At 38.8% G+C, this 72,089-nt stretch overlaps 3 protein-coding genes across 6 annotated transcripts; 2 read left to right on the top strand and 1 right to left on the bottom strand.

Annotated features, from left to right (window-relative positions):
* Nucleotides 1-24,174: 24,174 nt before the first annotated feature.
* On the bottom strand, nt 24,175-26,520 carry adra2db (adrenergic, alpha-2D-, receptor b). The gene has a single exon (XM_026180257.1). The coding sequence runs from the start codon at nt 26,114-26,116 to the stop codon at nt 24,845-24,847; it is 1,272 nt and encodes a 423-aa protein (XP_026036042.1). The 5' UTR covers nt 26,117-26,520; the 3' UTR covers nt 24,175-24,844.
* A 14,795-nt stretch (nt 26,521-41,315) lies between these two features.
* simc1 (SUMO interacting motifs containing 1) lies at nt 41,316-51,033 on the top strand. Of its 4 annotated transcripts, none has more exons than XM_026192257.1 (11): nt 42,066-42,129; nt 45,013-45,065; nt 45,568-46,293; nt 46,387-46,634; nt 46,759-46,828; nt 47,058-47,218; nt 47,686-47,775; nt 48,160-48,291; nt 49,037-49,193; nt 49,944-50,028; nt 50,519-51,033. In XM_026192257.1, the coding sequence occupies exons 2-11, from the start codon at nt 45,039-45,041 to the stop codon at nt 50,728-50,730; spliced, it is 1,908 nt and encodes a 635-aa protein (XP_026048042.1). In that variant the 5' UTR covers nt 42,066-42,129; nt 45,013-45,038; the 3' UTR covers nt 50,731-51,033. The 4 variants fall into 4 exon arrangements, with proteins under 4 accessions (XP_026048022.1, XP_026048032.1, XP_026048042.1 ...); XM_026192265.1 differs by lacking the exon at nt 42,066-42,129 and adding an exon at nt 42,146-42,332; XM_026192237.1 differs by having other exon boundaries at nt 41,316-42,129; nt 45,013-46,293.
* Nucleotides 51,034-51,166: 133 nt separating this feature from the next.
* cnot6a (CCR4-NOT transcription complex, subunit 6a) lies at nt 51,167-65,579 on the top strand. The gene is made up of 12 exons (XM_026192279.1): nt 51,167-51,399; nt 52,387-52,508; nt 52,815-53,001; nt 53,737-53,822; nt 54,361-54,465; nt 54,665-54,733; nt 55,575-55,732; nt 57,101-57,255; nt 59,094-59,248; nt 59,460-59,693; nt 60,335-60,537; nt 60,711-65,579. Exons 2-12 carry the CDS (start codon nt 52,397-52,399, stop codon nt 60,924-60,926), a joined length of 1,680 nt encoding a protein of 559 aa, XP_026048064.1. The 5' UTR covers nt 51,167-51,399; nt 52,387-52,396; the 3' UTR covers nt 60,927-65,579.
* Nucleotides 65,580-72,089: the final 6,510 nt, after the last annotated feature.

Here is a 72,089-nt window from a genome sequence, read left to right as displayed (position 1 = left end):
CCGTTTGGCTCTTTTGCCATCAGAATTGTTGTCTAAAGGCAAAGAAAGATGCCCAACGGATTTACTTTACCAAATTGACCATCCCAGCCTTGCCGTAATGGTCCATTTGATTCACCTTTTATTGTTTATTTTATTTTCACTTACTGAATACGGGACAGACTTGACTGGAGGAAAGAAGGGGAGAAAGAAAGAGGGAAAGAGAAACAGCTGAGAAGAGGGACGGGGGAGAAGGGCAAAAAACAAAAACCAACAGAATGAGCAGGAAAAAAAAAGAAAGAAAGAAAAGAAAAAAAATGCATATATCGATCACCTGGATCACCTGTTGAGAAAGAAAAAAGAAAACAAGCAGAAGAGAACAAGAGTAATAGAATAAACAACATCACAATGATATATGGGAATATGACAGTAAATACTAAATATTAAACATTATTGTGCAGCACGTAAGATCGACAGCACACAGTGTGCTTTGAGGTAGGAGCCAAAAAGGATGTAGTTTGTGGGTGTGATCACCCGTGTGTACACCTGTGAGCATGGACGTGCTTGTTTTTTTAAAAGGTTCCTTCATGTAATGATCTGCTAGAGGGTGTGGGGGGGCCACAGCCCCGTCCTCCAGGGCATGAAGCAGGTATGAAGGAGATCAAAACTCCAGACATCCAGAGGCCCCCAGAACACAAGAGACCAAGGAAGACTAACAGAGGGGCAGCCGCGCCACTGTCCCAGAAAGAGCTGAGGAGAGTCCCAGATGAGGGCTCACTCAGCAGCCGCGGAGCAGAAGCCAGGGGGAGTTGCAGTGACGCGCCCGTGAGTTCCGCCGGCAGCCAGCTGTGCCTGAGTGACCGAGCCCCAGGCCGAGAGGCCGGGGGCACCCCACCTCCGAAGTGGCCCGAGCGAGCCCCAGGCTCCAGGCCCCGATAAGCGGCCGCCAAGGAGTGAGCCGGTGTGTACCTGGACGCCCATCCCCAGACACAAGACCGTGGCCTTTTAACATTTACGTGTCACTTTTAACATGGTATAATCTGAACTGGATGTAGTTGCATTACAAAACTGCTTTGAAAGAAAGAAGCTCAGTTTCACTAGTGTGGTAAATGTCCCGTGAGAAAATGGGGAAAATGAATGTAAGAGTGACCAATAAATGACAGAATGATGCTGTGGTAAATATTCCATGTCTGAAAAGGGCTTCAGTGTCAAAACACATAAGGGATGTAGCCACACTGCTATAAATGCACACACTGCGTGGGTCTGTGGCACTGTGATTGTTTTTTCATTTGTACTCATGATGACATTATATAAACCCCTCTCCCCTCTTCTCCTGTCCCATTAGCTCTCCTAATCCCCAACCCTCTGCTTTCTCCAACTTTTGGAGTTGAAGTAAGTGCTCAAATGAAATCATTTTAATTGACAGGTTGCAGTTGCACTCTGGTCTGGCTATGTGCAATGGGTAATACATGAGGAACCCTCCTGGTTTGGTTTCCAATGAGAAATGACACTGTTAGGCTGTGTGTGTGTGTGTGTCAGTGTGTGCCTGTGTGCTTTGTGGACATGCACATGCTCAGCTAATCCAGCACTGGCTGGGCCAATTGTCCATCAGATGACAGCTTGCATGTCAGAGTCTGTGTATGGATTAATTTGGCTTTTATTGTGTTCTTCAGTGGGCAGAGGTCACGAATAACATCATTTGCGGAGGCACGTCGCTTTGTATCTGGAAATGATTTCCAAAGCATTGGTCTTAATCAGTGGAATACAAATAGATTACAGATAAGCAGACATTTAAGTGAGGCATTCATCTGTTCTCCACCAGCAAGAGAATCGGAATTAAATCACCTCCTGTTTAAAAATAAAGACAGTCATAAAAAAGGATATTAAGATAAGAAGGAGCGCAATGAACAGCATCACACTATTTCAGCACTATTTAAAGTGATAACTGGATGCCAGTGAGATCTGAAGATCTGAGCTTTTTCTCTCTAAGCTATATGTAGTTTTGAACCTTTTCATGAAAATTCATTGGTGTTCTGACGGTGGCGCCTACAAAACAACAACGAGAAAACAGTAATGATAACTGCTGAAAATGGCACCAAAGACAGCTAATAATCTGGCCCATAGAAGAAGAGCTGGAGGAGATTAGAAAATCTCTCCATGAAGGATGATCTCAGTAAAGTGACCAAACAACAAGATGTGTTGACTGCACTGATAGACGACATTAAACAGCTCAACAAGGCTGTTAAAGAGCTGGGAAAAAAGCAAAGTTTATAATATTTAGTCAGTCATAAGTCAAAATTATAATAAACAAAGTTGACACAGAAAGAGTGCGTGAAACTAAATTTTTGAGTGTGATAACTGACCGCGTAATAACAAAAATGCCAGAAACCATTTAAGACATATAAATAGGCTGGAATACTATGAACCAATCAACAGACTATTCGTTAAACTAAATGCCTGATAATTTTACAGTTTAGATCTTTTTAGCACTGCAGTGATAAAGTACAAATCACAAGATAATCTGTTTGAAACAAGAGACATAAAACATGAACTCGGAGGAAAAGGAAAGTTCAAAAAATCAAAGGTCAAAGTTCTGTATCTGTCAACATTTGTAATCGCTGCGATAAGGAACTGAGGTTGTGCACTTCATTATGCACATTTTTTAAAAATGTGGTGATAGGTGTGATCATCACTGTTATGAAAAAATTAGGTTTTTGTTTAATATTTGTTCTTAAATTTTTTTTCTTTGGTCTTTGTTTTGGTGAAATGTGGTTTAATAAAAAAATTGTTGGGTGGGTGTAATTAGCTACACCTTTTTCACTGAATAACACCTATTTGATACAATCCTTTCCGGTTAACATTTACTTTATGGACATTTCCTATGTGTTTTATGAATTAAAGATAAGCTGATTCCGAGAAATGAATCTGTAAAAAACAAAACTTACCTTCTGTCATTTTCTAGATTTACTTTGTATTTGTTTGCAGGTTTTCAGGTTGCGAAACTTCAGCTTACATAATTTAGTGTTGAAACAAGCAGGGATGGAGCTTTGCATCACAGCATCTCGCATATTACTGTGTACCTAATCGTACCATCATGTCTCAGACTGTGGTTCGCACACATCTTGCGCAGCATCTCAGCTGAAGAATAAGCTGAGGTTTATTGGGCTGTCAGCGCTGAGCTTGCAGAGGACCGCTGATAGAGACATGAGATATTTGAAATCGTACAATACAAGGGCTAGAAGTGCACTGCTGGGAGAGAGAAACACTTTAAGAAAGCAGGATATAGAGGTCGATGGTCGGAGATTTAATGACACGCACCCTGTGAAGTGCAGTTTTTCCCTTAAAATGAGATTTCTTTCAGAAGTAAGAACCCTGATTGCAATGGGGATTTATTTATTGTGTGTTTTATTGGGTTTTCATTCATTACATCAGAGGTTTTGTAAAGCAAGTCGTTCCTTTTTTTTATCGCATACGAAAAATCGAGACTGCTTCAGAATGCAGTAAGTTTTCTTTTATCACCGGAATTTCCAAACATACGAGTGTGATTTGGTCCGTGTTTAAATCTCATTCATATGAAAACAGCTGCTGTAGCACATAAAAAGTAAATCTACATCACATTCAGTTTATTATTTTGAAAATGTAGTGGCTACAGACAAGGCCTTTTCACATAATTTTAGGAAGTACTGTAACTTTCTGATTTTTTTACATTTTTAAGTTCCCCTCTTCCTTACTTCATGCAATATGCCGTATTGCTCAATGTGTTTACTAATTACTAATCATGTAATCTGCAATCAGTCCATCGTGAGAAGAACAAGTAGATCTGGGAAGACAGCAGATTTCTTTATGACGTTAAGGATTCTCACCTCTTGTTATTGATGATGAAGGAGAGGCAGTGTACAAGTAAAAGAACAAAAGTAGTGAAGGTTTGTAGAGCAGGATCAACAAGCGAGGACTCTGTTTTAACCTTACACGAACAAAGGGGGGCCTTTGTTCTTGTAACCCCACCCCCGCACAAATACATCATCCAACCACACACACCTATATTTTGTTTTCAAACTCCATTGCGGTTTATGTCACACCTCAAACATTTAGTAAACAAACATTTAGTTAAGCAAATACAAGTAAACTGCAATAAATTACAGGTAGTAATAAAATACACTACATTTGGGCATTTTGTCCACACGTATACGCCGTTTCGAATCACTGAAAACCGAGATTTTTTAAAACTCCTTTTTTCGCGTTTATGTGTGGATGAGGAATACAGAGTTCATCACGCAACTTTGGGAACCTCTGGCCTAAGACAAGATCAGGAACAGCAGCTGTTCTGTTTTCCATCTGGTTTAGAAACTGAAAAATCAAAGAAACAAAAGCAGTACAATGTATACATAATCATAGGGTTGCATTCTATCTATGACATACCGTAAATGTAATATATCAGTAGTTATTTAATTTCAAGAACAAGCAAATAAAGCCTGCATATGCAATACATACGTTTAGAAAGGATGTTCTTTAATAACTCATCTGCCTGCTACTAGGTGTCTGCCTGCTAGTCTTTTCCTTATGTCACTTCCACATCATTGCTCTAGACTTGCCTTCTCTGACCCAATCAGCCTCTATTTTGTGTGCTTTAAATCTCAAAGCTCCCTTTTCCCTGTCTCCTCCAAATCTCCTCCTCACCATGGTCACCCAGAGCTCCATCCAAACTTCATTCTTGATCTTTATCACCACCCGGGTTTGTCCTAAATCCTTTCACCACTGGGATTTTCATTCTGCTCTGATCAGTCAATGGAGTCTTATCGCCAAACAGCTTCATTGAGGGGTATCAAATGTAAGGCCCGGGGGCCAGAATCGCCCCAGCAAAGACTCCAATCTGGTCCATTGGATTACTTTGTAAAATGTGAAGGAAATAAAAATCTTGTCTGGCTCTTTGACTGTATTTTAAGTTTTACAGCTTTTCCTACTGACAAAGACCTTCCCCATGGCTAGCCATACTACACTAACATAATTAAGATATAGTTAAACATTAAATGACAGAAAGGTTCCTGTTTCACTATCTAACATAGAATTGTATGTTTTTTATTTTTTATTTTTTAGAGGACCCACAGTAAACACATATTTCATACACTTTGGGTCTCACACAGTCGTGCTGACAGATTTCTTTCATTTACCCCAGCAGCATTTCTTTATCATGTTCTAAAACAAGGAAAGCTAAATTGCACAACACATTTTTAAGAAATAAATTACAAAAAACTGCTGGATGTAGCAAATTTACACATTAAAACTCATATATACAAATTAATAATAAGTTAATTTTAAGGTTAGATAAAACTTCTTCGGTTCAACAGTGCATTTTAAAAAAAAATAAAATCCATTCATTTGCATAGGAAACATTACTGTACAACAATTTTTCAGGTATGCGGCTGACTGGAAAATTAAATGATCTCCTTTCACTCTCAGTGTCATAGAGAACTAAAGGAGATTATATCCCTTAAGCAAAAACCGCAGCACACACTTAGCACCTGACTCCCAAACTGTCTCTGAATATGACACAGGTATACACACCGACACAAACACGCGATGATATCCTGCTTGTTTCCCTGTTCATGTTCACAAATCGGTTTTCCCAGAAGAAGAAGTGTTTCAGCACACCTGCGTTTGTGCGACGTGCACTGCGGCCTCCACTTTAGTGTAATGAGATCATTTTGACCTTTTCAGCTTTGTGGGTTAGGGACCAAGCTTTCACAACCAGGTCTCCAGTCTTAAAGATTACGACAATGTGAATCTCTATAATAGTTATAGTGGATAACATGAATTTCAAATATAACTGCAATACCAAATAAAATGGAATTTTTAACATGTAAATAAAGAAATAAATCCTAATCTCAGGTTTTTTATTTTGTTCACCATAGATTATCTAAAAAAAAACATCACATTTTGAAAAAGAAATGTCATTATTTTATGGAAAATTTTGAATTTCGTGCCAGTAACATGTCTCAAAAAATGGGGATGGGGTACAACGAAGGATCATGCATGAATGACCTATCTCGTAAGAGGTTGTGTGTTTGTTGGGTTGTGTGTGCTTGTTTAAAATATTGTAGTGAGCTATGACTCACTCTTGATGGCCCTGAGCAAAACAGCTCCCTTTAACCTCAGAGGAAACCAAGAGCAATAATTTATATTTTTCCCATGACACACACTGTACACATATCCACCCGTGCCCCTCTGAACTGTATGAACTTCGCACACAGACACCAGACAGTAGCTGCAGTCGTATTATCATGTCCATGTGGGAGCGCTTTCAGTAAGAGAAGGTCTGTGCCCTGATGTAAGCTCCTCTCTGCTCCAGTCTGCTGAACCTGCTGCTTTGTGGCTCTGTTCATTTCCACTGCGACGGCCAACAAGCAGAGCAAAGCTGATTTACAGGCTCTACTGTCAATGCAGAGACCGACATGTTTATGAATTCATTGAAATACAGTTTTTAATGTACTTGGTTTATTTTTCAGATTTGATGAGCTGAAGAGCTTCTTATAAACTACATCTATGATCTTAATGGTCTTTTCTTAGTAATGCTGAATATAATGGCTAATAATTCTTTGTTCAGATGAAATGTTATGACAGACTGAGTGTGATAAATAATATATTTTGTTTGTTTGTTTGTCTGTACAACTGGACCTTGATGACTCCTAACATTGGAAACACTGAAAATTTGTCATGACAAATAAAAAGGAATAAATATAATTCCATGTACATCCAAATTGTGTGGTAGGTGTCTGTATGTAAACAGAAAAGATTGGACTTTTTCTGACTGAAAACATGCAATTTTGTGTCTTTTCCTCTTAATGCTGTGAGACTGTTTTAGCTATTTACCACCTGAGGAGGGTGCCAAAGTGCTTCACAGAATCAATTAAGTGCAATTACAGATACAAATACAAATATAGTGACAGGTGGGAAACATAACTATCCAATATACACCAGGCACAGTAAGCACACAATAGGCACACAGTAGGCACAAGCCAAAGGCTGAAGGTTAAATCATTATAAATTATAATCAGAGCAAAATGAAAAAATACAGTACCATCACACATGCGGGCTCTAGGAAGCCGGACAGGCTAGGCTAAAGAAATAGATTTTTAATTGAGATTTAAAAGATTGAATTGAATCAGACAGAATTGGGTAATATTATTCCAGAGGTAGGGTACAACAGAGGTCACCTCTGGTCTTAAGCCGAGATCTCGGTCACACCAGGAACATTTGGCCTGCTGATCTAACCTACCAGTCCCAGTTAAGACACACGCAGCAGCATTTTGAATGAGGTGCCATTTGTGAATAAGGGCAGAATGTAGACCAATATGAAGGGAATTACAGTAATGTAATCTGGAAGTAACAAAGGCATGAATAAGTTTTCAAGGTCTTTACGTGGTATGTAGGGCTTGGCCTTGGAGATAAGACATAATTGATAGAAACTGGATTTAACTACAGAGGAAACATGTTTGTCCAGCTTAAAGGGACTGTCCAAGACAACACCCAGGTTCCTCGCAGTATCAGAAAGAGAGTCAGCAAAGGGCCCAAATATACTAGTTAGTTCAGGCTGACGAATGGGACTATTAAAGATTACAGTTTCCGTCTTGTTATCATTCAGAATGAGGGAATTGCTCAGCAGCCAGTTTTTAAATTCATTCATACAATCGAAGAGGTGTTGCAACGATGGTGTGACATCCTCAGCCAGTTCAAAATAGATTTGAATGTCATCTGCATAAAAATGAAAAGAAATATTGTATTTTTAAAAGATTTGGCCCAAGGGTAACAAGTATAAAGAGAACAGCATAGGACCCAGTACAGACCCCTGGGGGACACCAGAGGTAACAGGGGCAATGGAGGAGGAGTAGGTACCAATCGTAACAAAAAAGGACCTTTCATTGTGTTCAAAATGTCATTGAACACAATGAAAGTGATAATATTAAAAGCTTAAAAAAACTAACAATAAGACAGTATGTTTAGCAGTACGTTAATAAAGTCTAAACATTTAAGTAATTTGGAAGAAATAGTTGAATTTCACTAGTATTTACATCTATTAAATATGCCAACCCACTTAAGTTGCATTAGGGTGTGGAGTTATGTTAGAAAACACTTAATGGATTGCTGCTTGTGTGTCCAGGTGTTTCTGGTGTGTTTACATTTCTCCAGCTGAGATAATTTTGGCTTTAATTATTGTCCCTGATAGCTTAGTTACATCAGTCAAAATTGCACTTTTTTGTGATAGCAATATGTTACAATCACTGTTTGTTGTGTTGGGAGACAAAATGTGTTGTTCTAGTAACAGGGGTCTCAGCATGAAAACAACAATTACAACCTTACTATAGTAAGGTAAGAGAGCTAAAGCTTACATCAGGGAGTAAGTACACGTTAAGTTGGAAAGAATGAGAAAAAAACAGCCGGCCTAGCCAACATCATCTATTGGCTCGAAATTTGGAACACTTACTTCCTTATATAGTATTGAACAGAATAATTAATTCACAGGAATATTTGGAGGCAGTTTAGACTTGGTGAGAATTCCTGTCCGAGAGCCAGTTTAGGGTCCTGTAACTCAGCGCACAAGAGACCAAAGACAAGACTTTTGATATCCAGAGAGCAGAACGATGTCCGCACTGAAAAAGTTCCTGTCATGTTATGTTTTACTCCATTTAACACTCCCCTTAACTGTGACTAGACTGCACGTACACTTTATGAAAACCAGACTTCATTATGCAGCACAGAGACGGAGCAGGTTGTGTGTTTTAGATTAAAGTGCTCTCTCACAGTAAAAACATGCTTGAAGACAGATGCGCTGCAGATGTTTAGCTGCTCTTGAACTTTGGAGTTCCGATAACGCGCGCTGCCACTGAAAGCTTCCTGCTAATTGAACGCAGATGTTTCAGTGCAACGACGGTTGTGTGTTTTTGAATGAGGTGGTACGAGAGGATAGAGAGGTGGAAATTACAGGGAAATACAGAAGTTTGGGCAAATTTAATACCCAAGAAAAAGAAAAGGTCTCTTTTTTTAGAAGTCAAATAAGATTATGTTCTTTTAATTCTTCATTTTTTTAAATTCATTTTTTATTTAAATTCAATTTAAAATATAAAATTAAATACTAAAAAAAAGTGAATGGATTTGCATTCTTTGACATGGATCATGGCCACACTGTGAGTTGGTATTTGTGTGTCTATTCCTGCTGTTGAGGCCCATACACTTGTTTATTTTCATAGCTAGCAATTAGGAAGAAACGCTAGCATTCACTTGATGTAATAAGCTTGACCTTTTGGTCAATATGTGGACTACTTTTAGCTCTGGTCCTCTGTCAACCAATTCCCATGGGAATTATGTGACGTTTTATTCGTTAAATGCTCATCAGCTAATTGCCAATTTGGCTTGCAGGGTGGTGCTGGTTAGGTTATCAGGAGCGGTGGTTGCTCTGAAGCAAGATGGTTGTTACAATTAGGCAAACGGTGTGAGGGGGGGTGGGGTTTTATCTTTGAAAGTCTCCTTCTACATCAGAGTAGACTAGAGTGTAAGTTTCTCCATTGTTTATTTACAGATGCTAATTTTGTCTCTTTTAAAAGAAAAGCTCTTCCCGAGTAACCTTCGTTCAGCACTCAATCTGTGCGTTTGCTTTCCGATGCTTTGGCTCTCAAAAGTTGGTTAAGTGGTTTATACAATCAGCATTTATTTGAGCTGAAGAGAATTCATAATTTCCGTCTAACTAAACGCTACAGCAGGTGAGCCCATTGATAAGCCTCCATCCCCCAGCTGATTAACATTGTACTTACCAGTCAATCTGAATGCTTTTCATGTTCAGCTGCAATAAAAGCAGGCCTACCTTGGCTTGCTGACAGAGATTTCACATCTATTCTTCTTTTTCTCCTCCAGGGCCAACAGTTTGTGTGTCTCTTTATTTATTTTTACTCTGGAGAAGCAGTGACATTTTGAGGAGGTGGGATGGCAGGACTGAACCCTTGTGCATGATAGTTCTGAATTATTTTAGCACTATCTTCAACCTGTTGCCTTCTGTCTCTGTATAAGCTGCCTGTGAATACCACAACAGAGACATTGGTCTTAAACTGTAAATTTAAATGGAGGTAAGTGTGTGTGTGTAAGTGGGGTGCTGGTGCTGGTTCCACTTTCCCCACCATGTTTTTTTTTTTTCCAATAAATTTCATCATGAAAACGACACTCCAGTCCCGATGAGGTCCTCAAGCTGTAAACAGCATCGCTGTTGGAGGATTTTGAACTGAATTGGTACTGGAAATAAAATGCCACATATTTCTACAGTGCTGTCACAGTCATATATTGTACTCTAAGCTATTTGAGTATTGCATAATTCATAGCCATAGCACAGGGACACATCATTGTAATAAGCCACTGTGACACAAATCCTCACCTCGAGCTGTAATGAACAGGATGACATGTAAAAGAAAATCCACTCAGAGGAGCTGACGAGTTCGGTGTGCTTTGAGTGGTCATGTTGAGTGTAAACACACAGGAAGATCTTTACAAGAGCAGAACATGTACTTTTTTTGTTACGCTTTGAGAAAACTTTGAGAAAATTATCAGACATCTTTGATTTTTAACCAAAACAGTAGTGAGATCTGGGTGTTAGGAATGTCAGTCTGACAGATGAGCCGTCATTTTAGTATGAACTGAAATTTCTGACATTCACTGTGAATAATGCTAGATAATAAACCTAGAAGCGCAAACAGAAGGAGAGAAAGTTTTGGGCCCAGTGGGAACACAGTAATTAAAGCTGAGAATCCATAACTGATGTTTGACAAACATCAAAATCAGCTTGCTTTACCAATCAAAATGGATACACGGGCTGAGAAAAAATTATCCAAAGGCAATATTCATCATACTCTTAAAATCAGCATCATATCCGAGACTCAACTGGTGAGATTTTGATAAAACAAGCACAATGGTGAAGCTTTAGGAAAACAACCGATTAAGCTTTTTAAAAGTCAGATGCAGGGAAGAAATACGACTTGTGCAAAGCACTGCTGAGACAGACCCACTGATGAGGTACCACAACTATTTTCACATTTTCTGTGATTGTACCTTAGAGTAGGACTCCACTTGCATTTCCCTGCACATCATTTTCACCATTTTAATGTCGCATGTCAGCATGGTGGTATTTGCCAAAAGAGACAAAGTACTTGTGGGGCTAATGGAACTAATGAGTTTTCTGGGTATGGGGTCATAAACCAAATTAGAGAATAAATTAAAAGTTTGACATGTTTGTGACTCCAGATGAATCAGAAAAGTTCAGAGTCAACATATGCAAAAGTTTGCGTGTTCAAAAGTTGCATAAATTACAGGAGGCATCATTTGTAAACATCATATGACTGCCCAGATACGTTACATAGACATAAATGTATTCCTCTTTTCTCTCACATCCTCTCACTCATCATCTGACTGGTATCGGTTCATTTGTCATTTAATCCTTCCTACGTGTCTCTCCTCCTAGGTTACTCCAGCTTGTTTACCTGTCTAGGTGTCTGAGTGTGTCGCCAACCCCATTTCTCTCACTATTTCTCTTCTCTTTTTCACAATCCGCTCTCTGGCCCAGGATAAACCCTATTCCACCATCTGCTTGTTAATCGAGGCGCGCAGGCTGTCCCCTCCCTGCACCTGTTCCCCCTTCCAGGAGCTTCGTTCCCAGAAGCAGCAGAAATACTGCCCACTCATTGAGCAGCCAACATAGCACTTACACTAAATAAAACAAGTTATTTGTCACCTGTGTCTTACCTGTGCTGGAAGGCCTCACACAGATGATTTGTGTTGTATTGGATGAACAACAGGGTGTGTACTTTGAATCTCTTTCTGTCATGAAATGTAAAGTTTTGAAGTATTTCTGACATTTTAAAAGCTGCTTTAAAAGCCCACCTTTTAATTAAATCACGACACATCTCCTGAGACCACATGCTGAAAAATGTACATAAATTGCAGTAACTGGACACCACGCTGTGTTGATATTTGATTTTATCCAAGTCCTGAGGCTACAACTGCAGGTAGTTTGTTTTAATTAACTGAAAACAACTGCGTGCGCTCCCTTGGGAGGTAAAACAAACACTAATCCACATGGTAATAACGTAGGCTGGAGGGCTCGGCCTTGTAACAACATGCATCCACACATGTACAAATATGGATACAAGAACACACACATGTGATTCATTAATCCGAAACATGTGCGAGTCATGGGACTGCTTAAAGTTCATCCTATCTAACTTTCCATCTTATCAAATGAATCAAAAAGGAGGACTAAAAACTATCCAAGGAACAATCAGAGTCACTTGGGAGTTGCACTGGCTTCCTGGGTTATGTAAGCACACATGTAACAGATGAACATACATATATAACATCCAGAACCATAAATGTGCCAGTATAAACATGCATACAGATGAGCCACATCTTCCTCTTAGTTTCTCCCTATTTTAAATGACAGTGTTTCACAGTGGCAGTGGGCTAATGTGCATGTGGGTCTGTCTGTGTGACACTGGGCTTTGTGCTTATGAGAGGTTAACAGACTTCTGCATACTCTTGAATCAATACTCATTGACACCCTATGAGCCTAATTGTCCCGTGGCACATCACTGATACCCCTGACATAATCTAGAATAGCATTTTTCGGCCCATTACCATTACCTAAATTTAAAATGCCGAGGGCTTTTGTCTGCTGTGTCTGAATGATGGAACTGTTTTTAGATAGAATAATAAAAAAAAGCAAAGAGATACAGGGGCCTCAAAGATTAATACTTCTCTACAGTGTAGACCTGTGGTGTTACACTGAACATCTGTGTGCTGACACTGCCGCAGAAGAAATATTGAGCAGAGAAATAAAATCTTTAGAGTTTAACAGAACTATGACCCCGGCAGAACACTCAATTTTTAGCGGATTAGGTCGGGACTCTAAAGTTGACTTCTCAGACATTTCGTGGTTAAAAAAGAATTTAGTTACTTAAATACTAGACTGTAGGACAGCAAAATGGGCAGATAAGACGTGACTTAATAAATCTCCAAGTAAAGGACAGGTTCAAGCAGTGAAGAAAGCAATGTGGATACCATGTAACCAGTAAAAAGGCAGATATAGAAATATCCAATAACAATTCTGATTTCTGCAAATCAAATGGGGTCAGCTCAATTTAGGCATGTAATCAAAATATTGCCTGGTCTGATCAGTCTGCATTTCTGCTGCCAGATTCAAATGTTTGAAGAATTCGGATGGTCTCCATTGTCACAACAGCTCAATAGAGGAATCTTTTAACAACATGGACCCTTACATAGGGCTGGGTATTGTTTAGGTTTTATCCGATACCGGTGCCAAACCAGTACTTTTGAAACGGTGCCGGTGCTTAAACGGTGCTCGAACCGGTGCTTAAAGAATGGGGAACACACACTTTGTCCAAAAAACTCTCATGTTTAGCTGTTTTTTTGTAAAATGTTAGCCTTTTCTGCAGCTATAGGGCATATATGGTATCACTCTTGGCTGGGAGCAGTGCTTAAACAATGGAAAAAACACAAACTTTGTCCAAAAACCTCTCATGTTTAGCTGTTTTCCACTTTTTCTTTGGTCATTTTAGCCTTTTTGGCCAGGGTGAAGGGAGTATCTGCCATCAAACAAGAAGACAACCGCATGTAACTACGACGGGTACGTGCATTAATTTAATAACGTGGTTAGCCTACTCAACATAAATTACACACGAACAACATTAAGCTACTCACGCAGAGAAGAACGGCTGCTGCTGCATCATCATCCGTCATCATTTCTGCTACACTGGCAGGGCTAGGGGCCAGGACTCTCCTCTTCAGGTTCTTGGGGGATGTTACTAACTCCGGGTCCGATAACAGGCAACCCACCCGCAGTAGATTTGCTTGGTCTTGCAGCAAGCTATCAAATACGGTGCATTTCTCCGCTTTTAAAAAAACGCTATGCGTCGCCAGGTGTTTCATCAGATTCGAGGTGTTACCTCCTTTGCACAGTATCAGCTTAAAGCACTTGTTGCAGGCTGCTGAGTTTGCATCTTTTGCTGTGAAGTACAGCCACACTTTTGACTGCTTCGCCTTGGGCATTTTTAATTTGTAGCTCTGCTCTAAAAGAACGTACGTACCTGGGCCCGCCTACTATCCTTGGAAAGGTAAAATGATTGGCTAGAATCCAAAGTGTATGACATCTCAGGGGAAAAAAAGCACCGAAAAAAAGCACCGAAATGTGCACTGCTTTTCGGTCTGGTTACTACCGTTTATGTCAGAACAATGGCAGGTGCCAGGTGAAGTGAGGTTACTGAAATCACACGCTGCATCCTACTTTGGAGACCAGTGCTGCTGAAGTTCAGCTTTTGTCTGACCCACTTTGCTGGAATGAATCCAAAACTGGAGAACACGTATGATATTGAGGTCAGTGTCAACACATGGCCTCCAAATTTACCAGGTGTTATTGTTGTCAGATAAATTTAATAAAAGGCCACTGGCCCTGTAAGTGTGGATAGTTTCATTCATGCTCAGAGAAAAAGAAGGTTTCACTACTATTGTAATAGACTGGCTATAACTGCAATTGCTGAAACATTGAGGTTTGTGGTGTCACTGAAAAAAAAGTGTTTTATTATATATCCAACAAGCAACTTTTCTTTTAAAAAAAGGAAATCCAAGCAGCAAACTGTAATACTGAGCTCACCATATATTAAATACACATGAGCTATGATACTTTGCTGTTGTTTGCATTCAGGCTGCATTTCCAGTGAATCAGGAAAGACTGATGCCCTGCCAAACCAAACTCCAAAGAGAGATAAACATAAACATATGCGCATCTTCTCCTACATTCAACACTCAGTTCCAGGTAACACTTAAAAAATTACCCCTAGTAATACACAATCACATTTTCCAAAGTCCATTAATGAGCTGCTGTTCATCTGGGAATTCCTTGCATAGCTCTCAAATACCAGATATCTATAGGCTGGAAGTTTACCTCTTGAGCTGGAGTGGTGGTTATTTTTAAAGATGAATTTCCTCTCAGAGAGCTTGCCAAGTGCGAGGTGATAAATCTCATCATCTACACCCCGATAAAAGTAAAGTCTGGGTCAGAGTTAAAATTCCATGAAAGGCTTCCTATTCAGTATGGTGTGCACTTCTTGACAAAATAGTTATGAGTAATAAGAGCTTTGCTTTTGAATTTCGGTGCTATTGTGTGAAATGGTAATGCACAAGATGATATATTTGCGAGTGCAGCGTAAAGTGCAAAAAGAACTAACAGTTTTTTCCTGTGTTCTCACACGTCCAAACTCTTGATGCTTAGAATAAGTTCCATTTATCTCTCTTCCAATACAGTCAGAAGGTCCTGGAATATGAACCTTCTCTTATTTTGCAAGGCAGATAGATGAAGGCAAGGCAAGGCAAGTTTATTTGTATAGCACAATTCAACAACAAGGTGATTCAAAGTGCTTTACAGAGACATTAGAAACAAGAACAAATAAAAAACATGATTTAAAATTGAATAAAACAAGCAAATAAACTAACTGACTAATTAACAAACAAAAAACAAACAAACAAACAACAGTATATAAAATCAAAACAGATAAAATCAGAACAGTAGATAAAATCAGTAGTTAAATGTAAGTTTTGAAATTTAAGCTTAAAGTGTGGATTTGGTGCTTTATTCAAATGCAGCTGAGAACAGGTGAGTCTTCAACCTGGATTTAAATAAACTGAGTGTTTCAGCTGATCTGAGGCTTTCTGGGAGTTTGTTCCAGATATAAGGAGCATAAAAGCTGAATGCAGCTTCTCCGTGTCTGGTTCTGACTCTGGGAACTGATAAAAGACCGGATCCAGATGACCTGAGGGATCTGGATGGTTCATACTGGGTCAGGAGGTCACTGATGTATTTTGGTCCTAAACTATTCAGAGCTTTATAGGCCAGCATCAGAACTTTAAAGTCTATCCTCTGACGGACAGGCAGCCAGTGTAAGGACCTCAGAGCTGGACTGATGTGGTCCACTTTTTTGGTCTTAGTGAGGACTCGAGCAGCAGAGTTCTGAATGAGCTGTAGTTGTCTGACTGATTTTTTAGGTAGACCTGTAAAGATGCTGTTACAGTAATCAAGCCTACTAAAGATGAATGCATGGACTAGTTTTTCCAGGTCCTGTTGAGACATCTGATCTTTTATCCTTGATATATTCTTGAGGTGATAGTAAGCTGACTTTGTTATTGTCTTAATGTGTTTTTCTAAGTTTAGGTCTGCATCCATCACTACACCCAAATTTCTCGCCTGGTTTGTGGTTTTTAGATGTATAGATTGAAGTTCTCTGGTGACCTGTAATCGTTTTTCTTTGGCGCCAAAGACTATTACCTCAGTTTTGTTTTTGTTTAGCTGGAGAAAATTGTGGCACAACCAGTCATTGATTTCCTCAATGCATTTACCAAGAGCCTGTACAGGGCCTCGGTCTCCTGGTGACATTGTGATATATATTTGTGTGTCATCTGCATAGCTGTGATAGTTTATTTTGTTGTTGTTTATAATCTGTGCCAGTGGGAGCATGTAGATGTTAAACAGAAGGGGTCCCAAGATGGAACCTGGAACATAGTAATAGGGGGGCGACCGTGGCTCAGGGGTTGGGAATCGCATCTGTAACCGGAAGGTCGCCGGTTCGATCCCCGGGCTCTCTGTCCTGCTCGTTGTGTCCCTGGGCAAGGCACTTTACCCTACTTGCCTACTGGTGTTGGCCAGAGGGGCCGATGGCGTAATATGGCAGCCTCGCTTCTGTCAGTCTGCCCCAGGGCAGCTGTGGCTACAACTGTAGCTTGCCTCCACCAGTGTATGAATGTGAGAGTGAATGAATAGTGGTATTGTAAAGCGCTTTGGGTGCCTTGAAAAGCGCTATATAAATCCAATCCATTATAATAAGCAAAGGGAGATGGAGGCGAATCGATGTGGTGGAGAAGCGTCAATGTCATGGAAATAAACAGTCCCCTTGTTTGGACTGTTTTGCCTTGTTTTCACAGCAGGACATTGGTCTATTTCCTCAGAGTAACGTTTCATTGCTCCTGCATTTTTCCCCTGCCCTTATTTTGATGCCACAGTGGAATTGTGACAATCTCCATTACGTATGAACGGCTGCTATGTTTTGCAGCTGTGCTCTCTTCAGCCATCGTCTTCAATCAGCTTCTTGCTTTGAGTTATTACTTCCTGCTTTTCTTAGAATTTCTGAATTTTACTAAATTGTCTATATATTTTCAGTTTTTACACTCTAGCTCCAGCTTGGGAACGCTGACCAACGTTCTCAGGGAATGAGATAAAAGAATGGAAAAGAAAATGACTGTAAATCCTATGCTTGGTTGGTGTTGGAGAGGTTGCAGGTTGTATTTAAATGACCCAAGTGACTTCTTACCCCTCGGGGAGTGACGGGTGAATGCTTGAGTAACTATTCCACAATCTTGGATTAGAACTGTTAAAATAACACACAACCTTAACAGTGGACTTGACTCTCAATGCACAGCATGATAAATAAGTTTATGAAACTGATGCATAACATCCAAATTTTTATGGGTGATTGTCTTGTGGAATGAGCGTGTGGCCTCTTCAGTACTGCGTTCAGTTCTTGGCCACAGGGACTGAGGTCAAGGGTAAAACACCCCTCTTCCACCCTTCCCACAACTTCCTTCACTTCCTCTCTGAACAGCAGGATTTTCATCATACTATTCATAATCCACAATCTCTCAGTCAGGGGGATATTTGTATGGAGAAAATTATGTGGGGAATATCTGACAAAAATGTGTTTGCCTCAGACATCAAAAGTACTTTTCTAAATAAAAGGGTAATTCACTTTGCCATAAAATTATTATTTTACCAGGAATAAACCTGGACCTAAAATATAACTCCAATTCTCTCAAAATGTGCAAATGACAAGGCTGAAAACAAGTATCAGATGCCTGTGAACTTCTGGCACTCAGGCAGCACTGCATGATTTGTTCATAGCAATCGCCGCATGTGCTCAGGAACAAATCATTGAAATCATTTTCAGTGAGCACAATTTCTTGTGCAATCTACAAATGCAGGTTAAAGTTCTAAGATGCAAACATACGCAATTAGTTAACATAATTATAAGCCAAAGCTTATTTAAAATGGACTGGGGGAAAGTGGAAAACTGTTATGTGGTCAGACAAATCAAAATGAGCCTTTTAGCTTATTTGCTTATTATTAGTACAGAGTTCAAAAGTCTGCATTTCTGATGGTACGAGGTGCATTAGTGCCTCTGAAATTGGCAGCTCGCACATCTGAAAGCGTATCAAGAGTGCTGAATTCTATACACAGGGTTTAAACCAAGACATCCAAGATATTCTCCTATCTGGATGTCATCTTTTTAAAGGAGGCCTTGTATATTTTAGCACTGCAAAGCTAAACCACATATAAAACACTGCTGCAGAGTAGAAAAGTCTGGATGGTGAACTGGCCTCGCCCCATTCCAGACATTTCTTCAACTGAAAACACCTGAAATGTTGTGAAATGAAAAATACAAGAAGACGACCCAGGACTGTTAGCTGTTAGCTAGAATCCTATATCAGACAAGAATGGACATTCCAGCAACTGGTTCCCAGAGTTCCCAGATGGTTCCCACACTCATGGTAAATGAAACGTTGAGTGGTAAACACTGCCGTCTTTTGAGATATGTCTCTTCAAATTCAAAATGATCGAATTTTATTCATAAATTTATATTTTTTCTCAGTTTCAATGTTTTACATATTTTCTATGCTCTGCTATGAATAAAATGCGGGTTTATGATGTTTCCAAATGATTACATTCAGTTTTTACTTATGTTTTACACAACTTCCCAGTTTTGTTTAGAATTGAGGTTGTAATAATCTGAATAGTAAAACCTTCATTATTTGGTTTCTTGGGGGCAGAGCAAAAAGGTGATGTAAGAATAGCTCTCATGTGTTGTTATTACATGAAGCTGTTCTGATAAATGTGCTGGCAACACTTCTCAAACTACCCAGCAGCCATGATGCAACATTATCAACTATTTGGAGTTGTTGCTGCCGACCATTTGATGAATCAAAGTCCAATTTCTACCCAGCTCCCAGCTGTGTTTTGGTGTCATTTCTTTGGGGAAATATTCGTGTCTTTAGCTGCTAAATGCTAATCTGGTTTCATCAATCTGCAAGTAGTTTAAATTTATCTGATGTTTGGTGTTGGAGCTGTACCATACAAGGCGGATGAAAGAATATCATCAAAAACCAAAACAATAATCCTCCTTCAGGCATGGGGAAACTATACAGTCACACGATAGTCATTTTCTTTTTGAGATCTTTTTACATTATAATTAAAATGCTGATAAATGCTGCTTTAATGCTTTAATGGATTTTCATTTTTTTTTCTTGAAGATAAAACAACAAGTTTTGCTAAATTCCTTTTCTATTTTCTCTCTTTAAACCCCTGAAATATCAAATATTATGGACAAGGCTATGTGAATTTGATCCTTTTAGGGACAGGAGTAAAAGCGCGTTATCCTCTTCTTACTGTAGCTTAAGAAAGTGAAAAAAAACATCCTCTCTCTTATGGGATTAGGAGAGCTGAAAGCCTGCACCGGAGTATTGCAAGCACAAGCTTGTCGCATGCATGTGAGTTTTTGAAGGCTATGTTTGATATGCTCGACACCAAAAGAAATCTTTCATGATCACTGCACACATATATACGCTGAGCAAAAGCAGCCTCGGTGAGTTACTTGTAAGTCATTCAAGAACTAAATGCAATCAATACTGTTGAAGAAGTTCTTAAAGATTACTTTTATTTGCCACTTATTTAATATCTTCAGTAAAATAAAAAGAAGAAAAACATGCATGTGAACTCATAATCATCAGCATTTACACCCATCCTTCATATCCATTTAAACTGGGGAAGAAGAGAGTATGCGCCGAAGTGTTGTTGTTGCTGTCGGTGGTGAAAAACAACAGAGCCGATCCCTCCTGCCTGAGGAAATAACACAGACTTTATTTCTATGCACATGAAGCTCTTTATAGTAACTCCCATTTTCATTATTTCTAATATTCATCCTCCTTTTGCTACAAATATTAGTTAGCAGAGTGTTATTGCTGCAGGTGCCGCCACAAAAATTGTTTCAACTTAGAAAAACACTGCAGGAAGCGACCCCTACTAGTGCTTCATAAAACAAGCCTTGAAAGGAAAAAATGGTTTCATATGTGCTTTTATGAATCTGGATGGTTGGTGAAATATAAAAGGGTCAAAAGGCAGGGAGGTTGCTGTGTTTCAGACTACAGTTATTTTAATTAGCAGTGAGTTATGTGTTGTTTAAAAGTGAACTAACGATATTCAGAGTGCAGTGTCCCTGTTGTGTGACAGTGACATACCTTTGCTAAACAGCAGGTCCAGTTCATTTCCTGTTTTAAAGGTGAAAGATCCTATCTGGGCTATCATAGGCTTTAAAGACTATGTAGGCTATCGCAGGTCACAAACATCCTCTTAATGCTTTACTTACTCTCCCTGTATGTGTGAAACAGACGAGCGCCTGGCAGAGAGCTGAGAGTGTGTTTGTCTTATGTGTGTTTACCGGTGATGATAGAAATAAATAATAATCAGTTGGCAGAGATGCACCATCGTCCAGCAGAATGCATAATCAGCCCGAGTAATCTGTCTCATCACAGGAGTGAGGGAAAGCACTGGAGCGTGTTAACAACAGTCCAGATTGTGAGAGAAATGTAGCAGAGATTTCCCCAAATGAAGCAGCTGCACAAATGTTTTGTTTGAGTTTAAATATTGTCTGAGGATAAAAAGATTTGGTCTCTCATGAATTGTGTGCAATTTATGAGACACTGTGCATGGATGGATGCAGTGTCTCTCACTCACTGATGTGTAAAGCCAGTTAGCAGCAACACAGCATTCAGAAGGCCTTGTTGTCCACTTTCTATCTGGATGGTGCAATACTTTAGACCTGTAGTTCTGGAGGAATTCATGAATATAAACTCAGAGAGGTGCAAATGTCCCTGAATGTTCTGAATGTAGTGATGAAGAGTCCGTTACTTAAGTATCACCTTGTATTACAGCTGTGTGGGGGTAATAATATGGTAATAACAAGTTATTACCACTCTACAAAAGTAATGTCAAATAACCAAGTAATGTGTCAACTATCATCATACCTGAGTGATATTTCACTGAAATTTATATAAATGGGCAATAAATATTATTACCTTTTTTCCACCTTATTGCATCATTATTACATCATTACCTCATCACTACCAAACATTTAAATCAGAGATAGTTTGGAGTTAAATGGAGGTAAACTTAAGTTGTCTCCTAGAATGACTACTCATTACTTTTTGAACTATCTTTGTACCTAATCCTGGATAACAAATAATAAGGCAGGTACCAGAGCAGAGATAACTCAGATTACGTGTCCTAGTTGGGTCTTTGGGGACTAAAACATTTCCAGCACAGTCCAAGTCATTAGTCACCCCTCAGACATGTTTTTTTTTCTGTATGAGAACATACAAGGGGGAAAATAGTTTTGTTTTAAGGAGTTACAGCCACCGAGCATGATGTAAACGTTCAGTCCAAATGAGCGACATTGTATCAGTTATGACTAATTACATGGCTTACATATTTCTCTTTGTTTATACACATTCTTTATTTGTTGAGAATCAAAGGAATAAAGCAGACGATGAATCATAAGACAATTTTAAAACCAGTGATCCAGTCCACTTTCTTAAACTTCCGGCCACTGTATTGTTATTCAAATTGGAGTAGATTGTGTCATTTGAGGATAATTTATGCAGATTTAGCAGCAAACTCGCCGTGCTACAGATTTTCCACAGCAGCGGGGAAAGTGTTTGCTGGACTGGCTCTATCTAAACAGTGCCCATGTTCACCACAGTGAAGGGAAATGCACAATAATATTTTAATTTCCAAATCTCTACGGAAAATACAAAACATAGTATAGTAAATAGTAAATATCTTAAAATGCAATATGAACGTCACTGGGATTCAGTTAGTAAAATCTGCTCTCAAACACAGATAATACCACTATCATCTTTAAATTAGTACGGTGTGATTTATATTGTCGACTCAAGTCACATAGTGGTTGCGTTTAGCAGGGCGATATATCAGAACACCCTGGAGACATGAGCCCAGTTCCACCCTCGCTCAGACATGAAACCAGCTGATTTACACTAATGACATACTGAGGTCTCCTTCTCTGGATACACAGCTTCCTGAGATTGAGTCGAAATTTGGCCTCACTTGCCTCCAATCCTTATCTTGTTAGAGACAATTGAAAAAAGCAATTACCTGCAGATGCTCCGTTGTGTGATAAACAAGGTAATGTAGCAGACGACAAGAAGCAACTGCTCCCTTCTCCACTCTCTCCCTTTTCCTAAGACGCTCACTTTTCTCTGCGGCGCACCTATCTTGAAATATTCATTACTGTCTCTTTTCTGACTATTAGGACTGCAAATAACCTTGCAAAATTTTCTGGCTCTAAAAAAATGTTGTTGTTTTTTTAACTCCAAATCTTCACTCTTCTTCCCCTATTAAGAGGCTCGAGTGGGGCTTTTTTTGTCAACAGTCCACATCAGGAAATGTTTTGTCTCTGTCCAGTTGTTCTGTTGCTCTCATTAAGTCTTTAGAAGAGAGTTTAGGAGGTCAAGGGTCACTGCAGCTCTGCTTCCCTCCCTGAGCCAGTCGCCAACTTTGTTTACATTCTGGGATAAGGAAAAGAGTTTGTGGATTGTTGTGCAGACTGTAGAGCTTCAAATCTGCAAAACACAAAAAGCCACCACAGGCTTGGTTTTGAATAAAAGTTGAGCTATCAGAGCGTTTATGCGACGACTGGTGAAGGACTATGAAAATTCTCCATGTTTTGCTTTGTCATACTTTCCTCCCGGGTCACCAAAGGAAAATAACAGCACTGTAATGTAATATTGCAAGCGCTCGCTTTCAAAAGATTTAACAGAGCTGCGCTGACATTTGAAGAGACTTGCCTGGAGGAAGTGCACATGAAAGCGTCAGAAAACACTACAGCTAATTAAAAGTATTGTGCCCCAATCCTGCTGCAGTTGAGCAGCTGATTACAAAAGACAATTGAATTCGGAAGTGTGATTTAACAAGGGAGTTGGGTGTCTTGTCAGCCACGAATCAGTTTACTATCAGCAAATAATTTAAATATGAGTGTTTCATTTTGAGGTAATGAAAAATGCACTTGTAATTTTGTTCTCTGGAGAAATCAGGTTACATGTAACATGTGTACAGCAACATCCCATTAAGTCACAGATAAATAAGCATCAATCCCATCCTGCTAAATGTGATGAAGGAACAAAGCTAATTACACAGACTCTTACAAGTGCGACTTGACCCAGACGTTTAATTTCTTTCGAGAGTTTGTGAATCCCTCTGAGATAAAGTTTCCTCGCGCTAACAACACTCCTCTCGGACTTTCTGATTCCCTTCATAAATAAAATGGTATTTCACATTAAAAGAAAAGAAAATATGCAGCCATCTTCACCCTTGTTTCTCCTGACAGTATTTTAACAATACCCTTGTGAATGTGAGCATACTTCACAAAAACCGCTTTCATTTTTTTTTCTCTTTTTCAGCATGACATCCCTCAGACAGGGTGATTATCTTTGGCGAGGGGCCAGTGAGCAGTAGGAGTGCTTTGAAGACATTCCTAAGAGGATATAAATAGTGTATTTATACTCAGCGCGGTCCTTCATGATATATTCACCGTATGACATACACGTTGTATCCCACATGCATCAACAACCGACCACAGTCTGATGTTGTATGGAAAACAGTGTTGGGAAGTTCAAATACAGTCTTCTAATAACACTCCCATCCTATGTATGCGAGTTGTACCAATGCATTAATCATTTTTTAATCACATACTGAAGAATTGTCCCTTATGAATGATTTCTTCTGCAGATTTTTCACTATATTAAGAAAGTGGTAATCTAACAGCTTTATAAAGCTTAGCATCACAGTGTGAGGCCTGACTTATAGATATTAAACTCTTTTTTTAACCAAAGAGAGCTCACAGTGGATTAAACCAGTCCTGAGATCTTATCAGAAATGTTTTTACTTTTGTTATTTTGAGTGTTCTTCTTCTGTTTATTCAAGAATATGTCAAATCCATCAGGAGGCTTTTGTCTAAGACTTAAAAACGATATGTATAGTAAGTTGGCACTGCATGTTTAACAGCATCTTAAAATATTTAATGACAAAATGTTAAGCAGTTGCAGGGAAATGAAATACAGAGACGTGTGCAATCAATTCTGCAAATGCAGGCCTCAGCTCGGCCATTGTTCTGGTCCTGAGGTGGTGTGATAGCATGGCGGAGGTGTGAGATTACACTCTTACATAAGTTTAGGGGTTCACTGATAAGAAACAGCTGATAACCTTGCTGTACCTTTAACTGCAGCAAGCACAGAAAGCTACACGAATTACCTGAAATAATGCCAAACATTTCATCCATGCAGAATTCAGCACTTTTTTTCCTCTTCAATATCACAAAAAAAGTCAAAATCTCCATGCTGGAGATTAATCTTCTATTTATCTCGGCACCCACAGTGACCAGCTGCCAACACTCAGAGTCCAGCAACAGACGTGACCATGACTTCCCCTTGCCCTGAAATATCTGAGCTTGCTGCAGGAATGGTCAAGTATATATAATGATTTATTTCAATTATAGACAATTTAATGTGTACACAACACTGGATATTTTTAATATGCTAAACATTACATTTAAATGATGGAGTAGCAGAATAGTCAGCCAAGATCAATAAGTTATAATACTATGATTTCTTCCCAATGTTTCTGAGAGCCAGAAAAATTTTTTTCAACCTTTCATGTGCGTTTTGATGTCCTGCATATGATTTTCTTAAAAGCTTTTCTGAAATCCCTGTTGAAAATGGTGTAGATTATGGGGTTCACAGAACTGTTGCAGTAGCCAATCCAAAAGAAAAGGTTGAAAAGTGCGGCGGGGATGTAGCAGCTCTCTCTGCAGATAGCATGCAGGCTGTAAGTAAAGAAGAAGGGGAACCAGCAGAGCACAAACACCCCCATCACTACCGCCAAGACGAAGGTGAAGCGCTTCTCCCGCATCTGGGCCACTTTGGTCTTGTTGGCTGCGGCCAGCTGTTGTCGCCCAGCTGGGTTCTTCTGCTCCGGGTAAAGTTGTAACGCCCGGGCTGAAGCCCAGGAAAGTCGGCAGTTCTGGGGTGGACAACTGTCCGATCCCTCTACTTTCCTTCGCTTGGTGAAGCGATGGTGTCGGGGTTTCGTATCCGATGCACAGCAGCTCTCCTCCAGGTCAATGTCGTCCAGCTCCCCTTGCTTTTGCGGATGGCTGCCGGAGCTTTGACTGCTAGGGCTCTCCATTTCGAACCGGTCCTTCCTGACAAAACAGGTCTCTGACTGAGAGGGCTGCCTCTCCAGGCCATTCTTAGCCACGAACACGGTGGAGGAGCGCTGCTTGGCAACTTTATAAATTTTACAATATACCAGAATCATAATGAGACCGGGAGCGAAAAAGGAGACCAGGCAGGATGAGAGGATGTACCAGGTTTCATCATTTAGCAGACACTCCCGTTCATCGTGTTTGGTCATGAGGAGAGGAGGGAAGGAGATGATAGCAGATATTATCCACACTACAGCAATCATGGACTTGATGCGCTTAGGTGTCCGTTTCAGGTTGTAGCTAACTGCCTTGGTTACTGACCAGTATCGGTCCAGGCTGATGGCGCACAGGTGAACGATGGATGAGGTGCAGAACAACACATCCAGAGCGAGATAGAAGGCGCACCAAGTACTTCCAAAGTACCAGTAGCCCATTACCTCGTTGACGAGGGAGAAGGGGATCACTAGTGTGGCCACCAGGATGTCCGCCGATGCAAGAGAGACCAGGAAAAGGTTCTGAGGGGCACGGAGAGCCCTGCTAGTAAGAACCGCTACAATCACCAACACATTACCAACAATTGTGACCGAAATGATCACTGTAACCACGAGGATGATGAGTGCGGTGGCTGCCTCTGTGTGTGGCAGAGCGAACGGTGCGTCGGTGGTGTTTTCAACGTTGGAAACATTTTCCAACAAGAGGCTTAGCTGGGTTAAATCCATTCTGTCTGCAAAATGTCCGTTTGTATCATCTTTGTTATTTCACCCTGTTCTTTTTCGAAACATCTAAGGTTGAGTGCGCTGAGCTGTGTTGCTAAAGCATGGGGATCGGCTGCGCGTAAAGCTCCGGGTCACTATCGAGTGCAGCCCACATAAGACACGGGGGCTGCAGACGTGATCTCCTGAAACAGCAAACTGTTTAACACACGTCCTTTGGGGAGATCCGACACGCACATCAGATGTCGACTGTGTGAGAAAACTGCGAGAGGAGCAGAGTTCACAATCCGCAAAGACTCCGAGAATAAACTCGCTCCTGCGGCATCCATGTCATGCGTAATGCTAGTTGCGTTAGGGTGAACCGCTTCTCTATGGAGACGAACGGGAGATGCACACTGTGTGGAATAAATGTCCACACAGGAGCGAGGTGACATCACCGAGAGAACCAGCCCATTTCTAAACTGAGAGAGAGAGAGAGAGAGAGAGAGAGAGAGAGAGAGAGAGAGAGAGAGAGAGAGAGAGAGAGAGAGAAGAGATATCTTTAAAACTTTAAAGTGTTTCTCTACATGTAAGTTTGCTTTTTGTCCTTAATATTTTTTTCTTTCTTCATATTTAATGTCTCTGCTTTACATGTTCAAACCAAATCGCCAGTAGGAAAAAATAGACACGTGCGAGTTTTTCCTTCATCCTTTAAAATGAGGTTTCCTACCACGCTGTTTATCAATATATAAGTACACTGCTTGATCAATGTATTATCATAAAAAAAACAAGGACACGCAAATATTTTAGAAATCTATCAAAAACTTCAGAACTAAAAAAAAAAAATGCTAAATTCAAATTTTTTGAGCTGGCACAAGGGACTACTCTGAGAAGTCAGAAATGAATCAAGCATAACATTCAACCAGATGTGGGTGAAACATTATTCTGGGTATAGGATTGGGTGAATACATTTGTTAAGCACTGTATGTTGCATCAGAAATAATTTTTCTTTGAAAAACCTGAATAATTTGTGATGGCACCATCATTAAGAGTCCCTGATGGAACAAGAGGTAAAACAGCACAGGTGGAGGTTTCTCTGAACTTTATCAACCCTGCAGGTGATGAGTTAGGAGGGCAAAGTGTTCAAATTAAAATAGCTTTAATGGAAGCAGTGATCACTGATCAGTGCATGAATTTTGTCAGTGAAGCATAGATGCCCATCTATCATTGTAAACTACTTTTGTGAAGGCCTAACTTGCTTATGTGCAATTGCACTCATCCATTATTCATGAATCATAATCTGGAATTGTTCTATGCTGGCACAGTGAAGGTAATACCTGTTGCTGCGGTGCTTCCATCTGTTTGCTCTGGAGGTTCAGTTATATAACACATATGCAGCTATGTTAGGCAACCAGACATACAGCCAGGGGATGTTTATGAAAAATGTACCAGCCAAACAGAAAGGTGCACACAAGGCCAGAAGAGGGGTCACTTTGAAGTACTCTGGTGTACAGACTGTAGCTTTGCCCAACACATAAGTGCTTCACTTATTTGGGATTTTAAAGTATATGAGTAAATACCATGTGGCAGAAGCCTGTCATTATTGGATTTCCAGTGCAGGTAAACCTACACGGATGCCAACATAAAAGCTGCTTTTAGGTGTACGTTTGTGTCCACGCTTGAAGGCTCAAGAACATGAACATGTTTGTTTCCCTGACTCTTTTCCCGCTCACTCTCTGTAACCTCTCTCCACAGTATGAAAATTAAAAAAAAAAGCTTTAAAGAGCAGGGCAACTGTCACCACATATCAGTGGTCAGTGGTAGATGTACCCTAAAGGGTCTACCTGCTGAAAAAAAAACAGGAAAAACACTGACCTCAGTCACCAGCACCCTCAAACAGCCTTTACAAGCAGAAAAAACAGTCTTTATTGCACCTCATTTTTTTTCTTTAAAAGAGAACTGCCTACAAATTACCATTATTATAAATGAGCATTATTAGTTTTGCAATTCTGTGATGGAAGATGTAATTAAATATCTTTCTTTCTCAGCTTTCTAAACACTAAAGGGACAATAATGAATTCATATTAAGTTTGCAAAGACAAAAACACAAAGACAAGCTGTTCAGGTTAGATTAGACAGCTTATTTACGAGGTGTTTGCATTAATATTCCAACAATATGTTGCATATTCATACAGTGGTTTTGCAATGTATAACCAAATGCTACTATTGTTTCTGCATCTTTAAACCACAGGGTGAAAAGAAATGATGTGACTGTTTTGACATCTTCTTCTTGCAGATGTTGATAAAATCTAGTCTAATCAGCACCGATGCTTGTGAACTAGCTTTGCTCTCTGCAGAGAACATTGCAGACAATTTTTCAAAAGAGAACAAATTCTCATGACAACAGTTTTGTCTTCCCATTTCTGCACTTTGCTGGTTTCAAAATGAACAATTATATAATTTTAAATTCTGTCTAAAGCTGAAAGTCACTGAACAAGCTTGTCAATATATTCTTTTGTGCTATGAGATAACACAATTCACTCACTCTTCTATACAATAGCATGACATAACAAGCTAAAAAAAAAAAACCTAATCAGAACATTATCGGGTGAACTTGGGAAATCTATATATAAAAAACACTTACAGACATGTTCCTTCAAGCCTTCCGTAATTTCTATTCCAAGCAGTGCAACAATACCCAACATCCTGTCTCTTTGGATACAGCTTCCTGTTATGCTGCAGTCATCGGACATAGTGAGGTGTGCATATAAATGCAAAGCTATCCTGAAGTCCTGAAGGTTTCTCCCCAAATTTGACACAAATCTTACCAACTGGCTATTCAGACAATTTCACTTTCCAATTCAAAGTAAAATCCATTACCAAGGAGGCAAAACTAATAAGCTGCTTAAAATGTTACATGCTTGACATCTCGGTGACACACATGACAACTCTGTAATGCAGATGCCAGATTCATTTACTGTCATGGTATGAAATTTTAGCTGGTCTCCGGAGCTGCAGAGGTGTTAGGAGCCAGTGTGTTCCCATGGGAGAAATAGCACGGCACTTCAGGCACATTCGATGTGTGTGCTTGCACATCAGAAGCCTCGAGAAGGTTTTCTGGGTCGAGGTGCTCTTGCAGCAGTGTGTTTAAGACTATCCTGTCCACCCTAGCTGTAATTCTGATGCATCAATCTCTGCTGAAGTTTGGAAAAGTGTTCACATCATGTTCCAGCATCCGTACCGACTTTAATCTCATCAGCTCATCAATCATTGGGTGTGCACCATGATTCAACAACTTCTGTCCTTGCCAGCAGGTAATACTTTGAGTAATGTGTTTTTAGTGATAAATACTGCCCACAGAAAATATTCATTAGCTTAGCAGTGATTATTAACATGCTTGCTGACCATAATTTCACTGCTGAATAGCTGCTGTGTGTACACTTATCAGTTTCGTGGGCGCTTTCCAAGGTAATCGCTAAGGAAATTTAGCAATCAAGGAACTGGACCACCACACTGGTCTGATGTGTGTCCAAGCTCACAGGAAACCAACATGATGAAAAGCAGTGCAGAAGCATGTTATTATGACATACAGTAACGTAGATAACATTGTTTATGGGAAATACAAGACTGTGTGAACAGTCAGGGCTCAGTACATATGCAGGCTTGTAGGGCATAAACATTGTATCTATTGTCACAGGAATAAGTAACTTAACAAATATATGTGAGCCGATGCATCTGCAGCGAGTGCATTATGTAAATATTGTGAGTCACTGTGAGGTTTTCCATATGTGTGACAGATTTTACACTCATGTTAAGCATTAGAAAAAACCTGGTAAGCACTGTGTGCACCCCATACTGAGACTGCACTGTATTTCACAATAAGACTCCATTACTGCAGTCTGTAGAAACATAGATGCATTAAAATCAAACTTTTGAAAGGGAAAGCCAAAAAAAAAAAAAAAAAAACACGCTGTAAAATTCTCAGTACTGACCAGTATCAACATATTTAACTGAGTCCAAGTTATTAAGCTTTTGTCAGACTAAGTTATTACTGGAGAAAGCTCTGGATCACAAGCGCCTTAAAAGTGCATAATAGCCTTATGAGCTATATTTGACATGTGCAATAGCTCAGACATCAATTAGAATTCAGGCCAAAAACATTACTGGAAAGCTGTAGTGTGTTTCCGCCAGAACTTGTCACAGTTAGCATCATGCGGTTTTTTTCTTTAAAGCTAAACTATTTTTTTCTCTTTTGGACTAAACCATTAGCACCTTTCAGCGGGTAGGAGATACATCAGAAGCTCCAATACTGCTGGAGATACAATAAAGAGTAAATCAAAGTATTCATTCAATAAGCTAATCGTTTGTTTACTGTGCCTAATAATGTTACATTTCAGAATTACCAATAAAAGTGCTTTTTTTTCTGGATATATGATGAGGCTGTGATTATTTACCTCCACTATTCCCCACCTATCCCCCCTGGGATGCCCTTTTATGTTGATAAAACAGAGAGATCCCTGGGAGGGCACCTTATAGAGGTTGCAGCTGATGACTGTGTTTTCCTTGCTGCCTCAATCCTCTTACCTTCCTGTTTTCTTATAAAGAGGCTTTTTGGCTGAATGCAAGCAGAACCCACTACTGCGTTATGTAACGTTCCAGGAATAAATGGCCCGAGGTGGCGTGTGAAAAACTCATCTCAGGCTGCAGGTGATTTGTGATAGTAAACACTTTCTTTGGGGAATTCAGTCTGCAAAAAAATCAGCCATGACCCGGTATGATTACTTAAATACTGTACAGTCTATCCATCTTAATTTCCATGTGTGATTACAGGATCCTTGGCTCTTTTGGATGTGTCTGCTTGTAGGAGATAGCTCGGGTGTGGGAAGGACTATGTGTGTCACAGCTACACTGTGATTCACATGTCTTTTTGTTTTTTTCCACAGATTGCACATCTTCCACATCTCCCACCTTCTTCCACTGTCGCTTTTGCTGTCGGGAGCCCCGGCAGGTCAGCAAAAAATACATGACTGCTGACCTTTGTTGTGTCCCAAACAAACAAGATCTCCCTCACATTTTTCCACAGCTTTGGACAAAACCGCCCTGGAATGCGAAAGCGTGACCAGATTAATGAATCCTTGAAGGTCATGCATGTCACCACATTCCCTGAAAGAAGTTTCACCTTGAATTATAAGCAATCAGCTGAAATTCAGGATGGCTTTTTGTTAAGAAAGCTGTTGATGCCAAAACGGCAATAAAAATATCACAAATTACATCAATTTCACTGCAAGAAAAAATAGAATTGGCTCTTTAAAAAAAATAAAATTAATTCAAATAATTAAGCAGGCATGGCATATTTTTTGCAGATCATTAAACTTACTTTGAATATATTCAGATTAGCAACTGATCAGCTTGTTTCATCAGCTGCTCTGTGAATCGAAACGAGGCATAAAGGGCTACATCTTTGATAAAGAGCTTTAATGGTTGTGTGCACAGTAGAGGAAGGCGCTTTTAAAAGTCACTTCCAGGGCCGTAGAGAATAGGCTTCCTGCAAAAACACATCAGGGAATTATCGCCCTTCTCATTTTAAGAGAAAGAACACATTTGTAGCTGGTTAGAAGTCGCTCACTTTCAGAGCATTTGTAGTAATTTAGTTAACGCCATGGTGGCCCTTTGCCCTGGGCTGAAAATGAAAAAGAATGGGTGTGGAATAAGGGTCTTAAGCACATTAAGCCTCATTTTATCTTCAGCAGTGGGATCAATTTCCTGTGCCATAAGAAGTGTGAAAGTTTTTGCATCCAATAGTCTTTTCTCCGAAAACTTCACAGAAAGTCCCAATTTTGTCTTCATTTGGAGACACTGAGAAAAAGGGAGGAATGACTCAGAACTCACAGGACTTACATAACATGTATAACAAACTATCACTATCAGACAAGTAGTGGGCTCTCAGGTACTCTATTATGAGATCTTATTCTTCTTTTATTTTATTTTATTTTCTTTTTAATTGTAGTAATGTTTCTCGAAGAAGTATTGCATCCATTACATCTGAGAAAGTAATTGTGTGGAAAATAGAAAACACTTCGTGGGTACTTTACAAATAACCTTATCTTACAATAAGATATGTAGTTGACAGAGCAACATGAAAGCCTGCAGTGGAATATTTACTATGACTAGAAAGCATCAACATTTATATTTGACTTGCAGAAAAGCTTTCCGACAAATATTGAAGAAAATGTGTGGCGATCATGTAGACTTAACATCCGAGACGGAGGAATCCGCCAGATTTTATAAGCAAAGCTAGGAAATTGCTCCAAAATGTCTTGAGCTCCAGCTGAACCCTATTGAGAAAAAGTATCAAATTCTCTCATGAAATGCTGGGGAGGGGGGCCTGTTATTAGTCAAGCAAATTTGGCATCACTATTATTCATATAGAAAAATGCAGAAACAACAAATTAGCCTCAGCAGACCTAAAGGACCTTGAAAAGTTGTTTTTTTATGAGGCTAATATGATGGAAAGATCAGTCTATGGGTTCACCCTGCATCTGTTTAAGTGAAAATGATCTAATTTGTGCTTTCCTCTGGCAAAATATGCATCTGGTCTATATGCAGTATGATTATGAGATCTTTCTTCTATCTTTGGACATTCAGGATTTGACCGCAGGACCCAGGTCATATGTACATATATACAATACAGTTTCACTATTATGTGTATTAGCACGCTAACAACTGTGAACAACTAATTAACCTACTAAACATTCATTCAAATGGTTACTTGCTTATCATTCAAGCACCAATGCAAATTCACCACTAACTGCATGTAGTCTCATGTCAAATTTGAGCATTTTCACACTTGAAAAAGAAAACTGCCTTCACAACAGGTGTCTTATAATCAGGCTATGGCACCCCCTGTGGGCTATGAAAATGAAGTAATTTGCTTGCATATGCTTTTCTTTTTTTTAAAGTCTCCAAAATAATCTGTGTCTACCGTGTGCACATTCCAACCATTAAAATTAAACAGCTAGCATGAAATGTATCCCTGTTTATCCTGCCACCGGTCCAAGAACTCATCAGAGCATTCATTATGGATTTGACTTTTGGCTCCTTGCCTGTTTTTCTTTCAGCTTGCACGGTGTATTGTGTTGTTTTTTTTAGTGATACAGAAAATATCTCTCTTTATTAAGTGCAAGCATTTTGGGCAGACATGCTTCTCTCTCAAATACAACACACATATACAGTTCTTAACAAATTTATTAGACCACCACTCAATGTAAGGTTTATGCCCAAATCAACCAAAATCATTTTATTATTTTTCTGTAATGGTTAATCCATCAACTCTTGAATCAAAATGATGTTTTTGCTTTTTTTTAAACAAATTTTGACAGACTTCTAAAATATTTATATATATGTTTCATAACATAAGTTTTTATGATGAGTGGTCAAATAAATGTCTTAAATTTGCATTGGAATTTAAAATGTTACAGAATAATATTACATTTCTTATACCTTTTGTGTAGATTTTTTAAAAAGTATATTATCTTTCATGTAAATTAAAATCATTTTCTGTATAAATAATCTAAAAGATTCCAGACTGATGACAACCCATATGCAAAATTTGTTGAGGAGCTTTGCTGGTATTTTCTTTTAATTTTCTTTAAACTATTGATTTTAACTTGGATGTGGCTAAATTCGACTCAAGGAACTTTTTTGCATGACAAATTTATAGAACACAGGTGTTTCCATCCATGAGATCCATGCTGTATAGTAGCGGAGTGAGAAATCTCATAACAGTGCTTTAAATTGTTGCTGTATTTACAAAAGATCCTACATCAAATGACCATTGAATTCTGAAACAGCACCCAGTTCTTCATTGCTACAGCATATATCTGCCTGGTAAAGGATCCTGTTGTGACACTCATCAGCCCCTGGGGTCACAGATTGCAGAGTGAGTCATTGGGCTCTGGTCCATCAGGCTCCACTGTCTCTAGATCTGGCACACTCTGCCAGTCAAATGAACCTTGTTAGGGATACTGTGCTGCTACACAGGCATGGCAAAAAAAAAAGTCACCCTCCGAAATCTGATGGCAGTGCGAAGCAGGGTATGTGGCAGCCATGCCCTACAGGACTTAAGAGCGAGAAGCAACACCCTAAGGTGGATGCTGATTTCAGGCAGCATGCTTGTGTTGCCTGTCACCTTCCAGCTTTGTCAGACCTCGATCTCTTGCTCACACTTTCATGTCCTTGATGTGGCAGCTGACACCTGTTGATTCAGTAAACTGTTATTTCACTTCAATCATCTATTCTCCTCTACCTGCAGTTCTGTTTCCCTCTTATTGTGGCTGAACATTTCCACGAGACAGTACTATCTGTCTCAACCATATGCTGGGTGTTCAGCTCAGTCCTTCTCCATGCTGCTCTGTGAAAATGAAAATGTGGCCAGCACAGTGCTTACAACCACCACTTTTCAGTAGTACAGCCCTACAGGAGTGCATGTCAGCATCCAGTGATCACTGTGACCCTCACAAACAAGCCTGAGGAATAGCTCCAAATGATTAAAATTATTATTATATTATTAATTATTATTATATTAAAATAATTAAACACAAATGAGGTTGCATGTAAAAGGTCATAGTTGGGACATGGGTAACTAATGGAGTTCATGTTTTTTTTTCCAGTTCCATCCCTTGCTTATGATATTTGGTTTCATAATAGTGTGTGTCAGCTACTGTGTGTTTACTCTTCAGAGTTTAATTTTTCAACTACTAAGTCTATAAAATGCAATGTATTACTGAGATTAAAGCGGTGCTTTCCAATATTTTTGGTTTTTGATCCTCCAAAATAAACTGGGTGTGTGGGTCTGTGTTTTTAGGTAGTTGTCAGTAGATACTCTAAAAATTCCCTTTAAAGTCCTAATGCACAGCAAGTCCAGGGTTTGGGTTGGTAATGTCCAGATCTTTTTTATCATGTTTTTGTATATCTGACACTTTTAACAGAAAAATTGTGAGCAGAATGTATAGGACTTTTTTAAGCATGTAGCTAAAGCAAGCCTAAATCTAAACAGGTTGCCGGTGACCTGGCAGATGTTAATATATTCTGATGGGTATAATACACAAAGATCTAACACAAAAAAGTCCCAAATGATTTCTAATCTTCTTCAACAACCATCAGCTAAGAGTTACAAAGCTTGAACTAGTCAGCCTTTGGTCAACTGCTAGTTTGAAACCAATAGTAAAATTGTATATGTGAGAATGGGTACTTACAGCATCTGTGTTAAAAATCAATTACATCACTTACAGAGGGTCTTTTTCGTTGGAATACTTTTGCTTTTCAAACGTCTCTTTATTTCAATGATAATAATAACATAGTTTTACCTTGGCTGAATTTTGAACATGGGGCATGTACTGGTACTACAGTATGTAAGTAAAAGCGCAGATGATATCTATGTTTTTTTCTTTAGTCAATCAAACATTATCTTTATAGTATGGTGGGTTTTTTCTTTATTTTATTTAGTTTTCTTTTATTATTTATTTATTTATTGCTTCCAACTCATCTGTTATTTTTGAAAAACCCAATGACCTTTGTGTGAATTATGACTAAACTGTCACTGAATCATTTTTTTTTGGGGGGGGGGGGGACATCTTTCCCTTGTTTAAAACACTGTGGTGCTCTGTGGCACGATTGGGCAGGATCTGGAATATCAGATTTTTAATTATAGATTTTTGAAGAGTTATGCAAATCCTTTCACAGTATTAATGACACTGATTGAACACTCAAAACAGTGTTTTGTGGAGCATCAAATATTTGTTTAACTGTTATTCATTCTCTGTCAAATGTATCAAGACAGCAGATATGACCTCAGTCTTACAGCAGCTAATTCTGCCAGTGTCACAAAGAGCCTCGACTCACTGTCAAGGTCTGCGGAGGCAGACCATGCGGAAAGGTGTGTGGTGGACCCAGGTGCGAACACAAACGAGGATGCAGGAGTGGATTCCAACCAAAACGAGCCTTTTATTATGGCTGAAAAACTCATGGAAAAGAACAACAAAGTAACTGAGGGAAAACCTGAACATAGACTGGGAAACTATGACTCTAATGAGATTTAGACTGCAAAATACAAACCATGGCTGGGATACTATGACAAGGGGTAGGGGAGATAACACAGACGACGCGAGACAGACTGTATGAAACACAGAGACTAAATACACATGAGGGATGATCAGGGGAAGTGGCCACACATGGGAACACAGCTGACACACATGAACTTAATGACAGGACAGAAGGAGTGAAACTGAATACACTGACCGTGAATACAGACTTTCAAAGTAAAACAGGAAATATGGAGATTAGACAAGACACATGAACTGGGGAGACGTAGTACAGGGGAGATGACATAACCACACGAAGGGCAAGGGAGACTTAATACACGGGTAGTATGTACAAATGGCTGGACTGCCTTAGTGACCCTAAACAAAGAATAAACATCAAAATAGGCTAAAACACAAAACACTGGGTCGCACGACCCAGGACCATGACACTCACAGGCTGGGACAGGATGGGATAAAACAGCTGTCACTAATTTTGTGACAACTGTACCTGATCAGGCCCTCTGATTGCCTCAGTTTATATCTAAACTGTTTGAAGTTTGAAGGTATTTCTCAGTATTCTTCACTGACTAATGTTCAGCCTACTCTGGCATGTAGCTGACCAGTGATATTTCTGTACTGTCACAAAAAACCTTCACACGCCAATTATTTAGCACATAGTGCTACATTCTTTTACGAAACTAAATATACATGCTTGTGAACTCAGTTCACTCACTGATTAAATTTGTCATTTACCTTGAAAAGCTAAGCTAGAATTTCTGACAGAAATTCTTGTGATGTTCATGATACTAAGTACTCAGTGTCCTCGGAGAACTGACTTGTGAGCCTCTACATCTTTTGAAAATATTTATTAATACAGCCCAAGGCAAAAGAAAACAATAACAATGTTACTGGTTTCTGTATTATTAATATAATGTGAGGGACATTATGGTCAGATTAGATGGAACGAATGTTTTTTGATGCCCCTGATAAAGACGGAAACCTTGACTGCCTGAGGATGTTGCCAGGTGTCATTATACTCAGTATTCAGCAGTGAATGGACTTGACCATACTCAGACTGAGTCTATCCTTTTGTGTTGACTCACAGAGAGAAAGCAAAGTAAATCAGTAGCAGATGCATGAAATCTTCGAGCAACATCCTGAGATTTCTCTCTTGAGAATGCTCTACTATAAAATGCAATAGGAGTTCCTGGTCCTATTTCCTCATTTTGGCAATTTGATTTGAGAAATTTTGCTCGGATAAATGAAAAGGAGACATTTAATGCAGCAGCTGCCACAGCTCTGTCATAAGATAATAAAACAAGTAGCTCATTGTTATTTTTTCTCTTTTATTTGTTTTATTTGGAAATGGAACTGACAATATAAAAAAAATAATAAAATGTTAACATAAATATTGCCTATGTTATATTGTACTAAAGTTAGTTTAAAATAAAACCTATCGCAAACCCAAGCAATGATATTTTTTCCATCAGGTTTGTTCAAAGAAAAGAATCTGTATTATTAATGTCTTAACTTTTTACAAAATTCAGGCTTATAGGATTGGCTGCAGACTATCCCAGGAAACTGGGTAAGAGGCAGGACAGTCCAGTGGACCACAGAAACACTGACACAGAGAGCCAGGTAATTCTTCACACCTTTGGCCAATTTAGCACCCACAGAAAACCCACACAAGAACAGGGATAACAGGCAAACAAGTGGGTTCAAATTCACAACCACTGCACTCACTCGCCACCTCAATCTGTACAAGTACAAGTTTGATTTTGCGACTTGGAAAACACAGGAACTGGTGTCTTTTATAGTTTAAGTCCATTGCTCAGATCTCTATAAACATTAAAACCACAGTGGGCCTCAAATAATGATTCCCAGTGTAAGTAACTAATAATGAGCAGAGGCATGCTGTTGTTCACCTTTCTAAAACAGAAACTGTGTGTTCTGATGCTGATAAAGTGTTGCCTGCTTAATTTGTGTCCATGTACGGGCATCAGAATGTTTGGAGGTTCATTTGGGATTTCAGATGTCTTTGTAGCTCTTGCTCATTGTCTAACTGAACTTGGACCACCTTTTCTAGCTGAATGAGCTTTGGGAAATATTTGTCCTCTCAGAAGTAATAAAGTGAACAAAGCAGTCTGGAATTAATTAATCCTGTGTGTTGGACATTATTATATAATATATTGTATTTGCGAGACATTTTTAGGATAGTCTCTAATCTAACAAAAGATAAGGACGATTTCCAAGGCACAGAAGAAACTGCTGTAGACACGTACATACATATACTTTGCTATGCACGCATTAATCACCCTAATAATGTCCTCCCATTACTGAATAGATGTCAGGGGGTTGTATATGTCTGACTGCTATGACTCATCCTGCCTGATACTTCTCTCAGAGTGGGATGCACAGACCGTATAAAGAGATAGTTGAAGCCCTCTGAGGTTAATATCCCTTTTCATCGAATTACATGAGACTAGGATAATAAAAAATAAAAATAAAAAAAAGATTTTCAGAGAAAAACAAGCACAGCTTAGATAGTGATATTTTCTAATTTTTCTTGAAAATGCATGTGCATTCACAGCATATGGCTTTGACGAAAACAGTGCATACTTAAATGTGTTTACGTGTTAAATCACATAGATTTTGCATCGTAACGTAATATTACAAACAGGAACAACATGACCATTTAGTGTGCCCATTTTCTAAGCAGTGTGCTCAGAAGTACAGGTAAGTAAACCCAGTAGTATTGGATATTCTGCTCAACAAAAGGAAGGACCCTAAAACTATATCAGGAACGTAAACTGTAAAATATTATTGTGCAGAGGCCTCAATGCATCATTGATGGGTCAGATCTTTTTTTTTTTTTTTTTTTTTTTTTTTTTTTGAAGTGACATCAGAAACAGCAGCATGTGACATCACGTGATGGCGGAGCTTCAGTTCATCCTTTGTCATCCTTTTTTTTTTTTTTTTTTTTGGGTCAGATCTTACTCTGATCAGTTCAGTTCACATTTCACGTCTGGTGATTCTTTTTTTCTTTTTTTGTAACTCAAGAAAACACCTTTGATTGCTGCAAACATCCTATGGTGGCTCTTTCCCACTGTGTGAGTGCACTCCAGTGGTGATGTATGAGATTGCACACTATCAAAGATGCTCAGTGCATTGATGGTTTTAAAAGGTTTGATGTCTCTATCTTTTATTGTGATTTTTTTTAATAACTACATAAATGAATAAATACAAATTGTAAAAAGTGTAAAAATATCTCAGAGTTGTCAGGAAAGGCTCAAGTTGTTTACTTAAAGCTGCTTATTTAACATATTTATTATACATTAATTGCATTAAACCTAATTTTAGTTTAATTGTATTGTAATTGTATAAATAAATATAAATCAAGTACAGTATATGTTATTTATACTTCAATTTTTGTAATACGAGCAGAGCAGCATAAATACTCTGCATGTCATTCTTTTAGCCTGAAGTTTATTTTTTCTGAAGTGACCCCAAAATACACAACATTACACTAATTTAAATGTTTTCTGCTTTTGTTCAGGTGCTACAAATACATTAAGGCTGTTCCAGGACAAATCTGACCCCTATCTGTTCAGATGGAATTTCGATTCACCAGTCAAATCATGGAAAATGTTGATTGTTGAGGAGAATTGAAAGTGTGAAACTGTACATGCTATTTCTCTGTGTGTTTTTATTTTTTTCTATGGACCAGTGGTGACAGAGTCGAAGGGGGAGCTTGATTCAGTCATGAGAACTGTCTGTGATCCCACCACATTTGCCCAGGTTTCCATAGAGACAGGCATCTGATGGTATTTCAGAGGTCATGGGGGACTCTTCGATTACTAAAACAGCATAGGACTGATCATACAGTCCCCATCAAAACTTTAAGACCACTTGAAAAATGGCAAAAAAATCCTATTTTGCATGGTTGGATCTTAACAAGGTTCCAAGTAGAGCTTCAACATGCAACAAGAGGAAATAGAAATGAGACAAAGCATTTTAGAGCATGCAATTTATTGAACTGAAACAGGCTTTTTCTACAGCTGATCAAAGGTTTAGGACCGCACTTCCAAAAAAAAGCCCAGTAAATCCTACCAAAACAGAAAACAAAGTTCCAAAGATAAACTCAGTAATGAGTAGCTCTACTGTTATTGTTGATTACTTCAAAAATTCATCGCGGCATGGTTGATGCAAGCGTTTCCACGATGAGAGTGGGAACATTTCTCCAAGTGGTGAAGATGGCCACATAAAAGGCATCTACTGTCTGCAACTGTTGTCCATTTTTGTAAAAACTTCCCTTCCCATCCATCCCCAAAGGTTCTCAATTGGATTTAGATCAGGCGAACACGCAGGATGGCCCAAAAGAGTGATGTTATCCTCCCGAAAGAAGCTCCTTGTCCTGTGGACAGTGTGTACTGTAGCATTATGCTGTTGAAAAACCCAGTCGTTACCACACAGACGAGGGCCTTCAGTCATGAGGGATGCTTTCTGCAACATGTGCACATAGCCAGCGTCCGTTTGACGCCCCTGCACCTCCTGAAGCTCCATTGTTCCACTGAAGGAAAAAGCACCCCAGACCATTATGGCGCCCCCTCCACTGTGTCACATAGAAAACATTTCAAGTGGGATCTGCTTGTCATCCCACTTGGTTGTCATCAAGGTTACCCTGTTAAGATCCAACCATGCAAAATATGATATTTTGCCATTTTTTAAGTATTCTTAAACTTTTGATAGGGACTGTATATGGTGCACATGAGAAAAAGAGGTCATACAGAGGTCAGACACGTAATAATAAAATAGGTTGACATGGCGGTGCAGTGGTTTGCCCTGTCACCTTATAGGAAGAAGGGTGCTATGGCTCTGGAAAGTTCTTTCAGTAAAATATATTTAAATAAGTATTTATGTTATGTTTACATGTTTTAGATAACACGGGATATTGCATTGTGTGATAATTGATGCTTTTCACTCAAAATAAATGTAGTACATCCTAGAAAATATACTCAATGTGCACTCTGAACCACTAATTAAGAATTAATCATTTATTTATTGATGTAAGACAAGCTATTTATATATTCTAAATAGATCATTAGTTTAAAATTTAGCATCGATAGTCATTATGAGGCGAGGAGGAAAACACATTTAAAGTGTAATTTAAATATAAATTAGAAAAAGATCGTGTGAGGTGGATACTCCAAAGACACGTGTGGCCTCTCGTTTCCGTTGCCTTTGGCTGTAACCAGTCACACTTTAGGAATTAAGGTGTATTTTGGATGTGTTCGTCTGTCTTTAGTATCTCTGTCTGTCCTTAATTTTCTTTGAGGACAGGCAGAATCTGCGCTGGCAGGTTGCACTCCAGTACAGCAGGTGGAGATCATTTCAAGTATGGCGCTTGTTGTGACCCGCCACAGTCATAGAAGAAAAGCTATGGGGAGAAAAAACAGGAAGCGTTCATAAACTTCATATGTTGCATTGCAATTATCAATACATTTTAAGCGTTTGGATTTCAAATTTGGCGTCTAGCTTCTATGTAGTTAATTCACAGCAACCCAGGAATTGTAGCGATACACCCACGTTTTAACCCACCTGCCGAACACGACGCATGTAATCTACGATCTGAACAAGGAAATGCCGAAGGTTGCACGCCTCATTGGAAGCATTATTTTGCGTTTTCTACAAAACATGATTGGAATTAGACATCTACGGCGGAAGCTCATGGCTGTTTAGGACTGCCCTGGCCGTCACGGGTCTGCTTTAGGTGATGCTTTTGTGCATTGGCTGCTGAATTTGAATGACTGAAGAGAAATGGATGATGTGATCAGTCTCAGCTCAGACGACTCCGACGTGGAGATCGTCGGGTCCTACTGTACATTCACTGCCAAGCCTGACCCGATGCCTCTCTCCGCTGTGCGGGTTGAAGTCGATGCCGTGAAGCTCGCCCTCCCACCGGTAAGCGGACTGAAACTCGGTTGCTGTAGAAACTAGGGTACATTTCAGTAGGTATTCTCAGACTGTTGCTCGTCACCTGGATAGAGAAAAAACAAACAAAAGTTAAAAGATACGGCCTGCTTATTAACGCTCTGCGGTCAAGTAGCAGCACAAGTCAAATGTAGCGACATTACTGGTGAAAGACGCTATAACCTAGCTTAAAGGTAAATAAGTTATTTGGCGCTTTGTTTATAACTTTGTTATTGTAAAATAATTTTGTTGCTCAAACAAGCATTTATGTTTAAATGGTGTCATTAGTATGTGCTGTATGTCTTTATTGTTTATAAATGTATTGCTACTGTACTACTGTACTGTAAATGCGCTGCTAAATAGTTTTAATTTTTTCATAGTGCATGAAACTGGGAATGATAGTTAACATTAATGCGGATTAAATTGCGTAGTAAAATGTGTCTACCAAAATCTTTGTTGTATATTTTATGTAAAGGAGCTCTTTGTTATGTTATACCAGGCGAGCATTTGCTAGTCAAATGAGAAACTGCCCATGGGGAAGGATAAGATAACCTGATAGGAGTGTCTTTTTGACTCAAATTGCTCGCTATTCTGTGGCTTGGTCTTATACATAGTCTTATACATCCAGATATTAAAGGGAGAGCCACCTCCAAAAGAACTGTGAGACCAATTACAACAACTCTGTACCTTCTTCTTGAACTGTACATGCTGTCCTTCCATAAAGTATAATTATTTGGGTTTTAAGTTTAACCAATTAACCAGCAATACAGACATTGTGTATATCAGCCATTAAAGCAAACGTAAATAAAGCATTAGTTCTTTTATCTATAAAAATTGCAAAAGAAAACTCCATAGCTTTTCAGTTGCACTACTATTTCCGGTGGGTTTTGACCGGGAGATACACAACATTGGCAAAAGAATTCACTTACGGATCCAAATAATTGAATTCGGGTGTTTCAGTCACTTCCATGGCCACAGGTGTATAAAATCAAGCATGGCATGCAGACTTTTTGTACAAACACTGGTGAAAGAATAGGTCTCTCTCAGGAGCTATCTGAATTCCAACGTGGTGCTGTGATAGGATGCCACCTGTGCAACATGTCCATTTGTGAAATTTCCTTGTTACTAAATATTCCACAGTCAACTGTTAGCGGTATTATAACAAAGTGGAAATGATTGGGAATGACAACAACTCAGCCAGGAAGTGGTAGACCACATAAAATTGCAGAGCGGTCAGCGGATGCTGAGGTGCGTAGTGGGCAGAGATCACCAACTTTCTGCAGTCAGTTTAGACAATTAGCTCAAGAACAGTGCAAAGGGAGCTTCATGGAATAGGTTTCCATGGCTGAGCAGCTTTGTCCAAGCCTTAAAAAAATCACCAAGCTCAATGCAAAGCACTGGATGCAGTGTTGTAAAGCATGCCACCACTGGACTGTACAGCCGTGGAGACGTGTTATGTACTTGTCTGACTGTATTTTGCCAAGTGTAAAGGTTGGGGGAGGGGGGATTATCATGTGGGATCATTCTTCAGGACTTTGGCTCGGTCTCTTAGTTCCAGTGCAAAGTATTCTTAATTCTTCAGCATACCAAATAATTTTGAACAATTTCATATTCCTAATTTTGTGGGAAAGGTTTGGGGATGGCCCCTTCCTGTTCCAACATGACTGTGCACCAGTGCACAAAGCAAGGACCATAAAGACATGGATGAGTTAGTTTGGTGTGGAAGAACTTGACTGCACAGAGTCCTGACCTCAACCTGATAGAACACCTTTGGGGGAAATAAGAGTGGAGAGTTTGAGCCAGGCCTTCTTGTCCAACTTCAGTGTCTGACCTCACAAATGTAGTTGTGGAGAATAATCAAAAATGGCTATAAACACACTTATAAAACTTCCTGGAAAATTTTTCCCGGAAGAGTTGAAGCTGTTATAGCTGCAAGCGGTTAACCAACATCATAATAAACTCTATGGATTAAGAAAGGACCACCACTCAGGTTCATATGTGTGAGGGCAGACAAGTGAATACTTTTGGCAATATAGTGTAGTACCTTGACAGCATCATAAGAGTCAGTAAATTATATGATCGCATCTCTAGTCAAGGAGTGTTGCATTGGATTGTTGATCAATTTTTCTAAAGCATTTGACATAGCAAGAAGAAAGAAAACTGAAGATTTAGTTGCAGATGGTAATCAGTTTGGTTAGTCAGTACTTGGGCAGATCCTGATAACTGATTAGGGGAGGTGCAACCACACACAAACTGACAAGCAGCAAGTTGATAACCAGAGACCATAGATTGTCAGTGACATTCAGAGACTTCACAACAGCTAAATAAACTGCTGGTGACTGGAAGTCACCAGTTAAACTTTTCTTGCCTTTGATGGAGTTGATTGAAACCGCTACCAAAACCATTGGCTGACATTTGTGGAGGTGGTTAGATATTATGCATTTGAAATATTACTATTATAACTGTAACTGAAGCTCACAGAAGATGAATATGTAATTAAATGGAGAGAGTATTTTTTAAGCTTATGTTGAGGGACTGGTGAGAAAGCTTAAAGGTAAGTCAGGTAAAATAAAGTCTGAATAATTACAGACACTATTTGGTATGACCACCTTCAGTGTATCCTAAATTCTCTGAGCAAGTTTTCTTGTAATTTCTGTAGTTTTCTTCAGGAATAATTCAATATTAATAAGACCTGTTATAATAAGATAAAGTGGTACATAGTTACAAAAGCTAAATAATCTTTTAGAAGTAAGGTAAGGATGATTTTCCTTCTTCCCCCTATTTCTTTCAGAAATGAAAAAAAAAAACAATCAAAGGTTATATTTGATTTAATATTAATTTTTTAATAATTATCTTTTCCTTTTTTTTTTTTAGAATTATATTGACCTCACAGATCCAAGATGGACTCTTCCAGAGCTACGGAGAAGGCAAAATGGCACTGGCACAGCATTAGTAGACTTGACTGAAAATGAAACAGAGCAGGAGACAGAGAATTTACCACCAGATGACTGTCAATCAAAAAACACAAATACAAATTTAAATCACATCTCACAAAGTCAAGATTTTAATAACCAAAAAACGCCTTTGACGGACTCCGTTGTTTGTGCTCCACAGCAGGACTGTGGTGACCCAAAACCAAAGCAGAGACGTCTAAATCCTCAAATACCTGAAACACAACATCCAAAAAAAGACAATAAAGCAGCCCCCTGTCCTAACACACCAGCTGTAAAGTTGAAACGATTGCCTTTTCTAGAAACACATGTTGCAGAACTGAAAACCTCAAAGTGTTCTGTCTATGTGACCAAAGATTGTACTCAAATGTCTCTGAACAGTCATGGTGAAGCACCTTGTTGCAATAGTAATTTAAGTACAACTACGACTCCAAACGTTTCTAACGTTGGGCCTTTGTTTGATGTGTCTCCTCCTAAGGATGGACAAGAAAACAACAGTGAGGAATGTACAAACACACAGGTACAAGATGATGAACCACAGCACCTACATAGCCCTGCAGATTCTCCTCGCTCAGTGGGAGAAAACTCTGTTGCAAGTTCAAAAGAGCATAGCATACACGATGGTCCGAGCGATGGAGTTAGTTCAGCTCTACCCATTACATCCATAGATTTGGCATCTTCATCACAGGACATACACGATGGTCCGAGCGATGGAGTTAGTTCAGCTCTACCTATTACATCCATAGATTTGGCATCGTCATCACAGGACGAAGCTCAAATGGAATCCCCCTGTTCTGACCTGAATCAGCCAAAATTAGACGAACCAGAAAAATCTAGACAACCCTGCAGCTCTGGTAACTCATCCCCCTTCTCTCCTACTACTGCATCAAACTCTTCTGAGCCTTTTGAGCCTGACCCTCCCTCCAATACAAGTCCTATATCTCATAGTCGAAAGAGCCCTGCTGAGTCATCTCCTAGATCCGAATCAGCTGAAGATACGCCTGAATGGCAGTTGGAGACTGAGACGTACAAGGGAGATCTTGGACTTTACAGTCCAGGGTCTTTCCCATGGGAAGATGAAAGTGATGGAGAAGACATGAATGAAGAGACCATGGACTGCAGGGCGGTCAGTAGAGAGGACAGACATTTTGTGTGCCCATCTACACTCAGGAAATTACTAGCTGGAACATCTCAAAAAGCAATGGTGAGAGACTGCTGCCCAGATATCTATATTTGTATTTCCTGGTACCCTCATTAACTGATCAAATGCTGAAGCAAGTGCATTTTCTTTCCATAGTTTGAAGAGGATGATGAAGATTTTGTAACTCCCGAGGTGCTATGTCGCCAGAGTCTGAGTCTGGTTTACAGTACAATTGACGAGAACTATCCAGAAGGTACTTTGCAGCTTTTGTCTGACCTACTACAGCCTGGTTACTATCCCCCCAGAGATATCACCTCACACCTACTCCACGGCATTCTGCTCGACCTACAGTCTCCTCATCACCTCTGCGTGCAGGCTTTTAAGCTCCTGATGAGGTCACAAAGGTAAAGAGACTGTAGCAATATGAGTTTGATGAGTATGTTTAAATTGCATAGTCTATATCTTACAAATTGTCACTTGCTTTTTGGTCTTTGAATGTCTTAGACTAAGAATGTTGTGTGATTGCAGGCACCACATGGTTGATAAAAACACAGTTCCGTGGGATTGGGAGTTACTGACCTCAGTCATGACCGATGAGGTACTGATTTACGAAGTTTATCCAAAAACTCTATGAACAAGAGCATATTGAAAATAATTTAGTTGCAATGGTGAAAAACATTTGCAGTCCCATTACTAGTCAAACATTTTGAGTTTGCTTGCTTGTTTCACCTTGTTTGTCAGGCTGTTTTTGTTTTCAATCTGCTCTAAAATGCAGACATTTGCAGCCCAATATCATTTCCCTACTTGCTAACCTTTTGCCTCCTTAGGAGCACACACAAAGGCATCGGTGTGATGTGGTGCGCATGTTCCTGGAGTACATTGTGCAGACTTTGGAGGACGACTTTCGGGCCAAATGCTCTACATCCTCCTTGCACCATTCGATAGCAAAGGCAACATTGTCGTGTGATCAGCAGTTTCCCCGGGTTAGGTGAGCATGATAGCCAACCTGTATTATAAACATGGGTAACTTTGGACATAAGCACTTGAGTTTGATTGTATATCATTGAGGTTGGATACCCTTACTTGGCGAGTTTATGATGGAGGCCTGGGTAAAACTTTCTACTGTGAAGATATTCTGCTGGGTTTGTTTTAACAGTATGGAAGCAAATGTTTTGTTAAGAAGAGAGGTGTTTTTTTCATTTTTAACCTACCGTCATTTATACAAAAACAAACAAAAATACTCAGGTTTAGTTGACACAAATGGTCATTCACAGTTTTAATGATGACATCTTTCATCAAGTATAATACTCATACAATTGACAACAAATAATTATCACATACACCCAGTGACAAACCAGATTGTTTTAATTATTTTGCCATTTTCTTTATAAGTATCATATTTAAAGTCATTTTTGATATCTTTTTTTTAATTTTTTTTTTTTTTTTTTTTTACAGGGAGGTCATCAAATGGCTGTTTTCTGCCATTATGAAATCAACAGAGCATGGAAAGGGTAGAGAAACGACCCAAGAAAGAGAATATATGAGGTGAATTAGAATAAATTGTTCTTAAATAAAGAAGTGGTAGTTTGAGCAGAATAAACAACTGATTTGCATGTATGTCACAGTTAGCTATAGAAATGTTTAGACAGTGATTTAGTGGTGTGATTTTGGCTTTTTACACCACCACAAAAAATTTGTAACAAAACATTATATATGCATTTGAAGTTTATATTCTCAGCTGTAATTTTCCAGGACTACAGTTTATGTATTTTATTTATTTTTTCAACCCCTTAAAGTCAGGACTGAAAATGCATCTCGACTGTTTGATTTAAAATCTGCTGTGTTGGCATACAGAGCTAAAACTATGAAAGGTTTTAACAATTCCAATTTCTGTCTGCTTTTTAAAGTGTATGTCTCTGTCTCCTACAGAATGGTGTCTTGCTTGCAAAGGATGCTTTCTCTGGCTCTGGAGGTGGATTGTTCTCCTGCTCTAACCTCTGCCAAGCTGTCCCAAGAGCTCTTCCATATGCTCATCAGTAACGTGCCCCTACGAGCTCACAGGTGAGGAGGAGACGTGTGTTCAGAATATTTAATGGTGTAGGGAAAAAATCTACTAGACTAAATCACGTTATTTTTGCTCAGTAGTCTGTAAATGTTTTTCATTCCATTTTCTATCAGAATTTATGGAATGATGAGTACTTTATTTTTAATTTTTACGCGAACATTTTTACATTTTTACCTTGAATCATTTGAACTCTTAGCAAAACAGAAAAGGAGCTTACTAAAATGTGAAGTGGAAAGTGTAAATACAAGAAGCCAGAAATCAATTTTTCTTTTTTTAAGTATTTCTGTAGTTATCCTCCCTGTAGGGCACTTTTTAAAAAACATTATAATCCTTATTTGAAAAGTCTCCAGGCTTTTTTTTTTTTTGGCGTTTTTCCACTGTAGGCTCAACAGTGCTTCCTGTTGTCCTATCCTATTACTTTGCCTATGTTGCTGGGTACTTGCCTTTGCAGCCCAAATATTGCTTGTTTGTGGTAATGAGTGGTAATATCATCACAAACAAAATTTACCTGTCTGTATTATAGAAACTCCTCACTTAAACTAAATAAAGGGCTGTTTGTATGGAAAAATAAATAATTGTGTTTTCATTGCATTGCTTTAATGGAAATATATTTAAATCTTGTAAGTACATCAATTAAGTAAATTATATAAGCAAACATATATTTATTCTAATAGCAAGGTTGACCCTTTTTTCCCACCAGTTTTTCAAGCTGCCTTTGACTGATCTGTTTTTGACTCCCAGGATGTTGTTGTTGGAGAGCCTACAGAGTAAGCTGCTGAGATGTAAGCTGTTGGAACATCTGCTGGACTATGCATGCCCAGTGAAAATCTCACTGCCCATGTCGCTCAGTCTGCTGCTTCACTTTCTAAAACACTGCACTGTAGCACCAGACCCTATGGTGAATATTACATTCCTGATTGTTATCTTCATTTTTATGTCATTGGCCAACTTCTTTACAGTACTTTAGTTCCCAGAATATGTTTTTGGGGGAGGGGTTTCCACTGTTCTTTAGTGTGTGCTATTTACCTTGTGTAGATTTTCCCAAAGTTTGCAACGTTATGTTGTCTTCTCTTGAAAGGAAACTGTTGATACACTGCCTGAAACACTAGACTTGTGTTTCTTATTTATAGTGGCAGCTTTGGCTTAGGATTAAACAACATTTAGCCAGCTAAATCTAGTTGCCTCACAGTCTGCCATCATTATCTCAATAGTAGTGTTCCCACAGAACAGTGCATGGCTAATGTGGCTAACATGACCAAGTCTTTAATTCAGGCCTACTTTTTGTGTACCAGTATACTGCATTTAATACAACCAAATAAAGTGTGCTGTGTCCTCATTTGCATGTTTTTTCCAAATTCTATTATTGGACAATGAAAAAAGCATCAGCTACTGTTAACATCTGTATATTAATAAAGCCTCAAAATAAACATAATTGTGAGCCTGTAATTGAGTATACTATGGGAATGATTTATATCATCGTGATCTTCACTTTAGAGATGCAGACAGCTTCTTGTTGATGTTTTCAAGTCACAAATTTGTGATTCTTGTTTCTTGTTCTATTTAATTTTTTTGAGAGAAATAAAACAAAACAAAACAAGTGACCATAAACGATGATTCAATGCCACTGATTAATGTCTGTAATCTCTAGGATGGCACTGAAAAGTGGCTCAAGTGGGAGGAGTTGGTGCATCTCCTCTGGATGTTGCTGCTCAGCTATAACAAAGCAATGAAAGGTGAGATTTTGGTAAACAGCTGGAAATTGCTTCGCAGTATCTGCAGCTGTGGTAGATAAATGGTCTCCTATGAAGTATATAATATTGAAGACAAGATGATTGTTGATGGCGACAATGAGGGCAATTTTGCATTGATACAATAAATGTTTGTTGTACACAGCGTTATCAGCTTTTTCAGTATTTAGCAAATTATAGAGGCAGGTAAATAAATAGATTAAAAATTGCAATATGTGCCTATTGGATGAGCTTGCACATTTCCTGCTGACAGGAGTCTTGTTTGCACTGTTGTTTGTGGCATTATTGCCCTGTGATGTTTTTTTTAAATCACTGTCATTGCATTTCCTGGTGAATGCCTCTAAAACATAGGTTACAGTCACTTTTTTGTACCCAGTGTACCACATCCTCCACTGTAACAATAAGTCAATCAACTGTCTAACTCTACAATGTTTGTTTGTGTGTCCTCCTAATTTACGTTATCTGTTATCCACAGGCTATCTCTGCAACTCATTAACAGAGCCCAGAGGCAGAGTTGGCATGTCAGTCTATAAGCCTGATGACAGGGTATCACGACCTGCCGTTCAGGAAGCCGTTGAAGCCTTTCTGTCCAGATCTCAGGCTGACCTCGACCAAGCTTTACCTCTCCATGTGGAAGAGTCCTTAACTTATCTACAGGATCATCTCCTAGATGTCTGTCAGTGTTAAATAAAAGAGTCTGTGTTTCACGTTTCATATTGGTGCTTATTTTGTAGGTAAACTAATAAACTATATATATATATATATATATATATATATATATATATATAAGGTTAAAATATCAATACTACAGTCTACATATCAGGAGAGCAAGTCAATGTGCTTTCAGATGTGTGGCTACATGTTGGTGACCTTTATTTTTATTTTATTTTTTTGTATAAAAATGTGGCCCTCTTTGTTTGGCCTAATTAAGTCAAACGAATTGAAGAACTCACTTTTCTCAATAAATTATATTGCCTTTTTCTATGAAAAGTTTTGTCATTGTGTGTAATTTACTTCCACACAGATGCAAGCATTACATCATTATGCCGATAGAGTACACAATACGTGATAATCATTGTGCTTGATTGAGCATGATTTCTAGATAAGCCACAGTAAAGTGAATAATGGCATTTTGTCGCTCCATCTCAAGGTCCATCATTCCTCACTTGATATTTATTGTGGTTCAACAGCTGGTTGGACCTTCCACACGCTGACCAATAAGATCAGGCGCCGTTATCGGCACAGGAAAAAAAAATCCTTACAGTCGCCATGATACAGCAGCGGAAACGGGTGAGAAGTAGCTAGAAAACAAAAGAGAACACGCAGTCGTCCTCGCGATTTGGTATGCTCTTGCAGGTAAAAATTGAATCCTTTCTGTTTTAACTCACCCATTTTCACCCAATTGACCAAAATCTTATGCGGAATGTTAGAAGTGCTGCCGTAATTTTCCGAAATAACACTTATTTAATAGGAAGTGGTCAGCTTCACATAATTAGGATGTTAGCTTTTAGCCAATAAGCTAACACAAGCTAAGCTAAATAGCTCAAAATTGCTTTCAAGTCCAGCTTTGTCGCTTTGTGTGCATTGGGTTCCTCTCTGTTTATCTCCGTGATAGTGCTTCTTGCTAGTGGAAGCTAGCTAATGACAGCTAACTAATGCGTTGTTGCGTGGCCTAGTGTTTATGCGCAACTCAGTGCTTTGGTATTATATAAAGCGAGACTGCATGGTATCTTTTAATATTATTTAGTGTATTATCCATTTACCCACTTGAAAAGGGCGTTAGCGTCGGCTAACTGGTAAATTTTGTTTGTCTGTTTTCCGTCGTGCTAGTTAGCAAGCGAGCTAGTTTGTTAACTAGCGTCTGTTATGTGTAGTTCGATAGCTGCCTAATTAGGTTAAGCTAGACTAATCAGTTAGCGTCACTGAGAGGAAAAATGTGCTAACCTAATTTTTACAAATGTGGTTTAATTATTGCACAAATTAAAGCTTCACACTGTTAAGAGCCTAGTTTTTCAAGTTGGCGTGGAAAATATGGCTCTACAGTTGTAATTATTTTACGCTGTTAAATTATGTAACTCAAGCGAAATCACGGTCTTTATAGGGAGCTGTTGACATTTTAACAGCTCCATATGAAGGAAACTCATTGCTTTATAATCAGTAAACGGAAACTTATGACTTTAATCACATCTTGGTGGTCGCTACAGTCACCTGGGCTAACCTGATGAGCGAGACACATCACTTCAAACTTACTTTGGATTATTTCAGGCTACATTTATGAGCTTGAACTTCATTTTTAGTATACTTTTAGTTGTTGGTGAATTAAAATATAAATTATTTCTCTAGTGTTATAGGAATGCCCAAGGAAAAATATGACCCGCCGGATCCCAGGCGGATGTACACAATTATGTCCAGTGAGGAGGCAGCAAATGGGAAGAAGTCATACTGGGCTGAGCTGGAAATCAGTGGTGAGTATCTTCTACTTGTGTAGATAAATCATTTGGGGGTTTTTAAATTTATTTTCCTCTCACATATTTTTTTCCATTGCTTTGCACAGCTGCACACAAGTAATTACTAAATCCTCACTATCAAAGAGAAATATTGCAAACATGTTTGTTTGTTTTTTTTTGTTTTTCCACTGTGAAATCAGCTCACCTGTTTTGACTTATTCATATCAATGGGGGACAGTTTTCTTTCACATTTATCTTTGTGAAAATGGCGTTGGATTCTTGGACTTATTGTCCTGTTTGGCCTTTTCCCCATTTTCGCCACAGGCAGAGTAAGGAGTCTCAGCACAGCCCTGTGGTCTCTGACCCACCTCACTGCCCTGCACCTCAGTGACAACTCACTGTCACGCATCCCGCCAGACATTGCCAAACTACACAACCTGGTGTACTTGGATCTCTCATCCAATAAGATCAGGAGCCTGCCGGCAGAGCTCGGCAACATGGTGTCTCTCAGGTAAGTGATAAACCTGTATCCTAAATTGGGTTATAAAGGACTATTTTCTTCATACCTTACTTTAATTAAAAAAAAAAAAAAAAAAAAAATATATATATATATATATATATATATATATATATATATATATATATATATAGAGAGATATATATATATAGAGATATAGATATCTATATATATAGAGATATAGATATAGATATAGATATATATAGATAGATAGATAGATATAGATATATATAGATATATAGATATAGATATATATAGATATATAGATATAGATATAGATATATAGAGATATAGATATAGATATATATAGAGATATAGATATAGATATATATAGAGATATAGAGATATAGATATATAGAGATATAGATATATATATCTATATATATATATATATCTATATATATATATATCTATATATATAGAGATAGATATCTATAGATATCTATAGATATATCTCTCTCTATCTATATCTCTCTCTCTCTCTCTCTCTCTCTGCAATGACCAGCTGCTGATTTTTACCACTGTTGTCACTCTTGTCCCATCTGTTGAAATGTCTCACTTTAATTTAAAAGGCTGCATTCATAATCATTTTAACACTGTCAAGTAATGCTTGTATTTTTAAATGACGACTTTCGGAAAATGTTTTTGAAAGACAAAGAGTTTTATGTATTTATTTTTAATCTTAGAAGTTTAGTTTCTAATGATCCACTTCCCATCTGCCCTCCACAGGGAACTGCTTTTAAATAACAACCAGTTGCGGGTTCTGCCATTTGAATTGGGGAAACTCTTTCAGTTACAAACACTGGGGTTGAAAGGTGAGTGGCTCTTCAATGTTTTTGTAGCCATTCTGGACTGGAAATCCCTCGATATTATAAGGTGTATTTTTATTTCTCTAAGGATGCAGCAACAGTAGAGGGTGAATTGGCAGTGGTGGCAACTGATGTTTATGTTATCATTTTCTTCTGTTATTAAAGACAAACTTGAAATAGGGTCATACATGCTGTTGTTTTAGACAGAGTAACTGCTGTTGGCAACATTTCATTGCATGTACAGTAACCTAACAAGTGTTCCACTTGAGTAACATTATCCTGATTCCCTCGTGTGGGTGGGTGGTTAGGGGTTGTACAATTTCAGTGAAGTACATGGTTAAACACGTGTACAGTTCAGACTCAAGCGGAAGTGAACAAATGCTCATTGGTAATGACATGTACAAAATAAATGTATCCTTTTTTCTTTTTTTTCTGTCTACATTTTTTATTTATTTTTTTCCTCCTATGTTTATTTGGGGGCCCAGGAGGTCTCGGGTAGGGGAAACACTGATGATTTAGCTTTGATTTGCTTTTCCTTCAACAGGAAACCCACTTGCACAAGAAATTCTGAGCCTCTACCAGGAACCTGATGGCACGCGGAGGCTGCTGAGCTACTTGTTAGACAATCTGGCGGGGGCTATAAAGCGCAGTGAGTGTTCTCTCTCTTGCTTTTGTGAGAAGTTTCAGCATATGTTGTCATTTTTACTGAAAAGGTAAATCAGTAAGCAGGCTCAACAGATCATGTAGTGTGTGTGGTTTTGTTTTTGTTTGTTTGTTTGTTTTCTTTAAATAAATCCCTGTTTGACAATATGTTGATACCTATGCTGAACCATTTTCCATAAACTCAGTGCCAACAGAACAACCCCCACCCCGGTCGTGGATTACACTCCAGGAAACTGATCGAGCACGGCCCTCGGGTAAGAACAAAATACACACAACATGACTTTGAACAGAAGTACCTGTATGGTTTTTGTCTTGTGTGGTTGTGAGTTTCAGGATGGTATGCAATGCAGTGATCAGTTGAGCACTGTGGCTTTAAACCACAAATATTTGGTAGATCCTAAAAGAGCGGTTCAGACTGCAACTCATTTAGACAGCTCAGACCTGTTAAAGATGTACACTGCGCACAAGTGTCCTCATAGTAGTATACAGTCCAGAGAAGACTGCGTCATCAGGTTACAACATTTGGTAGTGGATTTGTAAACTATGACATCAAGTCTGGAAGCTACAGTTATGTAAAGTACAAAGTTTGCAAACCAAAGTTTGATGTAGTTTAGTATGGATCCAGCTTGCACCCACATAAACTGACTGCCATTCGCATGTATCTGATCATCAAGAAAATGCCCAGTTTGACACAAACATGCTGAATGTTTCCTATGATCTGAAAGGTGCACAAATTTATAATCTGTTTGGTGTGAAATTTAGTGTCGCCCCTCTTTCTAGAGCAGAAGCTCTGCCACTTGTGTTTAGTCTAGTGTATAAGCATTGTTTCGGTTGCTGAAGCAAAGCAAAACAAATGAGTCAAAAAGAACGGCTGATCTGATTCCTGGTTTGAAGAAGTATTGGTAGTTGATTTTGGTGCTTTCCGTAATGATGAGATTTACTCAGCATTTTTATTTTCTTTTACTGTTGCAAGCAACTGCAGATTTGTGGTTCTTTTGTTGTTGTTTTTTTGTTTTGTTTTTAATGAATTTTTAATTGTAACTGTGTGCACAGTTAAGATGTTTTTGTTCGTTTTTCTCCTGTTTGTCTCCTCAGCATTGTTCTCTGTGATGTGCTACAATGTGCTGTGTGATAAGTATGCCACACGTCAGCTATATGGCTATTGTCCCACTTGGGCTCTAAACTGGGAGTACAGGAAAAAATCCATAATGCAGGAGATCATGGGCTGCAATGCAGACATCATCAGCTTGCAGGTGAGAGATGTCATAGTTTCTTTCACTGGCTCTTAATTGTTTCCATTTTGTTTTCTATCAAATGGATCCAAGAAATTGGTCTAAAATTTTCTCATGACCACACACAAACACAAAATTCTGTCACTCATTATTTTAACAATATCACATTTAAACTGTTATGCTAACACTCTTATTAGAGTACTATGTTCAGTTGACAGTTTTGAAAATTGTGATGTGTTCAGTCTAATGGACAGTGTCAACAAATTGCAAACTTTTCTTTTGTGGTTGAGTGCTTAGATTAGACCTTTTGTTTGCAGCTAAATATTCAGGTGCTTCTATTGGAACTAGTGATCTTTGTGTTTGTTAGAGGCCTAATTCATTATGTTTTTATCCATTTGTTTGTTATCCATTTTATTTTAATTTATTTTTTATTTTTTTAAATGCACCACGTTAGCTCAGACGCCACCTGTTCATTATAAAGACACCACTAGATGGGTTTTTATTTGCTTTGCAATCTGTCAGCCCTTAGGACCGCCGAGGGGTAAAGACAAGCACATATACTGAGTGAAGCAAAACTAGTTTTGCACTGTTTTGTTATGGATGTAGCAGCTATTCTTGGGAGGGGTCATGTCGGCTAAAAGGCAAAACTATACAAGCTGGAGAGACTTGTATTGGTTTCTGCGAATCTCTTCCAAGCCTGGCCCATTTAATTTAGTGCATGATCATCCATACTGAATTGACTACCAGTTCTAATAATCAGAGATTTGTGATGTTTTCAGATGATACTTATTCAATGGACATGTAGGTTAAATTATTGTCTTACTTTCCTTGAACCTGAATCTTCTGGTATCACTTTCAGTTTTATTATTAATGTTGTAATTTAGTTTTTACATTTGTAAAAATGTGTAAGCTCAAAACCAGATTTTAAAACAGAAAAGACTTTAATATGTAAACTCTAGTCTGCGTCAAATTAAAATGTTATACTTTTTTTGTGAGAAGAAGAAGAAAGAAACCCCCCAAAAAAACCCCGATAAAACATACAAACTGAGTTTTGAAAATTTTAGATATAAAAGAATAAAAAGGTGGGAATAGTATTGCATTTCAAATGTGTACATACCCCAAGAAGTGTTAATTGGGAGCTCTTTAAATTATGTCTTGCACAAAGATGTTTCTCCTATTCATCAGTGTCATCCCCAAAGATCACCATTAGTTATTATATTATGCAGATTTTCATGGCTATTTTATCACACGCTGTCTCTTACCCATCCTGTTAATAGATGGCTAATTTAGCCAGATGGCCTTATATTTAGAGGGGGTTAACTGATGTACTTCCATGAATAACAGCCTTTCCTGTTCACCCTGGAACTTGTTTTTTGCTGTTAATTGCAGGAAGTTGAGACAGAGCAGTACTACAATTTCTTCTTGCCAGAGCTGAAGGAGCAAGGATATGACGGGTTCTTCAGTCCAAAGTCACGAGCCAGAACTATGTCTGAGTCGGATCGAAAGCACGTGGATGGATGTGCAATTTTTTACAGGACAGAAAAGTATGTGTCTATAGTTTTTGTCCTGTGGCAACTATTTCTTGGTTTAAGAATAGCTCGCAGTGATTTGAGTTCCTGTGGTGAATTAGATTGAAACTGCTTCACTATATTCACTAATACTTGTTAGCCAGTGCTTAGCTTAGTGATAAAACAATCTCAATTAAACCTGACGTCACCTACTGCTGTTGTCTGAGTGACCGATGTTCCTTTTGGGTTGTCTCTAGTGTCCACAAAGTGGATGCAGTAGTTCTCAGAAAGAAATGAAATATCATGTTGTAAACCTTTCACTCAAAATCCAGTCTATTACACTGGGACACTGTAACCTATGCTTAAGTATTGCTATGCATATCTTATCAGTTTAACTTCACTTCAAAGGAGAAAGTCTAAGTTTTTATTGTAGTCTCCAGACAGTGATGCCATCAGCCGTATAATGCAATTACCAAAAAGGCTAATCTAGCTTTAGCTTAACTTAAAGTTTAACTGTTGTTTTCAACTTGAAGTGAAACTATTCTTTTGGTATGTGTAGTTTTGTTTCACTCTTTAGTGGTTAATGTAGTTTGTCTTTAGTAATGCTTGCGTTAAAGCTAAAAGGTTTATTCATATAGCACCTAATAGTAGTAATGTTTTTATCACTGTCAAAAAGTTCCATCATAAAGACAATATGTGCAACAAACGGTTAAACTGAAACGATAAACCTTTTAACATTTTGTTAAAACTGTTCTAGAGACAAGAAAAGCTTTACATGTAGCTTTTATTAGCATTCAAATAGTTGTTGCTCACCTCCAGTTGTCTCTTTTAGAGAAGTTGTGATTTACCAGAGAATGCACACAGTCAGTGAAGTTTAAAAGAATAAATAATTATATAATACACACCATTCATGTATAATTTTAACCCCAACCTCTCAGGTTTGAGGTCCTGTTTGAGGTCAAACACACAAACCCACACATGTGCAATAAGACTGCTATATGTGCAATTCTTGTGCAATTCTTCTACTCACGAAGTTGTATTTTTGTATTTTCCTACTCAGTTGTATATAGTATTTCTATTTTATTCTATTGTATATATTATTCTATTTTATTCTATTGTATATAGTATTATATTTTATTCTATTGTATTTTATTTTATTGCATTCCAGTGTTTTCTCATTTCTGCTACATAACTTTGCACTTTTGCTGTAACAAAACAAATTTCCCACCTGTGGGACTAATAAAGGTCATCTTATCTTATCTGAACTCCTTTAGTAAGGTGATCAAAAGCTTCTGATAGCAGGACCATGAAATGAGAAACCTTACCTAATTGATATTTGGCTGCTCTCACATCCAGATCATCATCTTGGTTCTTCTAACCACTTGCACTCTTGTGCTTTCACAATGACCTAAATTTTTGTGTGAATCCTCATAGTTATGAAACGTGGGTTCCCAAACAAGGCTGAGCGCTTTTCAGTTAGTTCCCAAGTCTAAAGCCATCCAGTTTTGTGTAGAGTCAGAGGAAAAGTATTCTTATTTCTTTGTAGCATTCAGACCGATACAATATTTATGGATTTTGTTTTTAATTTTATTTTAGTTTGATTGCAAACAATATGTTGGTGGGTAGGCTCTATTCAGCTGTGCATTTTGAACTGGACCCCCCAAGGCAAGACTGCCAGTATCGCACAAAATATGGTCCACAATAGCAAAGTCATAACCCTGAATGTGAGAAATGCCAAATATGTCAGGTTTTGATTTCTATGGACCTCTTAATACTTTGTATTTCCAACTTATTATGACTTTTCTATTTATTATTTCTGCTCATCTCTGCTTAGAAAGTGCTTTAAGTAGTTCTTTTTCCCCGTTTGCCTTTAGGTTCAGTGCAGTGCAGAAGCACACAGTGGAGTTTAACCAGCTGGCCATGGCTAACTCCGAGGGCTCAGAGGCTATGCTGAACAGGGTGATGACAAAGGATAACATTGGGGTAGCTGTACTGCTTGAGGTCCGCAAAGAGATGATGGAGCTCTCCTGTGAGTAGACAGTTAAGATCAGCCCTTTGTACTACAAATTCATCTTCTCGCTGAATTTTATTCGAGAGGTATTGCAGAGGATTTTGGTGATGATTATGCCAAGGGCAATGTGTTCAGTTTGTCCTAATGCTCTTAGTACCCCTTTGCCCTGTTAAACATGCCTGTTAATAAATGCCCCACCCCACCCTTCTTTCTCTGCCACTCATTTCAGCTGGTAAGTCTCTCCATGGCATGGAAAAGCAGCTGCTCCTTGTAGCCAATGCTCACATGCACTGGGACCCAGAGTATTCTGATGTCAAGCTGGTCCAGACCATGATGTTCCTGTCAGAGGTGAAAAGCATAGTGGATAAGGCCACACGCAGCCTCAAGTTGTCCTCTGTTTCTGGCGAGACTAATGCCATTCCACTGGTGCTGTGCGCTGACCTCAACTCCTTGCCTGACTCGGGTAAGTAGGCTGTACTCGACCTGCTCTTAAGAAAATGTTTTACTTCGAGTGCACCGATTGTTCATAAAATACAATTTAAAAATTTTTTTTTAAATAAATTTGAAAAAAGTGTTTGAGGTGCCTCCAGTGAAGTGCTGAGTTTATGTTAACAGCTGATTAATGTTGTTGCTGCCGAACATATCTCAGTGAAGCGAGTAAAGGATGGTTAAATCTGGCATGTTTTAAAGATGCTGACAACCTTGTTTTGCCTAATTTTCTCTTGCCTTGCAATTGAGAATGGGTTTGATTATAATTGGATAAATAGATGAAAATAATTGTTTGGCATTCATAAAAACATAAATTACATCAGTATTTGCCTTTTTGTGGTGGTGAACAGAATTGTTAGCCTGCTCACTGCATACAGTAGTGCAATATATTTTTGCTATAAGTTTTTTACTATAGTCAAATTTGAGTTGAAATAATAATGGAGTCTCACAAATTCCTTTGCAAACGGTGTATTTTTTCTTAACTAATAAAAAATGGTCCATGTTCCACCTGTTTTATTTTTAACAATATTTTAGTGGGATAAGTTGTTGTCGTTGACGTCATCATCATGTTTTTTTTGTTTTTAAATGCTGATGGTTCAGTTTTTCTCTGTTCAGGCGTAGTGGAGTACCTGAGTACTGGTGGAGTGGACTGCACACACAAGGACTTCAAGGAGCTCCGTTACAGCGACTGTCTGACCAAATTCAATTGCAATGGCAAGAACAGCACATCTAATGGCAGGATCACCCATGGCTTCAAGTTAAAGACCGCCTATGAGAACGGCCTGATGCCTTATACCAACTACACCTTCGATTTTAAGGTAATTACACATATGTGGTGTTTTGTTTTTTTGTTTTTGTTTTTTATATTAAATGTATTTGTTTTTTTGTTTTGTTGTTTGTTTGTTTTTTGTTTGTTTTTTAAATGATATTGAGGACCAGTCTGTTCTTACACAAAACTATGCAAAAGTCACTTCTCTATTTCTCTTCTCAGGGTGTCATCGACTATATTTTCTACTCGAAGCCTCACCTGAACGTGCTGGGTATCTTGGGCCCTTTGGACCACCACTGGCTTGTAGAGAACAATGTCAGCGGTTGCCCACATCCACACATCCCCTCTGACCACTTCTCCCTCTTTGCTCAGCTGGAGTTGCTCCTGCCCAACCTGCCCCCCCAGGTGAATGGGCTCCATCTGCCGACACGCAGGTAGTGAGACCCTGCCTAACCACCAGGGGGAGCCTCTCCCTCTCAACCCTCCTCCTTCCTCCCACTACCAGCTCTTCCCTCCACCAAACTGAAGGAGGAAGACATAAAAACACAACCTGTAAAATATTCATACAGTGAGGTCTGGCTGACAGGGATTTCGTATAATGTTATAGATATTCTATATTTTTCTTTTTTTTTTGTTTGTTTTGTTTTTAACTGCTCAATTCAGTCCTGTTTGTGTACCATATTTTGTTTTTGGACTCCCCTTTGTTCTCAAGATCCACCAACCCTACACACTTTGCTTCTGTCTTTTAAAATGAGAAGGGATGGTAGCTCATTCATATTTGTCACTTAGGGCACTGTTTGGTTTAAGAGTGAGGGGGGGATACTTTTTTTTTATTTTGGCTGAAGGAAATGACTTTCCACTGAAGAGCTCCATGGCTGATGGTGTGCATGTCTGTCTGTCCTGTATAAACCTGAAACCAGCAAAGACAGCAGACTTGTCAGTCTCAATACTCCATCCTTTGCTTGTGCTAGTTATCCCCTACAGTTTGGGCAGCCAGCTTACATGATTGGTTTTCTAGGATACACACATTTGTTGAGGCAGATGTGTTGGGATTAGAGCAGCTTTTTGCTGGTAGTTTAAGTATCCCAGGAGGCGGATGTAGCGCAGCTCGTATGAGGTGAGATTTCCTGCTGTCATACTGTGGTGCTGAGGCCTTTTGTGTAGTCATGGCCTCCCGTGGTGCTACAAGATAGTCTACACCTCTGACCCTGGACCTGGTACTGCTACCAAAATCCACAGATGCCTAGAAAACAAGAATCCCGAGCTTAGATTTGATGTTTCACACAGATGGTGTGTAGTGCTGAAAAGCCACGATGTGAAAATTTGATAGATGCTACCATCCTGTTTGCTGACAATTTCACCCCAGCCTGTATAGCTGTTAGGTTAGTCTTGTGCTTAGGAGCTCATGTGGCCCATGCGTCACCTTTTTTTGTTTTTGTTTTGTTTTTTTTGACCAAGCGGTGAGGGGATTTAGGCTGATGGGCAAAGCGATTGGGGAGTGGGGGGGCTATTACCAGTATTTGTCTTGATTGCTTTTAGGGCAGGGACAGCGAGTAATGGCCGATACACAGGAATAAAACCAGCATTCCTCTCACTGTCAGGAGTTGCCATCCAGCTCCCCACACACACACACACACACACACACACACACACACACACACACACCACATGTAATTTGCAGGCAGATCTGTAGCACTGAGGCCAGTAGTGACTTTCCCCAGCCATAAATTCCATACACAAAGCCGTGGGTTTTTTTTTCACAAGTGTTTGTACAGAATAGAAATCTAGACTCAGTCTTTACATGATTGTATATGAACCACAAAAGACCTGTTTTCTGGCGTTTTTTGTACGAAGAGTAAATTATGATCAGTAAATTATGATCAGAAAAAAAAGATTGTATTGTAAACTAAGGCTAAATTTTTATCCAGTTAATGTTGAGATGAATTGATATTACCAGCTTGTACAAAAGACGTAAGAAGAGATTGTTCAAGGCGTTCGCTGTCACAACTTTGCACTTCCTTGAGATTAACTGTAATTAATGCATCAGTATATTTTTCCCCTTTCTCGCTGCAGTTTTTTTTAATGATTTGCTGGCATTTGCTGATATGTAAATAGACACTGAGTAAACTGTTGCTTCTTGCCCATTAACAAAGCCATTGATCCACACCGCTGCCATCACTTCTGACAAAAGGACGCGCAAGTATGAGTTACATCTGTTCATTTCTATAACTTGCTCAATAGTGATGTAACTGGCAAAACCTATATAAACCCCACATATATGTACATTGTGCCTCACTGTAGCAGTTGACGTTGTCTTGCACTATTTACATGCGACGAACGCCTGAACAACCTTTTCTCCTTTTATTTTTAAATACTGTTGAGACATTTGTGAAGATTTTATGTCCTTTTTGGTTTTTGTTAATGTTTATTTTCCTTTTTTTATGAGCTGTGACAATGTTATGATGATGTGTATATCCTTGCTATTCATTAAGCTCTCTAGTAATCAGGTATGCTTTCACTACCAACCCTTTCTCCTTTTCTTAGGAACATGAGTAGGGTTTCCTGTCTTTATAAATCCACTCATGTTTTGCTCTCTTTTTACACAGCTCCATGCCCCCAGAAACGCACAGCCCCTAGCTTTCCCCTGCCCGGCCACAGATTTAAACCTCCCTAAGCCTGTCCATCAACCTAACACCTCTCACCCTAAACTGCCCATCTTGGACTTTAACCTCTCGACTATCTTACACAAGCTGCATCTTTTAATCCCCTTTGCTCAACCACTTTGTATAGTTTTCCTACCCTTGTTACTGCAGCTATAGTGCCATTTGTGGACCTGCCCCTCCCTCTATAATTTGGAAAGGGTTGAAGGTCCTCCTTTCTCTGCGATTGGATAAACAAGGGATGAGGGTCAGCAGACTTAGGATGGGCTAACCTGTTGCTTATGAATTTGATACATCTTTTTAAAAAATGAATTAAATCTGTCACAAGCAAGATGGCTACTTAAACAGTCATGCTTTTATACAGATGAGAAGCACTTAGTAGGGTCATATGCAGCTTCCCTCACTCCCTTCCCTGTTGTATTTGTAGTAAAGATCTCATTACTTTAAATGCATTGAAATTCAGGTTTTAAAGTGAGAGGGAAGCACCTAAATAAGAATAAATTTGGTCCCCATCTTTTTTCTTTTTAATTTTTTTTTTAATGCATGTTTTTTTTTTTCTTCTTTCCTGAATGGCATTAGTATTGTAGTTGTTCAAGGGGTAGCTTTTTTTTTTTTTTTTTTAATATTCTTTTTTTTTTGTAAAGTGTGAATAAAAGATGTATCTCATGTTTCCTTTCTAAACAGATTGAATTGTGTTTGTTGATGTGTAAATCATGAATTCTACGATGGTGTTATGTTTGCTACGTTGTTTTTACTTAAACTCAATTCTTTCCCCGTTCGGCTCATCCCATCACAAACCAAATCCTCTGTAGAAATCATGAGACGTAGTCTTTGATGGGTTGATCAGAAGTTGAATGTTCTGGATAATACCTCCCACAGTGAAGGATGGAGAGCTTACTGGTGGGGGTAAAAGGAAAAACAAATCCCTGCATCATTGGTAACAGCACGACTTTGAGCGCAGGGATATGCAGTTTTAATTTTTTCTTCTTATTATTTTACATTTCAGCTTTATTTTGGATCTTGCATGGCACTAGCAGGAGAGTGCTAGTGCTTGTAGGTTAGGGCAGCAGAGCTGTCTTCTAGTGGCTGCAGTTCAGTACAAAAAAACATTTTATTTTTTATTTTTCTTTCTGTCTTTCGATTATTTTGTGAGAGGTGTAAAATGATGTGCCGCTAGACTGGTACTGTGATGATTTGAGTACTACTAGTCAATCTCATTCTGTTCTCGTGCATCACAGTGGTTAAATCTGTCAAACTAGTTAGCTACTATTGACAAAAACGTCCTCTTCATCATTTCTCGTTAAACCACAGATGGCGTCGGACTGAATCTTGTCAAATCAAAGCTGAGTTGTGACAACCTGTAAGCCCCAGTGACTAATCACTTTTTTGGCTTTTCCTTTTTCTTCCTTACATCGTTTCATTTTTAGGTGTAAAGAGGTTTTAAGTTGTAATTTTTTTTTTTTTTTCTAACCTTCTCCCCAGGCTGCGTCTCTTTGCATGGGTGCACACCAAAGCTGCTCGTAGTTCAGTTCTCCAGTCCAGTTCAGGGTTTTGTTATGGTGTTTTTTTTTTTATTTTTCTTGTTTTTTTTTATATTAAATCCAGCTCATAGTTTTCATGAAATGTAGGGCTGTAAGGAAAACGAAGCACTTTTGTCCTTTTCCTGAACCGCATATTCACCCGTTTTCAGTTTGAGTTCTCAACCTGACGGCTCTTTTCAGATGCATCCCCTTCTTTTTTTTTCTTTTTTTTTTTTTTTTTTTTTTTTTTTTTTTTGGTCCTAAAAACTTGGCAATAATACCCAGAAACATTCACACATTCAGATTTTCTTTAGATGTTTACCTGGAATATGTAGCTATTTCATCTTTCAGTGTGATTGTTTAATTATTTTTAAAACTCCCATCTTTACCCTTCCAGGTTACCTGAACAGCATTTTTTTTTTTTTCTTTCTTCCTCCTATCATCCATCTTGTATATTTACTCATCTCCTTCTCCCTGCCAATTTAGTGGTAGTTGTTCAATGATCAGGATTGTCTATCTGTAGTCAGCTGAGTACATATATTGATCTGTGTCACTGTGTTTATGCACTGGACCAACTATTGTTTACCATTCATGAAATACCAGCAAAAAAAAGGAGAAAAGAAGAAGACAAAAACACTTGCACAATGTTGTAGAATGTCCATTAACCCAGATGAGAAATCAAGGCAGCTGTTTTCAAATCAACACATACTGTTTTAAAATGAAACTGAATGGTAAACAATGCTTTCCGTTGTACCCCCTTAGCCGTCCTCTCAATTCTCTTTGGTCTAGTTTTTATTATTTTTGGTTTCTTATATTATTTTTTTCTTTGACTACAGGTTCTGCTCGTTTCCTTTACACCTAGCTATGTATTTTCCTACTTCTGGTTGAAAATAAATTCTGTATTATCTGTTTCAAGCCGTGTCACCTCTTATTCTTTGCAATGGATATTGGAAAATAAATTCTATATCTGTTCTCCTTGTCGTGCCTGCTTTTTTTTTTTTTTTTTCTCTTTCTCCCCTCTCCCTCCTCCCAGCCTTTCTCAGGTTTGGGTTAACACGTGCGTATTTCTGTTCCTCTTCCTCGGTTGGTGACTTCATCAGATGTTGCCAACAGGAGATCACTGGCTCAGATTATATAGTTTTCTCACGGCTCCACACAGTCGGAGTCATTCTGTGGTTTCCATCTGTACCGTTCTTGTGAATATGATCTCAGAAACGCTGAGGGTGAAGGGCACTTTGACCTCTTGTGTTGAGGCTCTATATGCTAAATATAATTCAAAGGTTTAATTTTGAAGGAAGAAAGTCAGAGATATTTTATATTATAGCTTAATGTTATAAGCAATTTGTCAGTTATGTATATAACTTGGGAGAAAATGAAGCAATTTTGTCTTCTGAAAAGTGAAAGTGCGGTCTGCCCATCCTGATGATTTTTTTTTTTTTTTTTTAACTTGTAAGAGACCCCCGTCATTCATTTTTCTCAAATTCCTCTAGACCACCACCTCACTGATGATGAGCTGTGCATCATCACTTTGTTGAACCAGGCTCAGGGGGGGGGCTCTGAGCCTGGTTCAACAAAGTGATGATGCACAGCTCTGCTGGAGGTTTCTTCCCATTAAAAGGGAGTTTTTCTTTCCCACTGTTGCCAAAGTGCTTGCTCATAGGGGGTCATGTGATTGTTGGGTTTTTCTCTGTATGTATTATTGTAGGACCTTACAATATAAAGTGCCCTGAGGCAATTGTTGTTGTGATTTGGTGCTGTATAAATTGAATTGAGCTGAACTGAATTAAATTTGCTGTCGCCTCTAAATACCTCAGCATGCAGCCGTTATTGCCTCAACCGCTGGCAATAAAAGTGAGTACACCCCTAATTGGGCACAATTTAGACATTTTCAATCAGCTGTTTTCCCTTCCTGGTGACTCGTTAGTGTTACAAGGTCTCAGATGCAAATGGGGAACAGGTATGTTGAATTTGGTCACAGGAAGTTCAACATTGCACATCATGGCAAAGAATTCTCTGAGGATCTGGAAAATAAAATGCTACTCTACATAAAGATGGCTATAAGAATATTACCAACACCCTGAAACTGAGCTGCAGCAAGGTAGGCAAGACCATACAGCAGTTTAGTAGGACAGGTTCCACTCAGGACAGGCCTCACCATGGTTGACCAACAAAGTTGAGTGCACATTCTCAGCGAATTATCCAGAGATTGTCTTTCGAAAATGGATGTATGAGTGCAGGTTGAATGCATGGGGGGGGGGTCAGCCTGTCAGTGCTCAGACAATATGCCATACACTGCATCAAATGGCTGTCATCCCAGAAAGAAGCCTATTTTAAAGATAATGCACAAGAAACCGCACAATCAGTTTGCTGAAGACAAGCAGACTAAGGACGTGGATTACCTGTGGTCTGATGAGACCAAGATAAATGTATTTGATTCAGATGGTGTCAGTCGTGTGTGGCAGCAACCAGGTGACGAGTACAAAGGCAAGTGTGTCTTCCCTACAGTCAAGTATGGTGATGGGATGTCATTGTTTGGGGGCTGCATGAATGCTGCTCGCACTTGGGAGCTACAGTTAACTGAGGTAATCATGAATGCCAACATGTACTGTGACATACTCAAGCACAGCATGATCACTTCTCTTCAGAAACTGGGCCACAGGACAGTATTCCAACATGATAACAACCCCGACACGCCTCCAAAAAGACCATACAGACTTAAACCCAATTGAGCATCCTCAGATGGAAGGTGGAGGAGCGCAAGGTCTCTTACATCCACCAGCTCCATTATGTCATCATGGAGGACTGGAAGAGGATTCCAGTGGCAGCCTGTGAAGCTCTAGTGAACTCCGTGCCCAACAGAGTTAAGGCAGTGTTGGAAAATAATGGTGGCCACCAGTGTTGGTCAAGTTACTTGAAAAAAGTAATCACTAATTACTGATTACTTCCCCCAAAAAGTAATCCCGTTACTTTACTGATTACTTATTTTCAAAAGTAATTGGTTACTTAGTTACTTTTTAAAAACATGATTTACAACCTAAATAGATAATAGACAATAGATAAGAAAGCAATAGATCTTTCAGCCCAATTCTACTTTTTCTGCATAATCCACCATATAAACTTTAATCAAATGGAAAAAGTCTCTTTTTAAAATTTGTTTTATTAGTTTTAATCTTTTAACTTTATGCATCAAGCAAACATTAAATTATATGCAACATTCACTGGCTGGAAGAAATTTGTTTAACATTTAAACCTATTTTCTGCACATTCCAGCACATAAAATAAAATAGGTTTTTGTGTTTACACTCAGTCTTTCAAATAAATGCAAGTGAAACACAGCAGAAAATAAATAAAGCCAAAGACTAGTGGTCCTGTTGCTTTATTTTCACCTGTATAGCGGGAGTGGGCCAGGCGGATGTTTGCCCTGGTGCAGGAATCCGCGAATTTCTCTGTGAATTTCCCATTACATGGCACTGTACTCGGTGCTTGCTCGGAAGTTTAGGGGTTTTTTTGCTGTAAAAAGAAGTTTTCTTCCGACGCAGTGAGCAGCGGAGGCTAATGTTTTTGTCACTTTTTACAGAATCAAACTCAAAGTAAGGTCAGTACTTCCACGCTTTAAACGCTGCACGCTCATACTCTCTCCCGCACTCGTTATATTATTATTATTATATTATTGTTATTCTGCACACAGCTGTTGCGTCGCACTCGCTTACGTCATTGTCATGAGACATTCTCCCAAATAAAATCACAGTTTTAGTAACGCAGTAACGCAGCGTGCTTACGGGAAAGTAACAGTAATCTAATTACCTTTTTTGCAATAATAATCCCTTACTTTACTCGTTACTTGAAAAAAGTAATTGGATTACTGCCCATCTCTGGTGGCCACACAAATTATTGACACTTTGGGCACAGTTTGGACATTTTCACTTAGGAGTGTACTCACGTTTGTTGCCAGCGGTTTAGACATTAATGGCTCTATGTTAAGTTATTTTGAGGTGACAGCAAATTTACACTGTTATACAAGCTGTACACTGACTACTTTACATTGTATCAATGTGTCATATCTTCAGTGTTGTCCCATGAAAAGATAAAATAAAATATTTACAAAAATGTGAGAGGTGTACTCACTTTTGTGAGATACTGTAAAAGAAATCTATCTTCTATCTATCTATCTTCGGTTTGTGGCTCTCTATAGATAGGCGTGGGTTTTTAAAACTGTAAAATTGAGCAGCACAGGCTTGCAACGGTGAGGTGATAATTCAACATTTTTAAACTAGATTCAGGAGCATCGTGTGGCAGTTGTTGCCGTAGCAGTAAGTGTGTCACACAGCTGGCGAAGGCTGGATTATGAGACCCAAGGGTATGCAAGTTTGCAGGTTTTTGTTCCAGCCAAGCCTTCCTCCAGCTTCATTAGAATATGTGAATATCTGCTCAAAATTAAAACCTGCGCACTCACGGCTCTCTGTGACACACTTTTTCCAGACTGTGGGCCGAGGAGGACTGTCTCGGTTGAAGCACCTGTCTCAGTAAGCGCACTCACCCCCTGAAGTGTCCTTTAGTAAGACACTAAACCGTTAACAGCGCCACGGGTGCTGTTATCTAGCTGAGACTGACCTTTGGTTTTCCTCCAGAACAGCAAATGAAACTAGAATTTCCCATTGGGGATCAATAAAGTTTAACATTAACATTTAGTACCTTAAGTAGGTTGAGGATGACAGTTTTTTGCATTAACATTCACGGGCACATGATGGAGCCAGAGGATTACCTCTGGACAAGCACAGCGCACTGATCTGATCCTGACAGTAATGTGAAGAATGAAAAACATCTCAGATGTGCCACATAAAATTTTAAACAAGGAAAATCAGATTTTTTCCTGATTATTCTGATGCTGACCAATAAATCAAACTCCACTCCAAACTGTTAGCCAGAATAGCAGTGTGTGCATTTAAAAAAGAATAATATCAGAACTCTAAACAAATGTTGTTCTTTCATAAGTTATCTTAAATAATCTTGAAAACATGTACATAATTTTTTAATTTGCAGGACTCTGTGCAAAAGTCTTGACAATTTGTTGGTCTGGGGCATTCAGGTGTGTACTAATGCTGAGATGTCATAGAGTGCAGCATCACAAGTGGTGAAAACCAAACACAGCGTATCAGCACAGATACCTCCTACCAGCTGTCAAGCACGGTGGTGAATGTGTGATGGTTTGGACTTGTTTGCAGTCACTGAGTCAACCATGAACTCCTCTGTGGACCACCGGATTCCAGAGTCAAAAGCTAAGGCCTGGCCGACACTGGATCATGCAACAGCACAATGATCCAGTGTCGGCCACCAAATTGACAGCAGAATGTATTAAAAAGAAAGTATCCAAGTGTTGCTATGCCTCGGTCAAAGACTGTTTGAAATTGTGTGTCAGGACCTGAAGACAAGCATTGCCGTAAGGAGGAAGGGGGGCCAAAGCTGTTCCGCAATAATGTGAGTGACTGAAAAAGTCATACAGAAAACAATTATTTCAAGTTATTGCAGATGGTGGTTTTACAAGCTGCAAGTACAAGTACTTAGTAGTTACATTCTATACAGTATGTTGATCACATGCTAAAAATAGTAATTAAAACTGAGTGATTCCTTGACTGATTATTAAGTACTGCCACTTATTGTTATTCACATATAGAAAAAAGGAAAATAACTAGCAGTTTTTCCTCCGTTCGGCATCTAAATATGAATGAAGGAGTCTCTCTGTGTGTATGTGTGCACCTGCCCCTTGCTTTTTTTAAAAAAATCCCTTCATCTACTTACATTATGACTGGATTTCTGGCCATCTGAGGTCAGTGTGGAGTGTGAAGATCTTTGGCTAAAGTCTTTTCTTGTTACACTTTCACCTCCACAGAGGTCCTTCTTCTTGAGAACATACTGAGAGCACAGCTGGTTCTTATCTCAAACAGTATGCAGAGAAAAGGTTGTTCAAATGAATGTTAAGTATTAGCTGATGCATTAAGGCTAACATCAGTTTATATAGTGTCAAATCGAGATTACAGCCCTCCCTGAGCCTGATTCTGCCAGAGGTTTCTTCCTGTTAAAAGGGAGTTTTTCCTTCCCACTGTCACCACAGTGCTTGCTCATAGGGAGGCGATCTGATTGTTGGCTTTTTTCTCTTGTTGCGATATTATTGTGGGGTCCTTATCTTACAATATAAAGCACCTTGAAGCAACTGTTGTTCAATTGAATTGAATTGCAGCTAAATGTTGGCAACTGAAGCAAAGGTGTACTCAAGCTGGGGGCAAATTGTGTGACATAACTGACACACAAACCCTCCTGATATTAACCTTTGGAGCTTTTTCCAAACTTTGATCCACATAAACAGATGATCTGTTTATAACACATGGCTAGATTAGGGAAACACTATGAAAATGCTACAGATGTGTTACTGTTTGAGAAGAACTGGCTGCAAGAGTATCCAACTGCTATCTGTGAACAGGGCTGCAGTTTTCTGAAGGTCCTAGGTTAAGTTATCACTGTGCTAGCATAGTTTAGCTGTACTAGACATTAAAAGCCATTGAATTAGTCTTTACCGCTATTAGCATCAGCTAAGATGGCGCTGTTAATCCATACAGGATTTCTACCTGTGGTGTTTCTATTAAATAAAGTCGAAAGAAAATGTTTGTGCTATTACCGGGATTCACTTTCAAAGACAAACACAATCCAGCTAAACTAATAACACACAAACAGGGGTACCTTTCCGGCCATTATTGAACAGGCTGAGTAAACAGTCACAGCACACAAGGCAACAAATCTGTGAACCGCTCCGCTTAAAGTGACTTCAGTTATGTTGTTCCACTTGAGGAGATGAGCTAGGAAATGTGGATTACAGGTTACACTCCCCATAAATAAAGACAATTGAGTGTGTTCCTACCAGACAGTGGGAGTTCAGGAATACAATATTAAAACACAGCTGTAAATAACTATTTTACCTTCATCTGAAGCATTTCTCCAAGGGAATGCAAAACTTACTATTAATGAGGGGTGTCATCGTGGGTATATGTTCTGTGTCCACAGGTGGACACATGTAAAACTTTATGTTTAGCCTCACATTTTAAGCTTCTATGTCCATTACTTTATTTTTTTTAAAAGCCTTTTGAAATCAGATGATTCTTGATGATGCACCCTGTATAAGTAGATATTTTCTCAAGGACAAGCAAACACAATATCGATTTTAACCTGCTAAACTTTGTAATTGTTATAAATTCTGTAATTACACTTGATTTATAAATCGTATGTTATTTTTTCAAATTTTGTTTTAATTTGGATTTTTCAGCATTTCATTTTCTTAAGTTCTCATACAATTCAGGGTTGCATTGAGGATTGAAGTCCTCCCAGGTGTGAAAGGGTGCCTGGAGAAATCCTGCACAGAAAGGCCCCTGATT

The sequence above is a fragment of the Astatotilapia calliptera genome, chromosome 2 (genome assembly GCF_900246225.1).
Source record: "Astatotilapia calliptera chromosome 2, fAstCal1.2, whole genome shotgun sequence".
In the NCBI taxonomy this organism is placed as follows: Eukaryota; Metazoa; Chordata; class Actinopteri; order Cichliformes; family Cichlidae; genus Astatotilapia; species Astatotilapia calliptera.
The sequence above is the reverse complement of the archived record's forward strand: the minus strand, read 5'-3'. Positions and strand labels throughout refer to the sequence as shown.

What these genes read in the sequence shown, in the direction of transcription:
- adra2db (XM_026180257.1), bottom strand. Translation starts at nt 26,116, where the DNA reads ATGGATTTAACCCAGCTAAGCCTCTTGTTGGAAAATGTTTCCAACGTT.
- simc1 (XM_026192237.1), top strand. Translation starts at nt 41,986, where the DNA reads ATGGATGATGTGATCAGTCTCAGCTCAGACGACTCCGACGTGGAGATC. An exon ending in GAACATCTCAAAAAGCAATG is followed by an intron (nt 46,294 to 46,386) that starts GTGAGAGACTGC and finishes TTCTTTCCATAG; the next exon opens with TTTGAAGAGGATGATGAAGA. An exon ending in CCTCAGTCATGACCGATGAG is followed by an intron (nt 46,829 to 47,057) that starts GTACTGATTTAC and finishes TTGCCTCCTTAG; the next exon opens with GAGCACACACAAAGGCATCG.
- cnot6a (XM_026192279.1), top strand. Translation starts at nt 52,397, where the DNA reads ATGCCCAAGGAAAAATATGACCCGCCGGATCCCAGGCGGATGTACACA. An exon ending in GGCTGAGCTGGAAATCAGTG is followed by an intron (nt 52,509 to 52,814) that starts GTGAGTATCTTC and finishes TTTTCGCCACAG; the next exon opens with GCAGAGTAAGGAGTCTCAGC. An exon ending in GGCAACATGGTGTCTCTCAG is followed by an intron (nt 53,002 to 53,736) that starts GTAAGTGATAAA and finishes TGCCCTCCACAG; the next exon opens with GGAACTGCTTTTAAATAACA.